The following is a 70,880-nucleotide window of genomic DNA, read 5'->3' as shown; positions in this document are numbered from 1 at the left end:
ACAGCAGGCGAAGTCCCAGAGACTAGAAGACTTGCCCAAGGTCATCCACATAGTAAATGGCAGATCCAGGATTTACACCCTAGGTCTTTCGATTCCAGATTCAAGTACTTTCCCAACGAACACTCAACTTCTAGACCATTGGCCTAACAGCCAAAGGGTGGGCTAGTTGGTCTCTTGAAATCTGTTCTTGCCTCACAACTTATTCCATTTTAGGACCCTTCAACGTGTAAATTCTTAGGCACTCTTAGGAGATGGTGAGTGATTTCTTTATTGTTTGAGTCATACAGTGTGTGTTAGAGGTAAAAGCTCTGGAATGAAGAATTGTGAAATACTTTGGGCAAGTGGTGTCCTTTCTTTATGCCAGAATCACCTCTGTTCCATCAATTTCACAGAGTTGTTGAAAAGATCAAATGGCATATTATTGGACAGATGCATTCTTCCCTTGGAGAGAAGGGTAATATGGGTAGGTCCCAAGGACATGGGATTTAAATTTTGTTCCAAAGCCAAAGTACTAGGAATTGAGGGCCTGAACAGTAAAAGAAGAGCCAGTGGAAACGGCACAGCTGAAGAATTGGATCTTCTGAGTCCAGAGAGCCCTGGTGCTTCCTGATAAGTTGCTGGCAAAAGACACTAAAGTTGACCTAGCTGGAGGAGTGAGAAGGTAGACAGGCATAGGAGATCCCTGTCCTCTGCTTACCCAGGTATCATGCCCAACCAGCTGTCTCTTATTCTCTTCTCTACCACTGATAGCTTCTCCTGGCATGGGCATGATGGGAGGATAAAGACCTCATCTGAAGATCAATGCCTGTCTGTTTCGTCCAATAAAAGAAGCCATGGCTTCGGGGTGGATGCTGCTAAGAGGAGATGCCTTGCCTTATAAAACATCTTCCAGCTTGCCAGAAACCTTCGTCACTGTCCCTGTCATCCTTATCAACATGTTTGTCATTAATTTATTCATCACAAATTTATTGAAATGACCAGTATATGCCAGATACAGAGCTAGGCACTAAGGAATGACAATAATGTTCAGAGACATGCTCTCTACCCTGGACTTCAGAGCTCAGCAAGCCTTGAGGCCTGTACACAGAAGTGGCCCTGGGCTAGATGCTATTCCGACTGAGATATGACCTGGGTCCTGCTTTCAGAGACAGACACTCATAAACATCAGAAATGGAGGATTATATACACCAAGTATATTGATAAATTGTTTTTCATCTATAGGAGCATCATTTTCCTCAGAGAGTTCCAACAGCAAAAGCTTACTTAGTCTCTTGATCCCAGCCTGCTTTTGGGATGTCCACAAAAGTCACAATAAATGACGACTCAGGGAATTGGAGTTATTTTTCCTCCAGGTGTGAGGCAGAGTTATAGCCACTCCCAAGCAGTCCCTCTAAGCCCCGGGGTCGTAAAGGCCGTGAAGGGTTCTGGCAGATCAGAGAATCAGCAGGGAAGCTTTATCCTGCTGGCTGCTGAATTAAGAGAAGGCTGGGGTTCTGGTAGTCGAGATCTGACGGCACTTCCAGGTCTGAAGGCGCTGTCTGGCCCTACCTGCAGGGCACCTTGACCCTCACCCTCTGCATTTATGCCACAATAACCAGCAAGAATGGAAATTCCAAATCACCATTTTTGTCCTCCCAAATCGGATACTCAGTAGCAATTGTGCAGCAGAGAATAAAGAAGTTTTGCTATTCCTTGGTACCTGGGGGACTAGACTTCCTGGTAAATGTCTACATGCTTACGTCTTTGGCCCCGGGGGTTCCAAAATAATAAAACAGAGAAAATAAGATGACGCAGACACACAGTGTCTCTTTCCGACCTACCTCCTTTCCTCAGCTTCTGTCTGAAATGTCAGGCCTGGCTCCTCAGGGAACGAGATCCTGAGGAAATGGGGTCAGAACTGAAGGAGCAGAGCAGCCTGAGTGGGACTGAGAAGGAGGGTTGAGGGAATGAATGAGGTTATGAGAACAGAGTAGGGAGGGGGTCCCAGCCCTCAACACCTCTTCCACTCTGGTGGCCTCCCTCTCCTAAGAACCCTTCCCTCTTACTCCCAAGGTAATCAGGTGGCCTGGATTTTGACCTTCAGCACTTTGTCTGGCACATTTTGTCCCTTGCTGCAGCTCATCAACCACTTTCTGTCCCCTGGCTTAGTTATCTCACCTGTTCATTCTCTTTTATTCAGACTGGATGATGTTTACTCCTTAATTCTTCTTTTCCTTTCTCTTGGTGGGAATTGAATTTTCTGGCAAAACTGCAGCCTTTTTAAAATGAAGATTCCTCATCCTTAATAAAGGAAATGGTAGAAGTTTTAAAACAGGTAAAGGGTAAATGTGGGATCAGAGACATCAAAATTTTGGAATACTGGAGCTAGTGGCACTCAGTGAAAAATACGAAGTAGTTTTTGTTATTTAAAGAATTGGAGGAGACCTTAAAGACTATGTATAATCTAGCCCCCTCGTTAGGCAGATGGAGAAACAGATGCCTGGACAAGGCAAGGACTTGCCAGAGGCCACTCAGCAAATCAGAAGCAGGACAGGCGACCAGGGGTCATATATCCCATTCAGTGTTACCTCAAAACATAACTTCTAAAACAATTTAGATGGAATACTATTCAACAATAAAATGGGACAAAGTACTGATATGTGTTATAGCATGGATGGACCTTAAAAAATTATGTTAAGTGAAAGAAGCCAGATACAAAAGACCACATATTGTGTAGTACCATTTATATGAAGTGTCCAGAAAAGGCAAATTTATAGAGACAGAAAGCAGGTCAGTAGTTGCCTATGGTTGTGTGTGGGAGCAGGAATTCCAATGGAACTTTTGGGGATGATGGAAATGATCTAAAAGGGGAATGTGATGACGGTTGCACGACTCTATAAATTTACTGAAAATCATAATTATAACGTATAATTAGTGAATTTTATGGTATGTAATTTATACCTCAATCAAGATGTTTCAAGAAAAAGAGACTTACATATTTTTATGAATGAGAGATCTGTGATGTGTGGCAGACCCTGCAATTCTTTTAAGGGCAGGTCTCGGGAAACAAATATACCTACCGCCATGACATCCCTAAAAGATCACTGTGCAAGACATAAGATGTGCCTCTTTGGCCTATGGAATATCTAGGCTGGCATTTTTCATTTTTTAAAAATGTCCTCCTCTCTAAGATACATGTTTCCTGAGGAGAACTGGCATGTCTCCATCATCACTCCGATTACTACACCCAGCACTGCAACCAGCATGCAGATGGCGCTTCACAAAAAATTCATTAAAATAAACTCGAGTTCTGCTGCGTCATGTAATTACAGGTGCCCTGGGAACCATCTGGTTTCTAGAGCAGCACCATGATAGGAGCGGTCTGCATCCCCACTCCCAGCGTTCCCAGGCCCACTCACCCAGAGATCAAAGTCCTTGGAGAGGAGATGTTGGTTTAAGTACATTCCCAGGAGACTGCATATAAACCAAAAGTCCTATTTGTTTCAACCCCCTTTAGAATTCCCTTTTCTCCACTGTTATTACCATTTACCATCTTCAAGTCAGCCTAAAAAACACAATTACCTCTGAAGCAAAGAACTACATTGTAATATCCTAAACATCCTGCATCTGATTCCACTTCCAGTCCCTCTCCCCTCCCCTCACAGCATGCACCACATCAGACAGCAGGTAGCATTCCAATTCAAAGATATTCTAAATATAGCAGGAGGAAGGCATGATTTGAAACTTGGTTTGTAGTCTGATTTCCTTTAGATCCAGGGCATAGGCTACAGAGCTTACTTTCAGAGCCAAAAATATTATCTCTAAAGGGCTTTTGTAATAGGTTAACTGAAAAATATTACCACAGGCCCTTCCTCTGTTTGATTTTCTGTGCCTTGGTGTATGAGCTTCCCCTGCAACTCTGTCTTCTTCACCATCTGCTTCAACTTCCAATTAGACCTCACTTCCGCCCAACATTCCTCAACTGATCTTGTGAGATCCTAATGATTCTCTCAGGACCAGGTGGTTAGTGTGTAGCCCATTATTTAAGAGGACTAGCTTACGGGTAGCTTTCTCATTGCTGCTAAGTCATTTTATATCTGTTTGTCCTTTCTCCCCAATTCTGAGCAAAGGGACCCATTTGTTCTGGTATTTCTTGTCAGCAACTCGTGTAAGCCACTGCATCTGGCAATGCTGAGTCAATATTGGTTACTTAAGTATTTGTTTCTCCAACTAATGTTTCTGATCACTCCTGAAAGTTGAGGCTAAAAGCCCTGCAGACTGACAATGGGAAAGGCTCCAGGTTTTGTGAAGCTTAATGCTTATGTCATGTCGTAGTTCTTCTTTAAGTTAAAGAGTAAAAAAATTATAGAATTAGGTACAAGGCCTTGGAAGGGTTCCATGCAATTGAGGGACTCTGACGCTTAAGTTTCATTACCTTCATTGTAAATCTGCTTCTGAAAGAAGGAAGCCTGGTTATATCTCATCCAACTCTTTAGCCCTGACTGAATTAGGTGCCTATTCCTGGTTTTTCCTGTGGATATCCTGTACCCGACACATCTATTCCACAAGATGGCTCTGGCTCAACAAAATGGCCTTGGCAGCCAAGTGTCTCTATCTAAAGAAAAAGTCCCAAAGGGCTGGATTGACACTCCTTCCACTTAGTAACTAGGCAGCACTTCGAATAGTGTTACTTTCAGAGCAGGTGGTTTCTCCTGCTATGCATGGTAGAGGGTGAGGATCTTGTACCCAATTCTGGAAGCCCCTGATGGCTCAAAGCCTCGAGGAGTTGTGTTGTTGTGCAGCAGAAAGGCCTGGAATGTTCCAGTACATTCCACCACTGGCCTCTGTGACCCCTGCTTCCATTCAACTTGGGCAAAGGCCTGGCAGTTGACAATGTAGCCTGTATTCTGCTGGGGTAGGAAGCAGCTTGGCCTTGCTTCTTCCATGCCACTCTGATAATATCACACAAGTTGGCACCTTCTCTGGAAGTCCCACCCAAAATCTCCATCCAATTCTCTGACCTCCTGGGTGTTTGCCCAGAATGTCAAGCCAGGGTTTAGATACTAACCCTGTCGATTTCTTGGCTCTATACACCCAATTCTGAATTCTTTCACAAAGAGATCAGAAATCCTGGGATCCAGGAACCAATGGTGGGTCTGCATTCCTCAGAATGCCCAAGAAGCCTGCACCACCTGTGGAGAGAGAAATAATCGGGGCTCCAGGAAGGAAGTAATATAATCAGGATGCTATAGGCCATCTGTCCCTGCTACACAGCATAAAACTTCCACTTACTGTAGCCTAAGTAATTTGCTACTGGATGGGAGGTGGGGGAGGCGGTGTTTAGTGAACTGGGTCAGAGGGATATAGACCCAGGAGGTCCACTCTTTACCCAGAGGTTGAAGGTCACAGATGGGAATATAGGCCAGACTAGTCATGCCATAACCCACTCCTCTGCTTCTTTGTCACTTCCCCTAAACTCTCTAAAACTCTGACTTTGTTTATATTTCAGGGAAGCTGTGCTCAGAAATCACGAAGGTGAGTCTGGCAGGTTCCAGCTGTTCCTGGTGTGGGAGTTGAACATGTTTTTGGAATTTCTCCTTGGCAAAAGCATGTCTATCCTTCAGTGGACTAGTCTAGGACCAAATCCATTCCCTTCCTCCGAGCTTCCTACCTCTGGGGAGTAGGGAGAGATGGGAAAGCTGGGGGATTTCCATTTAGGAGAAACCAGAGAAGATTAAAGGAGGCAGAAGGGTGGTGCTGCCCTTTAAGAAAGCGTGCCAGAGCTCTGGAGCTGGGACTCTTAAGAAACTTCTGTTGTGTGCCAGGTAAAGTGAGAAAGCTCTTTATGGGGTCAAAAGAGAAGCTACAAGAGGAGGCCCGAGGGAAGACTTGGCAGAAGAGGGTGGGAAGGAGGTAAGAATCTATCCAGGACTGAAAATGTGTTTTAATTCTGAAACCACAAAATCAAAAAAGAAAGGGACTCACCCCTTGACTGTCTCCCCACCTCTGGGATGCGGCAGCCAAGTAAGGGGAACTCTTGCTGGACTGTGCTCTCCGTTGCCAGAAAACTCTGGCTGCACTGCCTGCCCAGACTGCCAGAGCACTGCTGGAAAGAGTGACCGACCACTGTGTTTGGTTGATAAATGATGGGCACCCCTGCCTGCTGCCCATTCTCTCTTTTCTCCCTGCTTAGTTTGCAGTCTTTTGCCCGGCAGGGAGTTCCAGAGTAGGGGGTGGGCGGAGAAGGGTCCCTCCAGACAGTATTTAATACTCAGTGATTTATAGACTGCTGGAAGGGGAGGAGGGGAAACCAGAGAGGGGAAGCCCCTGGGACTAGTTTCCATGACGCATCTGCAAACCATTGACAAGAGTCAAAGTATTTTCTTGATGTCTGTGCCTTCAGGCCCAGCTTTGGGAGAAGATACAGCCCTCATCTCTCCTCCAGCCCAAGACTCTGGTACCCTCTAGGATGAGACCAGTGGAACTGGCTGGAATGAGGGAAATGAACATACATCCAAATCTTCATCCTTTTCTTTAAGCCCCACACTGCTGGGAGAGGGAAGAAATAAGTGAGGTCAAGCAGCTCAATGGCTGTTTTTGGAGGATTTATTTTTTTAATGTACAAGAATTCTTTTGAACCCTCCATGGCTCCAAGAAAAACTATTTGAAATGTCCCTTCTTAAGGGGCCAGGGGGTTAAGTGCCAGGGATGGAAAGCTAAATGCCAGGGGTGCTGGTTGCAGGGATTCTTGGGCCAGGGGCTAATGGCCTCCCTGCTGTGGGCTCAGGAATACCAGACCCAGGGTCTGGTTGCCCTGAGAGATGCAGCCATTTTGACTTCTGATTGAAGGGCACCACCTTCTGGGATTTTCCCTTCTCTGGTGAAAACCAGGGGAGACTAGGGCCGGGAGGCCAAAAGGGCATGTGCCCAAGAGTCTGGAGGGCACTGAAGGAGGTAACAATGTGAGGTCGGGTGAGACCAATGCTTTATATAGGTTAGAATTTGGACCCTGTTGGTGGAAAGAAGATGCATTTTGTGAGAGTGCACGGTAATTGCCCTTCACAAGGATGATCTCAAAAGGTCAAGGGACGGGACTTGAATAGCCCTAATGTCCCTGAAACAATCTATTGTACAGCTATTGTCTGTACATGTAAAGGAGCCCTTCTTGACCCCATTCATACGTTTCTTTTTTTGCTTCTGGGGTTTCCCAAGTGAATAATTGCATACTACTTAGCCCAGAACCAAGTCAATCTCCTTTAAGCTTCAACAACAAAAGAGTTTAACATACGTGTCTTGAGCTCCTACTATGTGCCAGGTATCATGCTAAGTGCTGGGGATATAGAAATGAGTAACACACAGTCTGATTTTTCCAAAGGTTTTCCTTCATGCTGACCTTCTGGCATTTGGTAAACAAATCTGCATTTATCCCCTTTATATTTTCATGTGCATGGATCATATCCTCAGCCTCCATCTTTTCACAGTCCATGCTAACCTCCATTTTTCCCTTGAACAATTTAGAGGACTTTCTCTGGACTCTGATATGTCTGCCTTAAGAGCTGAGTGGTGAGAATTAGGCACTATATGTCATATACGAATGTTATATAAATGTGTGAACAAGAGTAACACTATGTTGCTTTTCAACTTCCTTCATTTATCCATTTGCCATTCTTTTGTACATCAGTGGTTACTGAATGCCTACTCAGCACCAGGCACCATGCTAGGAGCCAAGGGTGCAATGGTAAGTAAAACGACACTGCCCAAATGGGACCTATAGTCTGGGATATGTGTTGGGGGGACTGAAGCTAAGGAATCCAAATAGTCACACAAATAAATGTATCATTACAAACTGAGAAAAGTGCTATGAAGTAAAGTACAAGGTGCTGTAAGAGTGTAGAAATGGGGGACTTGATCTAGTCTGGAAGCTTCAGGAAAGAGTTCCCTGAGGAAATAACATTTGACCTGAGATCTGAAAGATTAGTGGAAATAGGTGGAAAAGAGTATGGGGAAAGAACATTCCAGGCAGAGTAAAGAGTATGTGCAAAGGTCCTGAGGTGGAAAAAAACAGTGCACTCCTGAGGAATTGCAGGAAAGCCAACTAGGCTGCAGCACAGAGAATGAGGTTGTGTGGGATGGGCTGGAGAGTTAACCAGAGGACCGTGCAGGACACTGCAGGCCCGGTAAGGATTTCACTCTTTATCCTACAGAAGCACATGGAACAAAAGTCTTTCTGGAAGAGCTCATAGTGGCTCTTGTTCCCAGATTACGAATGCTGCTTATGCTTGTCTTGGAGAACAGTGACGATGGTTTGAACTGCTAGGAACTTCCTCATTGTCCTGGTACGGTGTGGCTGGCACTGGGGAGGCCCCAAACTGATGAGCCAGCCCTAGCCTGGCAGCCCTCAGGCAAGGGATGGCCCCTGCCAGTGCGGACAGGGCCAGGGTTGGAGGGTGGGTGGAGTGCTTTGCCTGAGGTATCAGCTCCACAGTGATGTTTGGAACAGCCCCAAGACTATGGCTCTTGTTCCTAGATAAGTCTATCACATATACCCCCATTTAAATGGTCTGCTCACCCTGCCCCCATTCCTATAGCAGCTGTGCTCCCCACCCAGTCTGGGAAAGGCCCCTGGATAAGAACTCTAACTCTGTCCAGCACCTGGGGTTTGACCTGCTGAGTACAGGCCCCCGTACTGTCTGGAACCATGTATATTTACATATCCTGGAGAGTTTTCCAGATGTATTCATGGAAGCCATGGGAGAAGAGGGTCATGATGGTTAGACTCAGCCTTTCTGAAGCCCTCTTTCTCCTTCCAGTCCTATCTTTGGAGAGAATGTAGTTTGGTGTAGTGACATCTACTGGCAAGGCGAGGCAGATAAGAAAATGACCAGATGCCCACTCATCCTCAAGTAACTTCCAGACAAGGGAGAAAATCATTCTTAACCCCTGGGACTGGGTTGAGATCAGTAACCTCAGTTGGTTAGAGCAAAACTTAGAAGACAAAGATTGTGGATGTGGAACATGTATGTGCTGGTTTGCTTTGAATAGAGAAATGTTTTTCCTAGTTGTAGCTTGCATCCCTCACCTTGGCCAGTTGATTCACATCTGGGTACAGTTAGTCACAAGGGAGACTGGATGAGCATGTGTAAATGACTCAGAGGGCCCCGTTCCTAGGCCCCATTCCTGGGACAGCATCTCCCAACCAAGAAAATGACCCACAGTTTACAAATGGCAGCATGCAGGTCATTTTTCATCCTCCTAAAGTTGACTGGTTTGGGAAACATTTTTTTTCTGGGACTCAGTTTCTCCCAGGAAAATAAAAAGTGTCTACAGAACCACCTTCATGGTTCCTACAGTGGGCAAGAATGACCATGGGCTGTAAAGTAGCCCTCAAGTCTTGCTGAAGTCAGACATAACCTGCCTCTTCATCGTATCATGTATGTCATCCACACATTCCGTTCACAATCGCACTTTCTTTCTCAATAGCATGCATACGTGACAAAGAGTTTACCACTGGGTAACTAGAAAGCCAGAGCGCAAGTGAGGAGAAAAAGACTAGAGAAATAATCATGAAGCAAATGTTCTGCCTTCTTAATAACACTGACTCTGTAACTGAATGTGGCTCAGACAGAGAATCTATTTATCTATGTATCTATCATTCAAACTTAAAAGAAAATCATTAAGACCCAGTAGAGAAATGAATAATAGGATTTCACAGAAGAGGAAACAGAATTTGTAAATACACACATGGAAGACTGAAGTGTATCTTAACTACAGCAACAAAATCAAAAGCACATTTGAAATGCAGTTTTCATTTCTACTAAAATTGCAAGATTTTATTAGTGGTAACACTCAGTTCTGGAAACAATGTCTTAAAATTGGCACCCTTACACAATGATGGTGACACTTTAAATGTGGCCAAGTCTTTGGGGAAAGAAATCAAGCAATACGTAAGAGGTAGAAATAAAAGCAAGAGCGAGCTACAAATGCATGCAAATACTCACTGCCACGTTATCTAACATAAAACACCCTCAATAGCCTCACGTAGGGGAGTGAGAGTACATGACGCCCCAGTCCCACAAGGTAATGTCACACAGTGATTACAATCATGAAGACTATTAGAGGAACATGGAAAGTGTTGAGAAGGTGTGAAAAATATGAAATTTCATGTAAACAATGAATGCATCTACACAAAAACATGCACATGTAATGAAACATGGAGAAAAATTGGAAGGCAATATATAAAAAATAAAAATAGCTTTGTGGCAGCAGTGAGCTTAAGAATGTCTTTTATTTTCCTAAAAATGTAGTGTTATTACACTGGGTTAATAATTTCTGAAAAGTGGAGGGGGTTGGGGCAGGTGAGTCATCCTCCCCCAGGCCCCTGCTATACACTTTGTCCCACATCGTCAGTTCGGAGGGGAAGGACCACATCAATTTATTCACAGTGAGCATTCAGTTCCCATCCCAATGCCTCACCCTTATCAGATGCTCAATAAATAGCTGTTGAATGAATAAATGAAAATGCCTAAAGTCTAAAAAGCCTCAACCCATGACGACTGGGTACATTCCAACCTGGGGAATAAAGAGGAATTTGGTTTTGCTGGAATAAAAAAAGGTAGGCCCATCCATAATGGCAATTCCCTGGTTGTCTTGATAAGTGAATTTGGGCATGGAGAACCCAGGGAGAGACAGTCTGTTAAAGCAAACCCAATTACCACCTAGGAACATATGTTGCCCTGAGGCCTCTGCTGCCATAACAACGTCGTGTAACTATAACTACAGCCCTGGAGGGCTTTGGCCCTGTCAAATATGGAAAAAGATGTCTTCATCATACCATGGCTTTATGCACAGATTGACTTCCCTCGGGAGCTTGGATCAGGGAAGGGAGGTAGATGGTGGAAGAAGGCGGGAGACGATGGGCAGGAATAGAACTGCTATTGAATCAGGATCAGAGTGATTTTTTTTTTAAGCAATTTTCAAAATGCAGTTATTTGACTGTTTAGTTTGGGTGGTTATTTATAACTCCAGCTGCAGAGGCGGGGAGCTGTGCCTGAGCCTGCTGGGCTCTGTCCAACACCTTCCCCCAGGGTGGGGCTGGGGGTGCGTGGTGGATAAGGGTGATACCAGAACCACATGAACAAGTGGCCAAGAAGGTAAGAGAAGTTCCAGGCCATATATGGCAAGAGTAAAAAAGGAAGGACCATTAGTGACCGTGACGACTATGTTTAAGGCGGCTGCGAATGAAAAGATTTTAATATGAATTACGGTCACATCAGCAACCTCTAAGATTCTCCCAAAGGGATAAAGACGACACCAATGCATGTACTCAGAAGTTACGAGATTGGCCTGGCTACTCTAGCATTGTCTTAAAAAGGTCAAGGCACACGTGCCCACCTTACAGGACAGTTAGTTACCTGTCCACAGGGAAACTGTTGTTCCTAACTCCTCCTAGGTACATGGTCAAAAAGAGGCTTAGAGGAGAGATGATGGCTGGTTCTGTGCAAGTCTTTCCTAACTGAGCCAACACCTGGCAGTGGCCACCCCATCTACTGAGCCCTTTTAGATGCCAGGCTGCGAGGCTGAAGTTGGAGACAGTGTGGCCAGCCAGGCAAGGCTCCCAACCTCCATGAGCTCCCAGGCCTTTGAAGCAAACAATGAACAACTACACTTTTTATTTGAAATATGGGACCTATCATTTTACTGGCAAGGGGAGCATTTTAAAGGAAATTGAGGAATCTTTTAGGGAGTTCACAAATGTAACTGAGGAGACAAAATATAGTTACAAGAAAGAAAATGCACGAGGACATACCTAAAAGATTGGCCCCACTACCCTTGCCCTGTTCAGTTCTCCCTCCACTCCGGGGAATGTTATTATAGCAGCGTTGTAACCCGTCTCCTGGCCTCAGGTCTCCCTGCCACTCTGTTCAGTATCCATCACGGATTCCAGAAAGAGAGCTTTGCAGTGCAAGTGTGATCGTGGAGCTCCTCTGCTTAAAGCCCTTCAGCGATTCCCCATCAGCTCCAGGCCAGGCTCCTTAGCAGGGCATTCAAGACTCTGCGTGAACTTGTTCCCCAGATCATTCCTGCCTCTTTTTTTGGCAACTCCACCATGCCGTTAGTCACCCCCACAACACACAATGCTGCTCTACTTCTCTGCACTTTTACACATGCTGTTTCCTTTGCACAGAAAGCCCCTATTCTCCTTGTCCACTGGCAAACGTACTTGTCCTATGAAATCCCACTCTTATTTCACCTCTTCTATAAATCCTTTCCTAAACTCTCCAGTCAAAACACTCCACTCCCTCCTCTGCACCACTTCCGAAGCTTGCTCATCCTTCTGTTTTCCTAGTAATAATACTCCATAGTGTTTTGGAACAATGAGCTTACTGGCCTGGGGAAGCACAGTGTTTTGTCCTCATTGGCGTGACTCAATGCCTGATATATAATGCCTGGGTAATTATTCTGTGTCTCTTGAGCTGAAGTAGAACAGACAAAAGCAAAGAACCATTGAGACCATATAAAGGTATATTCACAAACATTACGATGTCATAGCCATTGACTAGGGTGACTGGAATAATAAATATCAATAACAACGACCATTTCCTGAGCACTTACTTGGTAAGGAACTGTGCTTTACAACAATCATCTCCTTTAATCCTGACGACAACCCTGTGAGGTGGCTATTAGTGTCTCCATGTCACAAATGAGAAAACTGAGGCATGGGTACATTTAAAAACGTGTCCAAGAGCAATGCAGATAGAAAGTGGCAGAGCTGAAATTCAAATCCAGGTCTGACATCAAAGCCCTGTACTGGACACTAGTAGAGCTGATGAATAAACAAATAGGAGTTCTATGTTCCTATTATTTGTCTGGGAGGGACAGAGGGGAACAGGACAGCTACCAAATTGTATAAGGTAAAGTGTAAATGTAGCAGTAAATGCAAAATACCGTAGCATGCTCTACTACCTAGGAAATAATAAATCAGGACTTTCTGGAGAAAGTAAATTTTAAAGAAGGCTGGGAGGTGTACCAAGGCAGGAAGAACAGCAGAGCTACCTACGTGAAGTCTGGCAGATGAGGATGGACAGAGGGCACTGGTCAAAGCCTTTGAAACCAATTATCAGTTCCGGCTTCAAGAGTTAACTGTTTCATGACGAGAAGGACACTCGAAGTAAAGATTATGTTTGGTTCAAAAGAAGAAAGGAAGAAAGAAAATAGCTCTCAGGATTCCCCTTTCCCCATTCTAAATATATAGCTTTCATCTCAAGTACACATTTTCCTTATATTTCTATCCTATTGGTGTTAGCTTTTTCACGCTGCCAGAAGGTACACGTTCCAAGGACAAGAATCATGTCTCAATGAAACTGTAAATTCTTTTACTGTTCGCTGCAGTTTTGAAAATATAATGAAAGAGATTAACTAATGTCAAACATTTATAAGACTGGTATTTGTATGATGAATGGTTAAGGTAGGATAAGATCTTATTCTAAAATACTAAATTCACCATCTTTGAGTGCTATACATTCAGAGACTGTGAAACCGTAAACACATTCTGATTGACTAGCAAACACTTACTGTGGGTAGAGCATGTTGTGGGCACTATTAAGGATGGCAAGAAAGAACTGAGAAATGGTCTTAACCGGGTGGCCGGTTAGCTCAGTTGGTTAGAGTGTGGTGCTAGTAACACCAAGGTTGCCGGTTCGATCCCCACATGGGCCACTGTGAGCTGCGCCCTCCTTGAAAAAAAAGAAAAGAAAAGAAATGCTCTTAATATAAGAGCTCCTTACCACTAGTTGGGGAGCCAGACATCCAAGAAGGAGCTCAGGAACACACCAGTGAGTGCAAAATAACAGTAATAGTGTGAGATTAAATGCTTAAGTGCTGGGGGGGGGATACACAAACAAGTAAGTCAAGCCTTTTTCAAATAAGTTCTTATGTACAGTTCAACCTAAGTAGGTTATTTGAAGGTATTTATACTAAACACTAAAAGCGCCTGGGTTAAAACCCTCCTCGGATGTCCCCAAGGAGAATGCTGGCTGAGGGTCTGGAACTCGAACTCTTCCGAGTCCCTCTGTTTAGCACATCAATCAGATGTTTACCTCCTGCTGCTTTGTTCTTGAGCTCTGCATTTGGGGGAAATCTCCATCTTAGTTGGCCTCAGGTGAAACCGGGGTCGGTCCAGGATCCTAACTTAATGACTGAGATTGCCTGGATTTCACCCCGTTGCTCTTGGTCAAGCTTTGGTCCTCTCAAGGCTTTTCCTCCAACGAGTTTAAATCCTCAAAGCTTGCTCTCCACTTCCTCTCCTTTTCTTAAGGCTCTGCTTCCAGCCTTACATCCTTAACCAAATTCTCCTTCTTAGGCCCTCTCAAAGCAGGCCCTCCCTATTATTATTATTTAAATGCACATGGATTTTTTACCTTCAGTTTCACTAAAAATATTCCTTCTTCTTCTTACCTCCCCCAACTCCTGCCTCAAGCATCTGGATTTCCAGAGGCCATTTGGGCTAAATGGGGTTCATTGCTTCTCCGATTCTGGTACGGCACCCCTCGCACCCACCTTCCGCGGGTCACCCAGGGCTCTCAAACCCATAAGAACTAGGGAAGGAGGTGGCCGCACACAACAGAACTAAACTGGGAATTCTTTGGAGCTACAACTTCTGGAGAATGGTTCTGCCTCCTTCCGTGACGTGAACGACTTACTTGCTGTTCGCTAAGGGCAAGGACAATGTCTCCTCTACCAGACAAGAAACTTCCTGATGATGGACCCTATCCTTTTGTTCCTTTTACAAGGCCCCATTCCTACCACTTTGAGACACAGGGTGGTTCTTAAAATAGTTTCTTGTGCAAAATATCCCATCTCAACTTTGAATTTTTATGGTAAACGGAAACATCCTTTAGCTAATTGGGCAACGAAGGGGTTAAAGCTCAACAACCTGATGAATTCTGGGGGTTTCCTGCCTCGATTTCAGAAATTAACACAACCGGGAAGGGAAATTTTGCCCAAGGTAAAGATGAGAACAGTTAACTTCAACTGTCAGGCTTCTGCCCCAAACAATAATGGCTACTCACGTCCACAAAGGGTGCCATTCCCCTAACTAGAAATGGCTGGCCCCCGTTTCTACTTTGTGCCCAATTCCAGCATGGCGCTCACTAGCCTCACCAGAAGGAGCGAACTTCCCAGCACCCATCTGGCCCGTAACGTCAGGTGACGTGAGCCTCAACCGGAAGTGAAGGAAAAAGCGCCTCAGCCCGCGGCGCCTGCGCAGAAAGCTCTAGACGCTGTGAAGCAGGAGGCACTTGGGATCGTCCGCAGGATTGGGCCTGCTACCGAGGCCGCCACGGAGCCCGCCGGAGCCACCGTTCCTACTGCTGCTGCCGCCGCTGCCCGAATCGGAACCGTCGGGCCGCAGCCGCCGGCAATGCCGCGAAGGAAGGTAAGAACGGGACAGGAGGGATGGCGGGTTTCTAAGGACAGTCGACTGGGCAACGTGACGCAGTTGGCCACGCCTCACACTCCTTGGGTTCCAACTTCCCGCTCCCCGGAACCTAGCTTGGCAACCCTCTCCTCTGTCCATACCCCACAGAAAAATGTGGGCCCGACCCTGGCCTCGGCCTATGCTTGCAACTATTCCCGCCCTCTGCTTGCCTGGCTCGGAGGCGTTCTTCTCGTTAATTGGTCGCTGAAACGTCTAGAAGCATATTGATTGGCTGGTGACACCGCCCATTTGGGCCCAACGGTCACCTCCCCGCGTGCGGGGGCGGTGTCTGAGCCAGGCCGTACGACTTTCAGACTGGCTGTAGAGAGCCATCTCTCCTCTCTTGATTGGCTGGGCTTGGCAGTCAGTCCCGTGGGGGTGCGGTTTAGCGGGACCACTATTGGGTGGCACGAATCCACGCCCTTCTGGCTGGTGATGCTGATAGGTGGAGAGGCGGGGTTTTGGAGCATTTTTTTTTTCCAGGCGGGGGGCACAACAAAGCAGAAGAGTGGGTGGCAAAGAACCAGCGCCCACTCCCAAGGGATCCCACTCTGTCCTATTGCATCTAAGCCGTAATTTTTGCTTATTTGCTTAGTTGGACAGCCCTAGAAAATGCAGTTAGTAAATTCAGAAACTTACACCGGACTTAGGAGATCTCTTTGGGACACCCCCATCTCTTTGCCGCTGAACAAACAGGCCTAATGGAGTGTCCCAAGCCACTCGTTTAGGCGGTGGCAGAGCCAGCACTGCAGAACAGATTCAATTCAGCAAATGTTTATTGACTACTTGTAGTGTTGTGGTTGCTAGGGGGTCAGAAATTAATTAGACATGATCCCTGGCCTAAGGAAATCACAGTCTGATGGGGGAAAACAGGATCCAGTAAATTCTCTACTTAAAAGTACATGTACAAAGGGTTATGGGAGGGAAGTGAGGGAGTAAGTAAGTCTGCTCTGGAGTAAGATGGGAAGTAGATTGATGGAAGCTGAAGAGAAGAGCTGAGTTCCAGGATCAAGCCAGGAAGGGATGGTCAGAGATCATCAGAGATTCAAGTATTTGGGTAATTGGACTAGATGACCTTTAAACCCCCTTCATCCTCTTGATTTTCTGTGACCGCCGTTCATTTCTGGACAGATTACCCTTGAACTATTTGGAAAGCTGGGTAGTATTCTTGCTCATTTCTGCAGAAATATTTATCTTCACAGAGGCTTTCAAATAAAATATTTATACTTTTTAATGTCTTCTAAAAAGACCTACATTGGTAGGTGGTGTTTATGTTAAGGCTCACCAAATGCAGGAATAGTATTGGTGCCTTGGAATAGGTCCACAGTTTCCCCCACCCCAAATACAAAGAGCTCTTGAAAATGTAAGTTTTTTTGTAACTTATTTGGTGGCAAAACCTGTCCTAAACTGTCCTGAGGCAACTTACATTTTTTGTGTCTCCTTAGTAGCGTGATTATATATTTTCCTGCAGAAATACTAATGTGTTTAGTTATGGGCTGTTATTTGCAGGATATATGCAAAGTATTCCCTTTCCAAAAATCTGAAAAATCATGAAATTCTAAATAAAGTCCTAAGGGTTTTGAATAAAGAATAGGAGACTTGTAATCTGAAGCTCTGTATTGTTTTTTTAGCAAATAAGCTTCCCTTTCTGGTTTAGTGTTAACGCTCAATTGATAAAAACTGCTTATGGCTAATCATGCCTAAGGAAGCTAAAAATCCTCTTTCTGAATGCCTACAAGTCTCTGTGTACAAGCTGCCTTTTTTGTTTTTATTTTTTTAAGCACTTTTGGCACTTGTGGAGAAACTTCAACTATAGATAACATAAGAAAGAAGAATTTTATTCTTTTTATGCTTAAGTTCTTTTGGGATCAGAGTTGTGGACCATGATATTTTGAATCAGTGTATGGCTTTTTAAAATGTGATGACTGTTCATGGAGACTTTGAACCACAGCTACCCTAAAGTTAAATGGGGTCTAGCACTAACATTTTTCTCACTACCTTGGACTTTCTGTAAGTGCATGGTTATGTCAGCCATACCTTTTTGAGTTGGGTACGTTTGTTTCCAGTTTGTAATACTGACCTCCAAATAGACTTGTTTAGAATCAAATTTGTCTTAATACAGCAAGAATTAATTCTTCATTTATTTAATAAAGGTATGTTATTTGTAGGTTGTTCCACTTAAATGCTCTAAATAACAGGAAGTTGGCTGTGGAATCCTTTTTTAGGTTTGAAGTTGGTGTTTTTGGCATCACAGTTCGTTTTATTTCCAGTGTTAATATAAACCCACAGAGTAAATGCTTCTGTGCTAATGTCTGGATCTATGGTGTTACAGAGGAATGCAGGCAGTAGTTCAGATGGAACCGAAGATTCCGATTTTTCTACAGATCTCGAGCACACAGACAGTTCAGAGAGTGATGGCACATCCCGGCGATCTGCCCGCGTCACCCGCTCCTCAGCCCGGCTGAGCCAGAGTTCCCAAGGTAAAGGCTTCCTTCTTGCTGACCATGCCTCACAACTCACTGGCTGGTCATCATATTGTGCTGGTTAAGGTGGAAACTGGTCCCTTGGCTTGATGTAGTGACAGAATCTGGTAACATGCCAAGTAAATGACTGCAGAAGCGTCAGGTTTTTAAAAAATGGTCCCGTTGAGGTTGCTGTCCATTTTCTAGACCCAAAGGAACTATGTCTGGTATAATGGATGTATGATACATTGTATGTCTGTCTTGAATCATTTAATTCTTTTTTTTAGATGTTTTTTTTTCCTTTTGTTAGAATGGTTTAGACTTGGGGACTTAAAGTAGTCCCTTGAACTCATTATTGGAGGGGTCCCAGTACTTCTAAAGCCAAATGTTTAAGGCTGTAATATAGTCAGATACGCAATTAATATGTATAAATAGTTGACCCAGTTATTAGTTGTAAGTGCCCAGAATTTTGCTTTGGTAGTAAACAATAGAGAATCTCAGTGTTGGAAGGTTCTCTAGTGCAAGTAGCCATCTGGGCTTAGATTTGCAGGGTACTCCTGACCCTGCCTGGCTCTGCTCTGGATTCTCATAATGAGGAAAGAAGGTTGCAGTTAATATAGAAAGCTGATAATCAATAGGTGATAATAGATTAGGGGGGGGGAATGTGATATACTTTGAGCACTTAAATAGTGCTGATTTGGTTACTGCTATGTGAGCATGTTGCAAGATGAGAGGAAGAAACCTTTATGTTTGAATTTAGCATTTCAGCTGAAGTATAACTGTTGTCTCTTGATCTCTTACTTTAAGTTTTGTGTTTAGCACAATGGGAATATTGATAAATGGCTACTATAACCCAGGTGCTAGACTGTGATCTGGAATGCCATGAGAGAAAAGTCAGCTTCTGCCCTCAAGGGGCTTACAGTTTAGGGAGAGATACGCGCTCATCATTGTGATGCATCGCGGTAAGGGCTCGGAGAGTGGTTTGCATAGAGTACTGTGAAAGCCCAGATACGGCGCAGCCAAACTAGGGCAGGATTCCCAGATGGAAATCGTAAAGGATCTAGTAGGAATTTACAAGTTGAAAGATGGGAAAGTGTTATTATAGACAGAAGGAACAGTATATGAGTATTCAAGGGAAAGGGCGTAATGTTCTTAGAAAGTGTAATTGGCCATGCCCTGAACACCAAAGTTTTAAAGATTCAAAACAGCTAGGAAATAACATGAGCTCTGGGTCTCTTTCTAGTTATTATACTTCGTGACCATGGAGTTGCACAGTTGCTAAGGACACCATTCACAATGTAGTCTGTGTAAGGTCGCCCCCGCTAAAGCAAAATACTGTAAAGGGAGCCCCCTGGAGGTGTGCAAGCTGATAACCTAGCTGTGGGCTAACTTTTACACAAGTTTGAGAATTTCCTTTCTTCTCTTGTTTAAAATATGCTTCAATTTCAGCTTTGAATTTCCTTTATTCCTTTTTTTAAGCATCATCAGCTAGTAGATGTAAAAAGCTGCTGGGTGCTTCAGAATAGGTTTTGCCATCCAAGAGAATTTTAAAAGCTATGCTCTTGCCTTATCCTTTATGAATCTATTATGATTTTGTTTCAGGGAAGCAGAGGGTAATCGGAAGGAAAAAAGAGATCCCTAAAGGAAGGAAATATTTGTATATTGCTATACCCTTAGTAAATAGGATATCTCTTTTATGATGGGATAGAGTAAGGGAAGAAAGAGGATGCAGCTGATATTTATAAAGTACTAGGTCTACGTACCAGGCATCACGTTAAGTGCTTTACATGACTTACCTCACTTATTCCTTGTGAGGAATACAAACATGAGAAATGTGCTACTAGGATCTTCCCCTTTCTATAGATCAGGAGACAGGCTTGGAGAGATTAACTTGTCCAGCTAGTTGGAATGGTGGAGTGAAACAATCTTGTTCAGCCTTGATTCCAGAACAGAAACTATATTCTGTGTGCTATTGCATCTTTATACCTGTTCTAGGCTCTTTTGCTTATATTTCACTTAATAAAATAGATAGTTTAAAGATTTGTTGGATTTTGTAAAATATGAAGAGGGCCTACATGGTAATAAATCATATGGGTGGAAAATAAAACAGACTTCCTTCTTTTTTCTTTAATTATTTTACTATCTTTTAAAATTGGGATCAGATTCCAGTCCTGTTAGAAATTTACAGTCTTTTGGCACTGAGGAGCCTGCTTATTCTACAAGGAGAGTGACCCGAAGTCAGCAGCAGCCTACCCCAGTGACTCCGAAAAAATACCCGCTTCGGCAGACTCGTTCGTCTGGCTCAGAAACTGAACAAGTGGTTGACTTTTCAGATAGAGGTGAGTGGTTATGATATGATTTGGACCCGTTACAGAGAAGCTCTGGTCAATTTCTTCTTAAGGAAGGCTTGGGGCCACTGCAGATAAATGCCTGATTCTGATAAAATTTCAGCTAGGTGAATGCTGTTTGCCTGATTCCTTTCTTGTGTCTTGATGAGGACAGTTTGGTATTACAGTATTCTTGACATCCAGAGTAGCTGGATGTGTTAGACCTGCAGTAAGCAAAAAAGACTAGGTACCTCTTACCCACAAATGAAGAAGGCTTAGACTAGATTTTCTTATAGCCATGCTTATCAGTCCATTGACCTTTGAATTTCTGAGAGGAGGCGTCATTCAGTAATGAGGAATGATAAGCTATTGAAATTGTAATTCACCAGCCCAAATCAGGGGCCTTTAGCAGAGGTCACAGACTGATGAGCTTCTAGCCTGCCAGCGTGGTTGGTTGGTTTGCTTGCATGGTATTTACATTTAAAAAAAAATACATTTTTTTGTTGCTAATATTTGAAAATACAGAGATTTCATATAAAAACTTTGGTTACTAGTTTTTTTTTCAGACAAAAATGGATAGCTCTTGGAACATTAGGTGGCCACTCACCCACAAATAATTGGCTGGAGCTGTCCTTTGAGATGGATCTATTTGGCCTTGCTTAGTCTGGAATTATTAGAGACGCAATAACTAACTCAACAGTCAAGTCTGTTTACACTCACAGCAAGTCTGTTTAGTGCCATCTAGAAAGAACCATTTTCATTTGTCTTCCATCCTGCGTATCTCCTGGAAGGAGAGTGGGATGGTAATGTTTTTAAAAAGTTATTTACATCCAGTTTTGATTACCCATGATTGGGGGCTTAGGAGAAACAGATAAGTGAAATGTATTAGGTAAACCAAATTTAATTTTAGTCAGAATTTAAAGTTGCACAAAAGGAACAGTGTTCGTTTTTCTTTTTTATTTAGCAGACAAATGGTTGAAAGCTACTGGTTAAATATAGAAAGAGGATCTGGGAAGCCAATTAACTTTTGAAGAGTAAACCTCTAAAGTAATGAACCCCATTTACAAATTCTACCAATTGCTTTTACTTTAGAAACTAAAAATACAGCTGATCATGATGAGTCTCCACCTCGTACTCCAACTGGAAATGCACCTTCTTCTGAGTCTGATATAGACATCTCCAGCCCTAATGTGTCTCACGATGAGAGCATTGCCAAGGACATGTCCCTGAAGGACTCAGGCAGCGATCTTTCTCATCGTCCCAAGCGCCGTCGCTTCCATGAAAGCTACAATTTTAATATGAAGTGTCCTACACCAGGCTGTAACTCTCTAGGTGAGTGTGCCCCAGCTTCCTGACATCCTGTGTTCTGTGGTTCTCTCTCCTTCTGGAATCAGGGTCCCCCAGAAATATCTAGTGTTCTATTGCAAGCCAGCTTCTCAGGCTCATCAGTGATCACACGCTCGAGTAATAATGGCCCACTTGAATAACAGCATTTCTGTTTCTTGGCCTGTTGTCCATAATAATAGATCTGGTTGCAAGGAAATTAAGTGTGATGCACCATTTAGTTTATTGAGAGCTTTTCCCAGTGAAAATTTTTTTTTTCTGGCAAAAATGAAACAAGACCAGTTATCTTCAAATATTAGGTTGGTGTAAAAGTAATTGCGGTTTTTGCAATTATTTTTAACCTTCAAACTGCAATTTTGCACCAACCTAATGTATGGTGCATAGTTCTAGCTTACTGAGGATTAAAGGTGCAGATTAGTTGTATGCTCATAGCTGTTAAGGAAATGAGAAAAACAGATTGCATGCTTATCAAGAGGCAGTGAAACTAAAAGAGTACAGATGAGACCCTGGCTTTTTGTGACTTCAGTAGTTTTAGGTCTTGTGGCTTTGTATACTTAGTAAGTATTCATTAGATAAATACTTCTTCTCAGATGAATATTTCATTGTTTTCTCAGGACAAACTTTTACCTCTTACTGAGGGATTCTTGTAATGGTTTAAACCTTAATTGTGCTCCTTAGATGAGTTTAGGTGCAAATGTTGGGCTGAAGCTTTTGTCTGGAGTTGGAAGGCGCTGATTGAGAGATAAGGGGCCTTTCACTAGGGGGTCTACATCTCAATGTGGCCACAATTCAGAAAAAGTAGAATAGAGTAAGTTGTTGCTTTGCAGACCATCAGTACATTTTCCCTAGTGTTTTATTTATTGGATCTTTTTGCTAGTCATAGCAGTAGTTTCTCAAATAAATTCAGTCCTTCAAAATGCATAAAATAGAGCAGAAATTCCTCTGAATGCCATACCAGTTGTTACTCAAGATAATTGTTTGAGGCTTAAGTCAGTTTCCAGTTTCCTTGGGATAAATAATGAAAAAACTAAGACCAGACAACATATAAGCACTAGTACAAGAAAGAGCTAATGTGCTTTAAGAGGGTAAGAGGACTACTTGCCACACAGCAAGGAAAGGAACTTTCCTGACCTCTGCTAGTCACTGTTTATGCATCCCAAAATTGTTACTTTTATTTTATGTACTATGTTTAATCAGTTATTCAATAAATACTCACTGAATGTTTGCCATGTGCCAGGTACTTTTTTAAGTTCTGGGAATGTAATTGTGAATATGTCAAAGTCCTTACTGTCATGGAGCTTATAGTCTTAGCTGGGGAAGGCAAACCAGATAGATACATAGCACATCAACTAGAGATATATGCTATGAAGGGAAGGAAAGTAAGGAGTATAAAGAGGGTATATGCCTGTGTATGCACACATACACAAACAAACATGTGGTAGGTTAGGGAAAGCCTCTCTGGTACAGTGGCATTTGAGCAGAAACCTGAAAGAAGTGAGAGAGGGAGCCATTTGAGTATCTGGGCGATAAAGGATAAGTATTATGGGTAGGAGGAAACAGCAAGTATAAAGGGTCTGGGGCAAGAGAATGCTTAAGCAGTTTGAGGCACACTTTGGGGCCAATATGTCTGGGGCAGAGTGACCAAAATGCAGAGAAGGCGATAAGGTCAGAGTAGGGGCCTGATAGTGTGTTATTTATGCCCAGGACTTAGCCCCTTTAATGAGGTAGGCGAGATGGTAAATATAAATCTGTTGCATCAGAGGAATGTTTACTTTGACTTTTGGTTTTAATGTATGGTCAGAGTTTGAAAAGTATGAACCTGAGTTTCCAAAATTATTCTTGATCCTGTTCCACTGATTATTTTAGGCAAAACAATGTCATTAACCTTTTTACAAAAATAATTATGGTATAAAAGTATTATGTGCTTGTGAAAAATGAAAACCCCACAGGAGAGCTTGAAGTGCGTAAGTAAAAGTTCTTCACTCATATTCCCAGAGCAATGCTCCAGATATAAAACTAGTGTTGGTAGTTTTTTTATGAATGTTTCTAGTAAGTTTCTGTGCATATATAAGCACACATGTATATGTACATGTTTCTTTTTTGTTATGATTCATAATGAGGAAAATAACAATTTTGGCTTGACATCTTGGGTATTTTACATTATTAGCACTTAGAGGTCCATCTGTTTAAAGGATACCGAGAATACCATTGTATTGATAGTTCCTGAATTATTTTAAATTGTCCCATATTGATTGATACTTAGATTACTTCTCATTTGTAGCCATTTTGAACAATACTGTAATCGATAGCCTTGTATGTTTGTATTTTGGTGTCTTTCTAGAATCACTGTTGGATAAATTCTTAGTTGGGTCAATAGAGCATCTATCACTTTGTGTTTTTTTTAAGATTTTATTGGGGAAGGGGAACAGGGCTTTATTGGGGAACAGTGTGTACTTCCAGGACTTTTTTCCAAGTCAAGTTGTTGTCCTTTCAATCTTAGTTGTGGAGGGCGCAGTTCAGCTCCAGGTCCAGTTGCCGTTGCTAGTTGCAGGGGGCGCAGCCCACCATCCCTTGCGGGAGTCGAACCAGCAACCTTGTGGTTGAGAAGACGCATTGCAACCATCTGAGCCATCCAGAAGCTCAGTGGCAGCTCAGCTCAAGGTGCCATGTTCAATCTTAGTTGCAGGGGGCAGAGCCCACATCCCTTGCGGGACTCGAGGAGTTGAACCGGCAACCTTGTGGTTGAGAGCCCACTGGCCCATGTGGGAATCGAACTGGCAGCCTTGGGAGTTAGGAGCACAGAGCTCCAGCCACCTGAGCCACTGGGCCCGGCCCCATCTACCATTTTTTAAACTTTTTATATAGACACATTAGAATGGTTTTAGTTTACATGTTATAAAATAAGACATGACTTGAATAATTTATTCAAGTTATAGATACCTAATACCTAAATAGGCTTGCTGTAGCAGTGACACTTTACATTTTACACGTGGTGTTTGATCATTGAGGGTAGTTTTTTGTGTCCAGGATAAATTGTATGGATTTCTAAATTTATATTTTTATTTTTTTATTTTTTTTAATTAAATTTATCGAGGTGACAATTGTTAGTAAAATTACATAGATTTCAGGTGTACAATTCTGTATTACATCATCTATAAATCCCATTGTGTGTTCATCACCCAGAGTCAGTTCTCCTTCCATCACCATATAGTCGATCCCCCTTACCCTCATCTCCCACCCCCCACCCCCCTTACCCTCTGGCAACCACCAAACCATTGTCTGTGTCTATGAATTTCTGTTTCTCATTTGTTTGTCTTGTTCTTTTGTTGCTTTTGGTTTATATACCACGTATCAGTGAAATCACATGGTTCTCTGCTTTTTCTGTCTGACTTATTTCACTCAGCATTACACTCTCAAGATCCATCCATGTTGTCACAAATGTTCCTATATCATCTTTTCTTACCGCCGAATAGTATTCCATTGTGTATATATACCACAACTTCTTCATCCATTCATCTATTGAAGGACATTTTGGTTGTTTCCATGTCTTGGCCACTGTAAACAAAGCTGCAATGAACATTGGAGCACACGTGTCTTTATCTCTAAATGTTTTCAGATTTTTGGGGTAGATACCCAGGAGAGGGATTGCTGGGTCATATGGCAATTCTATTCGTAATTTTTTGAGGAACCTCCACACCGCCTTCCATAACGGCTGCACCAGTCTGCATTCCCACCAACAGTGTATGAGGGTTCCTTTTTCTCCACAGCCTCTCTAACATTTGTTACTATTTGTCTTGTTGATGATAAATTTATATTTTTAATAATACAATCCCAGAGAACTGGCAACCTGTATATCATATTAATTCTCCTCTCCCCCAGAACTTGGACTATTTTTGCCCTTTAAAGCTTATTATATCAATCTTGTGTAATTTTTTAAATCCCTGTGTCTTTTTTACCCCAAATTAAATGTCTTTTTTCCGTGAAACAAAGGAGAAAATGTCTGTAGACTTGCAATTTAGCTTAGCCAATTTATCTTTTTATCTCATTAGCATTGTCTCACCATCCTTCTCAATCTTAGGTGTTTTATAAACCTTTTGGTTGAAGAGACTTTTAAAAAAAAATAATGTTCAATTACCTGTGTATTATAACTTCATAAAAAATAGAAAAATGAAGAGATATGCTTTAGATAAAATGAGTGTTTCTGTATTGTTATTCCTAACATTTTCCCCTCAAGAGGGCCTTGTGCAAACGACCTGTTTAAAAGTTTGTTTATAGAAGAAGCCTAAATCTTTAAACAAAACCAGTCCCCCCTCCAAAAAATGAATATGTTTAATCTGGTCCAAAATTATCAAAATATATTTATTTATGTGTTGGGAAAGGCCATTTCCTTCTTCATTTTTCATAAGTTTCTATTGATTATTGAAAGAAGTTCAATTCAGATTGGATAGGATTGCATAATAGAAAGGAAAGTATACTTGTTATACATACGACTTGATCTGTTTAGCATAGGAAAGTTAAATTTCACCACAAGAAAATATTCTTTTTTGGGGGGAGGGGGATAGGACTTTATTTGGGAACAGTGTGTACTTCCAGGACTTTTTTTCCAAGTCAAGTTGTCGTCCTTTCAATCTTAGTTGTGGATGGTGCAGCTCAGCTCCAGTTCCAGTTGCCATTGTTAGTTGCAGGGGGCGCAGCCCATCATCACTTGCGAGAATCAAGGAGTCGAACTGGCAACCTTGTGGTTGAGAGCCCACTGGCCCATGTGGGAGTCGAACCCGCAGCCTTCAGCGTTAGGAGCACGGAGCTCCAACTGCCTGAACCACCGGGCCGGCCCAAGAGAATATTCTTGATTGTAATTTTGTGCCTTTATTATAAATGTATGGCTTTATGATATTTTGTAATTTGAGAACAAAATGTCATCAGAGCAGAATGAACTATAGTTTATTTTGAACATGGCAAGTATGTTCAAATATTGCCAGATCCAACCTATGGAAGAAAAGAATTTATTGTGCCTACAAGTTACGGCTCCACCTTTGATGGATTCAGTCTGTCTGATTCAATCTGTTTGATCAGACATACTTGATAAAAATGATACAGCAAAAAAACAGGTTTGTTGTGGAGAATAATATCATTTTCTAAACTTAAATCTTCTGTCTTGAAATTAAGTGTTCTTCTCCTTCAACAGGACACCTTACAGGAAAACATGAAAGACATTTCTCCATCTCAGGATGCCCACTCTATCATAACCTCTCAGCTGACGAATGCAAGGTAATTGTGTTCTCATTTATTCAACACATACTTATTGAGCACTTACCATTTGCCCGGCACTTGGCTAAACAATAGGGATCCAGTGGGCAAGGTCCTTACTTTTGAGTTCCAGTGGAGGAACCATCATAAAAATAACTGTTTTTTTAAAAATAAACAGACAGGTAAAAGAATTAATTATATAATGAGTGCTTTGGAAAAAATTAACAAGGAGATTATCTATAGAATATTTGGAACATCACCCTGTAGTACTTATTTTTCATTGAAAATTACCTTCAAAAGATTGCGAGGGACCTTTTCCACCTTAAGGACTTAATTTGCGTAAATAAATATGTGGTCTCAATATTTATGCATTAGGTTCTCTTCTTAAAAATATATGAAGACATTTGCTTCAAAAAAGTTTTCCATAATTTTTTTCTCTTTCTCCATCTACTCCTACGGGATACTTTTCCTTTTTGTTACTCTCAATCACACCTACTTATGGCTATTTCTTCTTTTTTTTTAATTAAAGTTTATTAGGGAGACAATTGTTAGTAAAGTTACATAGGTTTCAGGTGTACAGTTCTGTAATATATCATCTATATGTCACATCTCTTGGCTATTGTTTTAAATTCTTGAAAAATGTACTCCTAAATAACCTTTGGGATTTTGGAATAATGGAGTTAGGAGTAGAGCCTAAGATCCTGTTTTGTATGTTTCTGTATAGGTTGTTGCTACCAAGGATGGAAACAAAAAAACTAATTATGGGGAAGCCAGAGTTGAAAATGTTATTAATTGAATGGATTGCTTGGGTAGTAGCTGGTTAGACCAAAGTGTTGCTTTTGTAGTTGTTTTGTAAATGAGCCCAGGTTTATTTCTGTCTGAAGCAGTTTCATCCTGAGAAAAGTTAGATTCCCCAGCTAACATTACTTCTCCCTGATTTAGAAATGTTTTCTCTTATTTACAAGTCAATTACAGGATGGGCTGTTTCTTTATGTGTTTCAGCACAGTAGTATACTTTCAATGCTTATATGGAAGGTTGAGGACACTTAGTCTTACTTTCTTCCTCTCAGGTCTCTTGTACAAGCAAGGCAGTTTCTTATGCTCTGTGTAAGAGTAAGGGGTAGGTCTTACTATCTTCCCATTAGTCTGAGACCAGATCAAAACAGGTCCAGCTCTGCCAACATCTGCATCAACGCTGACGAGCTATTAGGTGCTTCTTTCTCTGCAAATAGCTGTGTTCTGTGTGATGTCTACCACTTATCTCTAAATAGGATGATCTTCTATTGTCAGTGGTTTTACGTGAAAGTCTTCCTAAAGTATAACTTTTAAATTTGTTGGCTTGGAGCATATGAACATGTTACCTTAAGCAATTTATTTATTTATTTATTTATTTATTTATTTATTAAGATTTTATTGGGGGAGGGGAACAGGACTTTATTGGGGAACAGTGTGTACTTCCAGGCCTTTTTTCCAAGTCAAGTTGTTGTCCTTTCAGTCTTAGTTGTGGAGGGCGCAGCTCATCTCCAGGTCCAGTTCCCGTTTCTAGTTGCAGGGGGCACAGCCCACCATCCCTTGCGGGACTCGAACCGTCAACCTTGTGGTTGAGAGCCCACTGGCCCATGTGGGAATCGAACCGGCAGCCTTCGGAGTTAGGAGCATGGAGCTCTAACTGCCTGAGCCACCGGGCCAGCCCAAGCAATTTATTTTTAAGAAATCAAAATTTCAGTTTGGGGAAGAAAATTCTGAAGAAAAGGAAAGCATTTCCTGAATTTTTCTTCTTTTGTGTTCTTTCTTCACAAGGGGATTCAGGTTCAGCATAATCAATCTTTATGACTGGAACATATGCTTGGAGGACAGGAGAATTTCTGAAAGATGCAGCTTTTTACATTTAAAATCCCAAATGGAAAGATTAGACTAATTCCTCACATTTATTAAAAGCTCTAAAGTTTGTAAAGTACTTGCAGATACGTGATTACTCTGAGTTTCCTGGTAAACTATTGCCATCAGTGATGTGACCATTTTTATTCAGTCCTAGATTTCTGACTACATGCTGTTAAAGGTAGCTGAGGATTCTGTAAGTGAGATAAAAGGTTACTGCATTCATGGAGCGTGTACAATCTTATGGGGGGGAGGCAAAATAACACAAATTAGGAAAGAAGAATTTCACGTAGTGATAAATATGAGAAACAAGACTAAACAATAAAAGACTAAAAGATACAGAGTGACTGTTTGGTGGGTAACAGGGATACGGCGGCGCTGCTTTTGCTTGGGTCGTTAAGGAAGACTTTCCTGAGGTGTTGGCCTTTGATCTGAGTCATGGCTAACAACAAAGAGGCAGTTGTGTGAAAATCTAGGAGAGATCTTAGAAGGCTAGCTGGCGCCAAGGCTGTGAGATGGGGTAAACTGTTGGGTGTGAGGGGCCGAAAGTGGCCAGTGTGGCTGGATGATGATGAGAAATGAGGATGCGGATCCAGACGATGAAGGACCTGCAGGCCTTGGCACAGGAGTATGTTTGTGTTCTGACGGCGTGGGAAGCATCTGGAGGGCCTTAGCAGAGGTGCGATGTAATTTCATAAGTCCTTTTTAAAATCACAGCTTGCTAGTGTGTGGAGAATGGACTGGACGGGGCAAGAGTGGATTCAGGGTAGACTAGTTGGAAGGCTGTTCTGAAGTTCAGTCGGTAGATGGTGGCCTGGACCAGTGGAGATAGTAAGAACTGGTTGGATTCAGAATATCTTTTGGAGGGGAGCTGCCTAATAGACTTGCTGATGGATTCAATGTGTGTGAGAGGAAGAGAAGCATCAAGCATGATCTTTAAGTTTGTGACCTGATCACTTGTTTAGAAAGTGTTGCTCTTTATAAATGTGGGGAAGATTTGGGGTGGAGCAGACCTGTGGGAGAATGTCAGTGTTCTGTTTTGACAATGCTGAGTTTTAACGTTGAAGTTGAATAGGCGGTTGGACGTGAGTCCTCAATACCCAGGAGATGAAAACTAACTTGGTTTGTCGAAGATCACATACTTCAAAGTTAAGTTTCCCTATAGACTTGACCCCAGGTATCTGACGTTTTCTTTGTACTTCTTCACTTGATTCTTGTACCTCCTCACGCTGTTTCTTATTCATTGTACAGTGGAAAGAATCCAGGCTCAGAGTCATCAGACTTAATTAAAATCTTTACCACAATTTAGCTGCAATTATTTCACTTCTCTGATTCTCAGTTAATGGCTGAGAAAACAGAATATGAAGCTTATCTATATCTTACAGATTTTGTGATAATGTGAAGACCCTTTGAAAGTAAAAGTACCACGTAAATTCAGGGGATTTATTCTTGCATTCTTATGCTCTAAGTAAACATTAGTCTTAGAAGCAGGTGGATTTATTGACGTTGTTGATGGTTGCAGGTGAGAGCGCAGAGCCGGGATAAGCAGATAGAAGAGAGGATGCTGTCCCACAGGCAAGATGACAACAACAGGCATGCAACCAGGCACCAGGTACGGGCCTTGTTAAAGCTCTGGCCGCTCAGTTTAAGAGCCAAGTCTTGGATCTCCTGCCCCATGACTGTCTTTAGGTATATCTCTGCCTCTTATTTTCTACGGTATGTCTAAATCACTGGTCTTTAGAAACTCAGAACTATATTTGATTTCCAAATAGTACATTTTCATGAAACACTTCTACCTCATAAATGAAGGAATCATGCTGTCTATAATAATAATCGTAATAATAGTAATAATAATAGCAATAATGAAAGCTAATCCTGATTATTTGAAAGATTGCACTTGTTCCTCTATTTCCTCATTTTGCATCTGTTTTTTAACCCATTGCAATTTCAGACCTCTCTGCTGGCATGTTTCCAAGGTCACTAGTGACTTTTCCTTAGCATTTGACATTTGTTAATTTTGTCATTTTCCTTCTTCCTTCTCTCTTCCCTTGAATTCCAAGGTGCTGCTTTGCCCTAATCCTTGTGCCTCTCTGAACATCCATACCCGTTGATTACGCTTAATTCTTTGTTCTTCCCTGAATGCCTTTGGTCTTTACTCTTGCTGTTTTTCTGCCTCGAACTCTATACCTATACCAAGAAGAAATTGTGTGTATTCTTCAAGGCCTTGTGCAACTCTAAGCTGTTGTAGGAATTCTTCCCCAAAATTCTCCTACCATTAATGAATTTCTTCTTCATGCATTCCCGTTGTAATGTTCTCAGAATGTCACTTTAGCCCTTGTCACATATACGTACATAGCTCATCATATGGATGTCTGTTTTTATGGTTAGATTATAGGTGGATAGCAGGAAGCATAGTGACGAGGGAGAAGTTTGACTTTGGAGCCAGATAGATCTGGATTTGAATACTTTGATTCTGTTACTCTAGCAGTGTGGTGTTGAGCAGGTCAGGTAACTTCCCTAAACTTGTATTTCCGTGTTAATAAAAAGGAGTGAGTAAGACCTACCTGTCATTACCTGATTAGGGTAATCAGCTAAATTATGCATATTAGGTACCTATCCCCAGTGCTGGGCAAGTAATAAGCACTCTGTAAGTGGTAGCTACACTTTTCTTCATTGTCTATCTTGGGTTCTGTTTTACTCGGGTTTTAAATTTTTATTCATTTTTGTGTTAGTGTTAATACTTGGAAAACGGTAAGCATTCAGTAAATGCTTACTGAATTGAAATGATCTTTATTTTATTCCTATTGCTTTTGTGGAGCTTTTCATCCCTAATATATGTTCTGTTTGAGTTTATATTAAAATAAGTACATTCCTGAACTCATTAACTGACAGTAGGAGTAGTGCTTCAGGTAATGAGGGAACTCAATTTGGAATTTTTTAATTGCCAATAGTAACACATCTGGCATCCTCCTCCCTTTATTTATTTGTTGTTATTTTCATTTTGAAACTAATTAGATAATGAGTTTTCCAGCTAGCGTCTCAATTTTCTCCTTTTAGGCACCAACAGAGAGGCAGCTACGATATAAGGAAAAGGTTGCTGAACTCAGGAAGAAAAGAAATTCTGGGCTGAGCAAAGAACAGAAAGAGAAATACATGGTAAGAAAACATTAAATAGTTAATTGGCATGAACTCTTGCCATCACATTTGATTCCTTTTGGTTTCTAAGCTTCTGCTTTTCAGATTTGCCATTTGGTATCCTCTGTAAGTGTAAGGAATCTTCTCTGGCAGTTAGAATTTACTATAATCCCCCAGAACGGTGCTATTAAGAGTGAAAACAGAAGGTCTTCCAAAAACTATTAGAATATTTCCAAAATACTATTAGAATTTAGATGAAAAAAAGTTCAATCCTCTAGTTGTTTGTAAACTTTACTTTAGCTTTAAAAGGTTAGTTTACCCTCTCAGACAAATACCATGATAATGGAGATGTCTGTATAAGGAAAAATATTCAAGCTAAGCTGTAGTCCACTTATTTTAATGGAAAAATAAAATTGCTACATGATAAAAGGTATTAATTCTATAATAGATATTTTTATAGTATTTTAACTTTTTTCTTAGTTTTAAAAGTAATGCACATTTCTAAACTATAGAATAATTAAGAAAACTACGGAAATAAACAATCCTATTATCTAAAAATAACCAGCATTTTGGGATATGTCCTTTTAGCTTTTTATATAATGCCTATTTACGTAATTTGGATATTACTGTAACTACAGCTTTGAATTCTGTGTTTTTTAATATCTTGAACTAATTTCCTCATTTTGTTAATTCGTCAAAAAACTTTTGCATAAAAATTAATTTTTAAGTAAAGATGTATTTTATTATAAACCTAGTAAATGCTTACTATTGAAAATACTAAAAAACTGAAGAAAAATTCCAATAAAAGTTACCCTTCAAGATAAAAACCACTGTTAACATTTTGGCGTGTAATCACTCAGTCTTCTTCTAATGCATATTTTTATTTTTTTATGGAGGTGGAATATTATTTAGTCATTAGAATGTATTATTAAAAGTATAGTTTGTGAATACTTAGGCAGTCAGCATGGCTTCACTAAAATGAAAGTGTGCCAGACTGTGTATTTACTTTTTGATAGTCATCGCTGTCTTGCAAATGACCTTATGAATAAATGGAGATGGGCCAGTGTGAGAGAAGTGGTTCGTTGTGGGGTGAATTTGTAGCTCAACACCCACACCAGACTGTGTTGGGTTTGTAGAGGAAGGGCTCTAGTGGCTGTAGGATGCATAGTTATATTCTCTCCGTCTTGTTCAGTGGTTTTTTTTCCTACAAATTGGGTAGAGAGATAATAATATGATAATACCATTTATTGAATGCTTGTGCTAGGCACTGTGGTTATGTTGCCCCCATAATCTTTGTGGTGAAGATGGATGGTATTTCACCTATTTTTATAGCCAGGAAACAGAGCTTAAGAGACGTAATTTGCCCAGAATCACATAGGTAGAAAGTGTCTGAAGTATGCTACTGAAATTTATCTTATAAACATCTGCTTTCCAGTAGTTTGGGCTAGGTGATTTGGACCCAGCCTTCCTGGTAAAAATGCTGAATAGGATTTTCTTTTAAGCTTTAAAAAAAAAAAGGTTCACGAAACTATAAGAAAAAACTAATAGTAGAACCTAGATCTTAGATGATAAAGAGTCCAATTCAAAAAGATACCCATCGGATGGGCCCAGATTAACTGGAAGAAGTTTTACTAGGAGTGAAGGTACTGGTGAATGGGGTTTTCATATGCTAATATGTGTGTGAAGTCTGTAATGTTCTTCCTGGGATGAGCCAGCCACGCCACCTAACTACCATGGTCTTCCATTCTCTGGGTGAGAGGTGGAGTCTAGGATGAAGTGGGAAGGGCTAGAGTCAGGTTTAAAAAGGGAGTTTCCTTTGTGGAATTTCTTTCCTGTGTAAGGATACTTGTGACTGCCATGGTAAGTTTTGATACTTAAAACTGGGTTATTTTTGTGCTTCTAATTTCCTTGCTCTTTTTCTTGGTTAATATTTAGTAAAATATTTTTTGGAGCCCAGCCTGTTTTTCGTATGCACTTGGGCTGGAGTTCTAAAGTCAGAGCATTACAAACCTTCGGCGGACAGTGTTAATGGTGGGTGCAACAATTCAGTGAAAGAATTTACCACAGACTGTTTCGTCGAACTGCTCCTTCCTACCTGCGGATTTTCTTTTCTGTCTGAAATCTGAGACTCTTTAGGCTTAGAGCTTTGGTTTTTTGTTTTGTTTTTAAATGGGGGAGTATGCACCAAGGTTCATTCCAGATCTCAGGATTCTAGCAATGTGCAGTGCCTTTGGGTTTGTTACATTTTGTTTATTTGTACTGTGGTGCTCATTTTCAGAGGGAGAAATGGAAGCATAGTGTTCTGATCCTTGAGGTGCTCATTTAGAGGTAGAAGAATGAAACTCCCTTTTGGAGAGGTTGGAAGAGCATTTCCTTTCCAGATTCACCAGGGTGGGTAGTGGGTGTCTTCTGGCATGAACCTGCTTGATAAGTAGTGTGTCTATGCCAAATCCTGTAGTGCCAGGGGTGATACCTGGCAATAAATAGCTTATGGTTGTGCATCAATTAAAATGAAAAAGATGCTCTTAGCAGAAAGTATCACGCTCTGGTAATTTTCCTAGGAACACAGGCAGACCTATGGGAACACTCGGGAACCTCTCTTAGAAAACCTGACCAGCGAGTATGACTTGGATCTTTTCCGAAGAGCACAGGCCCGGGCCTCAGAGGATTTGGTGAGTATTAAACCTCCAAGCTGAGGACCGCTTGTGACGGGCGTTTAGAACTGCCAAGAAAACGGATCAGCAGTCAGTTGATGGGAATTCAGTGTACCTTGCTGCTTGAATAACCTCTTTCCCCTTCCCCCAGGTATCTTTATTTGAGACTGTCTTCCTTCCCATTCATATTTAAAATTACCCTTCCTCCCTTCCTTTGTCCGCTGGAGTTTTCTCTCTCCACCTCAATTCCTGGAAGGACCTGTTTGGTGGGGGGTGGTTAGCTAGGTAAAACAATAGGTGCCCCTTTGTCTCAGTTGGGTAATTTGCAATTCTGAGAACCTCTGGACTGGGAGATATCTCCTGTTGTCCCGGAACCCCGATGGGAACTCCCCGTTGCAGGGTGGCCTCAGCCCTTCAAAACAGCTGTAAAAGAATTAAAAAGCCAGTGAAGAGGAATAATGGAAAAGGCTATTGTAAGGTGTTTTATAATTAATCTTTTACACAGCCAAGGTTTACATATTAAGATGGTTTTCGGTTCGGATTTTTATTTACAATTAGTTAACATTTAGTTTTGATGACCTAGGCAGACTTTTCAACAACTTGAATAAAATTGTGGTGATTTGAGTTTACCTCTGATTTAATGGAATACATGTATTCAGGGAAACAATCAAGTGAATCACTTCCTTTTTTTTTTTTTTTTTTTTTTTCCCAACTGTAAGAAATACTTCATTTAAAAATCCTAGAACACACTTGTTAAAAGTTCTGTAGGAGGCAGAGTTTGCTCGCTGCCCATGGCTGGGATGGGCTGCCGCTGCTGTTTTTCTCTGCCCTACTCTGGAACAGCATTTCCTAGGCTAGCCTTTCTCAGTGGATACCAAATCTATTTTCTACTTTCTAGACTTTAGACTCCAGAATTGAAGCATTGTCAATGTTTCCAAAATAATTTTTTAAGGAACCTAAGTTGAGAGCGGGCCACGGCAGGTATATGTCACGCAGATCCACACAGCTTTATAAAAGCTTCTGGAAATATGTAGAAAGCACAGTCTAGCTAATCTTTTCTGTTTAGTGTTAGACTGTTTTGAAAGGCGTGGAGTTTGTATTTGTGGTAGATTGCCTTTTTTATAATTCAGTTTGGTGCAGATTTTACCAGGGACTTGTTCCGATGTTCAAGAGATGAGACCCAAAGTGTGGTAGGGAGCAGGGAAGCTACACTCCCTGGTGAGGCCTGTCCTCCAGGCCTTGTAGATAGCAAGTTTTCCAGAGGCCTTCCTGCTTATCCACGGCTGCCTGCGCAGCCCTCTTCAGTGCAAGTTTCTCCTAAGTTGGAATCCAAGGACGTCTGATCTTTTTGTTTTCCGTAGCCTGGCATCACGGCGCGCACACAAGCTTACAAAACAAAGATGATTACAGTTGACCCTTGAACAACATGGGTTCTAACTGGGTGGGTCCACTGACGTGGGGATGTTTTTCAATAAATACTGGAAATTCTTTTCCGAATGATGTTCTTAATAACATTTTCTTTTATCGAGCTTACTTTATTGTAAGAGTACAATCTATGATACATATAACATACGAAGTATGTATTAATCAACTGTTTATATGATCAGTAAGGCTTCCCCTCAACAGAAGGCTATTGGTAGTTAAGGTTTTGGGGAGTCAAAAGTTATGCGCAGATATTCGAAGACAGCCTGGGAGGTTAACGTCCCTAACACCCTACCCCCCAGTTGTTCAAGGGTCAACTGTCATTTTAATCCTCCTTTGACTTGATTTCTTTACAACAGGAGAAGTTAAGGCTGCAAGGCCAAATCACAGAGGGAAGCAACATGATTAAAACAATTGCTTTCGGTCGCTATGAGCTTGATACTTGGTACCATTCTCCCTATCCTGAAGAATATGCACGACTGGGACGTCTCTACATGTGTGAATTCTGTTTAAAATACATGAAGAGCCAAACAATACTCCGCCGACACATGGTAAGTTGTCTAGGATTCCACGGCGGCCATAAGCTATAGGATCTTTAGATATTGACATCTATCCAGATGGCATTTCTCTAAGCATGTCTTGGTGGTTCACAGTAATGGGAGGAAGAAATAGGAAATGGAAAGCAACATTTCAGGGTCGGGGTTCTACAGCCGGTGGCATTGCTGGTGCTGAGTGGTACCAAAAGCAGCTGTTGGCCCTGTATCACAACCACATCCTATCATGCACATCTCCCTGTCTTTTTTTTCTTGCTGCCTGCTCTTTGTCATTTCTTCCTGAGGATATGAATTACCTCTGTCCACAGGTTTTATGTTTCCCAAACTAGATGAGAATAAATAGACTTCATTAGCTAGGGCAGGGACAACATGACTCACCTTTGTATCCCTAGCAGCTACCATAGGCAATACATTGCCAATAAATACGTGTTTAATGAACACTTACGTAAGGGAGGTAAATTATGAAATGAACAGAATGGGTCCTTTGATGCCTTCTCAAGTTGTTTAGTGCTTTTTGGTTTCTGAACGTTCTTCTTCCTATAGAGATAAAGACTTGAATCTCATATTGTTGACAAATATGCTTACTAGATACTTTGCAGCTTTAAGCCATGTTTCTTTCCCGACTTGTGGAATGAAAAGTCTTGTCTTAAAGGAACTTTCTGCCATGGAGTAGGGATGGGAAAAGGGCAAGGGGCAAGAGATCAGTCTTTCAGACAGGGAAACCTTTTTTTTTTTTCCTTCGTTCTATAGTAATAACATAATTTGACTCTAAGGCTTTTTAGGGTGTCTCTTCCTCTTTGCCCTTCCATCTTTATTTCCCAGGATTTCTATATGCTGAACATACAACCCAAGCATTTCATGGTTTCTGTCTTAAACTCGTCTCTCCAGTTTGTTGGTACTGCTTTTTTGTGTTCTCACCTCTGGAGCCACATGGTCTGTAGCATTCTGGCCCAAAACCTCTCCTATGAGTTAAGCCCCCCAGACCTGGCAAACTTGACTTGGGGTAAGGATAAAATGCCACAGGGGAGATGGGCGAGGGCTGGTGGGGACACTAGGGCACAGGGATAATGGTTATCAGAAGGCCTGGTCTCTATGATTGTAGACCACGGAGATAAACTAAAATATGGTTTTGCTATGTGAAAGTCAGACTGGTATTTTTATTGATGAGACCTGCTTACCATTTATGCCCTTTTTCTTCCTTTTTTGTTTCTAGTTATTCAGTGGCACTAACCAATGAAATAGCCAAAAGGGGCAAGAAATAGTAGGCGGAGAAAACAAAGAGTCTGGATAAACCTAAGGGTCAAGTAAACATTCTGAATTGGGGAAGATCCTATTGTATTATATGAGTTAACAAAAATCGAATTTCAGGAAATAAAAATATTTTAGTCCATACCTCTGATTTCTGTTGCTTCAGCTATAATCACTGAAATGGGCCTTTGGCCATTTGGCCAATAGGTTTGGCTTCTGTTTCTAAGCAAATAGTTGTTGTATTAGTTTGGTTATTGTTGGAAAGCGCCAGCATGAGTAAAGGGTGGAGATAAGAACAAACTATAGGTGGAGCTTTCTTAAAGCAATTCCAGTTAAATATTTGGATTTACATATGACAAATTGGGACATGATTCTTGAGTTGACCAAAAGTCACAATAAAATACATACATATGGTTTTTAAACATACTTATATGAACCCTTTCAAGAATTCACCTGTTTATAGAAATGGCTGACTGGCTACATTAACTCTATTTGCAATTAAAGATAAGGAAGGCGGGTACTTTGTGGCCAAGTGATCCCTACTCCAAGCTTTTTGCTGTTCAACCAGGCTACCTTGCTTTCCTCTCCCCCACCCCCCAGCCTTTTTTTTTTTTTTTTTTTGGCCACAGAAGAACTTGCCCCTATTTCCTTATATAACAAAGAGACAGCTTAGAGAAGTTACTGGTAAAGGTGAGAGTAAAGTATTCCTACCTTTACTTAGCAACTCTAAGTTGCTGGAAATAAGCTGCTTAAGAATTTCCTGTTGTTGTAAGGCATCTTATAATAAGCAAGGGTATTTTATTTATCTGGCTTTTACATAGTAGATGATTTTAATCTTCTGAGTTGAGTCGGTGCCAGAATGTAATCCAGAAAACTTGTTCCAAACTGCTATAAAAATACCATAAATAATATGACAATGATTTAGGAGCCTTTGCTTTACTGAAAAAAATATCTCTGTGTTCCTGCATGTTCTCAAGTGTGTCCAACTATTTGTAATCTCAGCTGACTAAGTTTGACCTGTGATTCTTTTTCTCTTTTAAGCAGCAGTTTTGTTGGGAAGGTTTGTTTCCCTGATGTGAATTCCATTCTCTTGCAGGCTAAGTGTGTGTGGAAACACCCACCCGGTGATGAGATATATCGCAAAGGTTCAATATCCGTGTTTGAAGTGGATGGCAAGAAAAACAAGGTAAAAGTAGTCACGGAAGAAAGAAAGTTGTTGTACATTCACAGGTTTCAGAAGGAACTTATCTCACCTTAAAAGAAGATGGAACTCTTGACCAAAATATGCAGTTCTGCTTCATTGACAGTAATATGGTCTTTAATTTTAGGCCGTCATGTGATAAGCTCAGGAATCATGGGCCCACACATGAACTCTGTTTCTCTGCTTCCAGATCTACTGCCAAAACCTGTGCCTGTTGGCCAAGCTTTTTCTGGACCACAAGACATTATATTATGATGTGGAGCCCTTCCTGTTCTATGTTATGACCGAAGCAGACAACACTGGCTGTCACCTGATTGGATACTTTTCCAAGGTCAGCAGGATCTGGAGATTAAGAAGCTAATGGGCAGAACAGGGTGATTGATGTTGGCAATGGGGCCTCAGGAAGAGGCAGTACTCGGGGCAGTGATGACAGCGCTTTCTTGAAAACAAAGAAAATCTGTATCAAACATTGCTTAATGAAAATGTGCCAGTCTTTATTTAAAAGCTTCTGGTTGATTCATTTCTGGACTTGGGGGTTGAAGCTGCCTATTAATTACTGGCCAGAGCCCTGCCTACTAACCCACAAGCCCACATCTTATAGTCAAGCCAACTCTCATGGCTTTGCCCTCTATTAGCTCAGATCTAGGAATATATTCCTTTTCCCTGGTGCTCTAGCTGGATTCTCTCAATGGTAAAGCCACTATGCCTTTAAAGATTCATTGTCAGATTTTTACTTAGGACTTTTAATGTAACTTTTTAAAAATATAACTCATACCACAATTCACTCATTTAAAGTGTACAGTGGTTTTTAGTATATTCACAGAACTGTGCAACCACTGCGCAATCATCATCATCAATTTTCATGACCTCAGTAAGAAAGCCCATACCCATAAGCAACACTCCCCATTTCCACTCAACCGCTTCCAGCTCTTCTGTCTGTAAATTTGCCTGTTCTTGACATTTCACATAAATGGTATCATACAATATGTGATTTGATTGTTTTTGACCCCCTTCCGGAACGGGGACTTACTGTTTGGGATCCCTCCCTTCTCCAGTAGGCAGCCTCCTTTGAAAAAATTGCTTTTAAAGAGGGCGGCTCTAGACCAATTCTGCTGTCTAAACCTTGCCCTGCTCTGTGACTGGAAAGAATCTAGAGTCAGCCCTCCTTAAAATGAGACTGGAGGTCTCAGAGCTAGGGAAACCCTGGGATTCATGTTCTTGGCCATCATAAAGGGTGTGTAACAACTGTGAACCTGACAGCCACTCCCAGGATTGGTTAGCCAGGTACTTGGTAAGCAGCATTATTTTGTATCTGGGACTGCTGACACTTGATTCCAAACCCTTATGACCTGCTTTTCTGTTTGTTCTCCATTTTAGGAAAAGAACTCATTCCTCAACTACAATGTATCCTGTATCCTCACCATGCCTCAGTACATGAGACAGGGCTATGGCAAGATGCTCATTGATTTCAGTAAGTGAAACTGCTAAGGGCCACATAGCAGAGACCATGTGAATATTGTTTGTATTTTTGTCCTATGGGTTTTACAATTCCTGGCGTGTAGCGGGTTATGCTGATATTTATTACGGGAATGAGTAAGTGGAAGAAACCTCAGTACAGTCAGTGGGCCTGATACACATTGAACACTCAATGAATACAGGACCCTGAGTTTGGTTCCTGATAGCAGGAGATAATAGAGGAGAGTGAAGTAAGTCCTTTAGGGTTATCCCAACTTGAGACTTATGAACAGCACATACGTGCTAAGGCTTCAAACCTCTTCCTGGATGTTAGGGATTTCGGTTTTGTAAGGACTTTCCTAGAGGCCAGCAGCATACCTGATAGAGGGTTTGGGACTCAATTGTGGATTCTGTATTTGGGGATTTGCCTATTCACTAGAATTTATTTGTAACCCAAACCAATACTCTTGGCACTTTTGTAGTCATTCATGGACGTGTGCACAACAGCAAATAATAAGTCACCAAATGTTCCCAGCCAAGGTCAAACAAGGTGGTGCCTTGTTTCAGCTCGTGCTGTAATCAAGTGTCCTTTTCATGGTCTGCTAGAGCCACATTTTTCTTACTTTGGGGATTTTTGTTGCAGATTTTAAATGGCCCCTAAGTGTAGTGTTGAAATATTGTCTAGAGAGGCTTTGATATGCTTTACAGTGAAAATATGTGCGTCAGACAGCCTTCATTCAGGCCTAGCTTATTGTGCTGTTGGCCATGAGTTCAATGTTATTGAATCAACAATATATATTAAAGTATTGTTGAATGGGGTTGTGTAGTGATTCATTGATGAAAATGTGACCAGAGGCTTGTAGAAACATAACCCTGTATTTCCCTAGGAACAGAGGTTCGGTGCTCACTAATCCATAGTGTCTGTGGTGACTTTATAGAACATAACTACTATAAATACGGAGAATCAACTGTTGTTATTTAATGTTAAACTGTCGTGCAACATTTTAGTCAAAATTAGAATCCTTAGAATTAGCCTTCCAACCCTTTCATTATTAAGTCATTTTTAAGCCACCTGGGACGAGATGAATGAGGAAGTGGCATAACCCACAAAGGGGAGGGAGACTGTATCTTTAATAGGTAACATCTATTTTGTAAACTTAATTTTGTGGAAATTTTCAAACACATACAAAAGTAGAATAGTGTAAAACTCCTGTAATGTTTACCATTTTATGGCCAATTTTCTTTTACCTCTATTCCTAAATTATATTTTTTAAATTTGCCTGATTTTGAGATTTTCTTTAAAAAAACAATTTTTTCACTTATCCACATAGAATTGGTATATTGGAATTAATAGCTGTGGTTTGTAAATCACTTTTAATCTGAAAGTTCCCACTCCCATCTTTTTTTTTTTCATTTGCTTTTTATTTGTTGAAGAAAGGTTAGTTTCCCAGAGTATGAATTTTGCTGACTGTATCCCCATAATGTTGAATGGTAGATATTAGTACTAGAGGCTTCGAGATTCAGGTCTCCTCCCTCCACACACACGACATAAGTGGTACTGAGATAATCTATCCTTAAAAGTTCAAAAACTTGAAAAATATAAATAGCTATATAATGAAATAGTTTCCCATCCCAGTTCCTATCTACCCTGTTCCAAACACTCCTACAGGTAACCATTGTTATTAAAGTTTCTAGTGGAACCTTCCAGTTTTTTAATGTCTATTATAAGTAAATGCAAATACACATTTTCCCCTTTCTGCTTATACAAAAGCAGCATACTCTACAGCAGCCATAAAGTATTCCATTGAATGAATGGAATTGACTGTACTCTAATTGATACTGTAAAGAAGATCGTATTTATACCTTCTTCTATATTGGCACATTGTTTTTCTTTAATGGGATGAGAGATAGTGTTGCTAGAAAAAGTCTGTATATTTGTTCCCTGGCAGGTTATTTGCTTTCCAAAGTGGAAGAAAAAGTTGGCTCCCCAGAACGTCCACTCTCAGATCTGGGGCTCATAAGCTATCGCAGTTACTGGAAAGAAGTGCTGCTTCGTTACCTGCATAATTTCCAAGGCAAAGAGATTTCTATCAAAGGTTGGTTTTTGACACTCTAGAATGGTTGTTAACCCAAGATGTTAGCTCCTCTGAATATTTTGACTTTTCCACTTGGCTCTGTTCATGTTTTGTAACCTGCAAAGATAATGTTCCATTCTGTTTTATCTGAATGAGAACAGAAGGCCCTCTGAATGTGGGTCACTGCAGAGACCCTCACTGATGGTGTGTAAGGATTCCAGAGCATTTGGCTCTTGGCACTGGTCATATGATTTGGTTTCTCAAATCTCAGGTTGCTACCATTTTAGTTCTTAACAAAAGTCAAAAATGAAGAAAAACTTCTTCAAGTTTTGGCACACAGACGAGCTTCTAAAACATCCCTGTAAGTTTATGCAAGGGTGGAAGAATTTAGTAGTCTGTCTTTGACCTTAATTTCTATAAGGGGCCAAGAGGAGTTTCTTGCTCCAATATCCCTCTTCCATAGTTTATTTGGACTGTCACATGAATGCATCATAAACTTTCTGAACAGTTTGGGTTGAGTATTGGCGATTCTAACCATTTGAAGTTCATTTGGATTTCCTGGGGGGGTGGGGCTTGATAAAGGGGGTCTGCCCTTTGGCAGGGTTCTCAGTAGCTCTTATGTTTCAGAAATTAGCCAGGAGACGGCTGTGAATCCTGTGGACATCGTTAGCACTCTGCAAGCTCTTCAGATGCTCAAGTATTGGAAAGGAAAGCACCTGGTTTTAAAGAGACAGGTAAAGCTTTTTCTTAGCTCATTGCTGAATGTCCCTCGAGGCCTAGCTGAGCAAAGTGGGGCCTTCCCACCCCAGAGGTAACTTCCCTTTTTAAAGGAGTTGACTCCATCCACCATTTATTTAGTCTCATTTCTTTACCGTGCCGTGATGCCTTCATCAGGCTTATCCTCCTACCTTATCCTTCTCAGAATTTTTGGGAAGCTCCTGTCTCAGATTTGGATGCCACACTTCAGCAGCTCAGTTAAGCAGCTTTATGTTGCACAGCACTTCTGTTGCTTCATGGTTTTGTTAGATTGGAGAAAATTGTCCATCTGTAGAGGGGGATCTTCATAAACTCCAGGGTTCGTGGAAGTAGTTTTAAATTCATTTAACAAATGCCATCCCAACTCATGCCCATTTAAAAAATTTTTTAATTGACTCATATGTGTCAAAGGGAAGGTGAATGATTTTTCAGGTCTTACCAAGGGCATAGTAGGAAGAAATGGATTAGGTATGAGTTTCATAAATCTAATGATAACTTTAGATTTTTTTTTTTACACCTGTTTTATACCTATATATTATTAAACCTTTGGTGGTTCCTTCTTTGCTAACAATCATTTTGGAATCCATATACATAAAGACATTTTAGTTGAATATGTATAATTTTTCCCATTGTTTTCCCCCAGGACCTGATTGATGAGTGGATAGCCAAAGAGGCCAAGAGATCCAACTCCAATAAAACCATGGATCCCAGCTGTTTAAAATGGACCCCTCCCAAGGGCACTTAAAGTGACCTGTTACTCTGAGCCAGCGAACCCCAGCAGTAGGAATCCGTACCCTAGGGATCTGTCTGTCATTTCTGTTGCTCTTGTGATTGGCAAGTACGGTACCCTTTGGGAAGGCCACCCCCTCAGGACTGCCCTGGCTCCGACCTTCATGTACACTGCAGACGCTGGTTCTAAGGAACTGTTCTTTCGGCCTCAGTGAGGTTGCCCGGATGGGATCCATATTAGACTTGAGTGACGGTCCCTCATAGCACTGACCCATGGTGTTCTGTTTGGTACTGTACCTGTCCAGTCACTGGTTCTCTCCTCACGTTCTCTAGCCCCATGAGATTGTGTTGTGTCTTCTAAACTTTGTAATAGTGCTTCTTCCCACCTGGTCGCCAGACCTTCAAATACGGTTTCCGGGACCTTTCCGATTATTCCTTACATACGCTTTTTGGAGGGACAGGGAAGAGGTAACACTTCTGAGTGTGTGTACCAGGAGGGGTCCGTTCCCTTTAGATTTCATCTCACTTTAAATTTTTTCCTCCATTTTTATTAGAAGACTGTTTTGATCAGTATCAGGCTGACCAGAGCCAAATACATTTGCAGCCTCTCCCAGGGATTAGCCTTGGTAATGGCACTTAGTCTATCTGGATGAGAGGGACAGAAGAAGTAAGAGATGGTGATTCTGTATTTTGCATTGAGTTCACCAGTGGGCAGCGGGCATTATTATGGTGGAAGGGAATGAATACGTTTTGCCTCACCAGAAAGTGCCCAGTAGTAAATGTTTTCTTCTCAACTCCCTGCCCCTTTTTACGTTTGCAGGTGCCAAAATAATTTCTAGTTCTCCCTTTCATGCTGCATGTTAACTTGGTTCATTAACTGCAAAAACCTTTTCACCAGTACCAGTCTGCTGTAGCACACCTGCACGTCCACATAAGTTCTGTGGGTTTTGTCTGAACATCCATGGAGAAGTAGAAACTGATTGAAAATGACTTCCATATCTTGGCCTGTGACTCAACAGGCAGAGTGGCCACCCTGCCAAGGTTTGCTTCTCTTCAACAGTGCCTCACCCTGCCTCTAGGACTAAAGTGCTTATGCCCTTCCAAGAACAACTCCTCCATTTCCTTTTTGGGATTTGCCGTTATCCCCCTATTCTCTGGTCTCCTATTTTTGGTGTTTAAGTGAAGGAAGAGATGCTCCCTCTAATTTCTCTCTAGCCCGTTATAACCTGCTATCTTGGGGCAGCTTTTGATGTCTGACATGTCACCCTCCCAACTTGGTCGTCTGCAACACTGCTGTCTTCATGTGGAGCCCTCACCACAATCCCGACTCTGGTCATTTGTGCCTTTCTCTTGTCGTCTCTGTACACTACTTATACTCACTGTGGGTTGGGGGGAGCTAATTTTAAGCATGTTCAGTGGCAGCTCCCTGCCAGTTTCAGTGTCACTGTTAAAATTTATCCAAAAGCAACCTCACTGGGGGTTTTCTTGAGGGGTAAAGGCCTTTTACAGACGCTAACCCTTCCCCACATGTGGTAGAATGTGCTGTTCTATATCTACTCCTCAATAAAGCATGTTCTCTGCTCAAGTCTGTTTCACCCAGGAGCTCTCATTTATGTATGAAAATGGTGCAGCTGACCTGCTACTAATAGTAAATGCACTTGGGATCTGTTTTCCCTAGCAGTTAAACTGGCTTGAGGGATGTTGTTTGTGGCTGTGGAATTTTTTACTTCTCTCTGATGCAGGCTGTCTATAGAGGGAGTGCTAACTCTGAACTTGTCTGGGTGATGGAATAAACTCTCTCTGCTTTGCTTTGCTTCCAAATTAGAGGTATGCATAGCAATGACTAATCAGTATTCTTTCGTAAAGTTCATTTTCCTCTGATTTTTAAGGGCAAAGAAACCAGCCGGGAGTTAGGATAGGTGGGGTACAATTGATAGTTGTGGGAAGGTGGGAATATGTGTATCCCTTTTCATCTCCAAGCTCATTTGCCAGTAGTGAGCAGTACCACCTCAAATTGACTCTCCCAGATTGAGTGACTTTTCAGAGCTGCATTTTCCTGTGGTGTTTACCCGGTGCAGGAAAAGGGAGGCCAGGCACTTACTTGCTTGTGTGGTGGAAAGGAGGAGGGTGGATATTGCGTTTACTGGGGTGGTTTTGTTCACCATGGCCAGTAACCTGTCCCAGCAGACAGGGTCCTCCTTTGCAAGGTTAGCGTCCTGTGTGTCCCTTGTGGGGGGTAGGGGATGGCATGAAGAGAAGCTTATGGTTATGTAAGAAGGCCCTAACATTTACCTTAGAATGATGTGTGCCCAAATCTCCCTGTTCTACATATTTGCATCAAAGGGAAATTCTCTCAACATTTTGAAAAAAATGAGGTTGGTAAATTGACCATGAGAATAGAATGCTGAGAGGTTAAGGCACTTGAAATTTTGCAGTCTGGATCCCAAGCCTCTACTGATCACCACCCCCTTTTCTTTTACCTAAAAATACAGTAAGTCTTCATTTAAGGTCAGTAGGTTCTATGACTTTAAGTGAGATGATACTTAACAAAACCAGTCGTATCATAGGTTAATTGATAATAAACAAGAGTAAGTTCCTCTGGCAGCTCATTAACATCATGAAGTGATGTTGAATGGGATGGTATTCAAGGATCTACTGTAAAAGGAAAATTTGGTTTAAATCACAGGTATAAGAACAGAGAGTTACACTTTCTTGGCTGCTTTCGGTGACACTGTTGATCCCCTCTGAATTCTTTTTTTACCTGCACAAAAGCTCGGCTGCTTAGGCTCCTTCATTAGAAGAGCAAAAGTCTGGAGTTAATCCTGGATCTAGTGCCTGCTACCCTCCAAAGAAAGCACTTACTCTGTCTGGAGGAAGAAGAGAGCCCAGCATGAGCTGTTGCTCCGTGTGCCTGGCTCTGTGCTGGGTGTCTTCACCTGCCTGGTTGGACACTCCTGTTAGCCTCGCACAGTAGAAATGCACACTGGTTTTGCAGAAGGAAACCTGGAGCCCAAGGTGACACAGAAAGCAACGCAGCCATAAATCTCATTTTGTTCTAACTTGAGAGCCCACACCCTCCCCTCTACCATTTGCTTCCTCAGTTTTTTCAATTCCTTAATGATTAATCATCCTCTCTGTTCTAGTTAGATTTCCTTGCTGCAGCCACAGGCTCCCATGCTTCTAGTGGCTTCCATCACAAAAAATGAAACTGGTGAAAGCTTTCAGACAAAAGAATTGATTTTATAAGCAGCAGATGGGGGCCAGAGACCTAACCCAGGAAGTAAAAGCTATGTCTTGTTCTGGCTCTCCTTCTGATTTAGGAATAGACTGTTGAGTAAGCACTGTCCCTTTACTTACATGGTTTCCTTCAAGTGCTTGCCACAACACCACTGTGAGGTGGGTATTCTCCCTTTTTCACATGAGGAAATTTGAGGCTCAGAGGTCTTGCTGCTGGATTACAGAAACAATGAGAACCCTGATTCCAAATCCCATACTTTTTTGACTGTTACCAGTGAGTCATCTCATGCCTCTGCCTGTTTTCCCATTTTCACCAGGGAATAGTGAGTCATTAAGTAATTTTTAACAATATGGTATATATACCCTTTATATAGCAAGATGATGCTTTTGACTTGTCCTCGGCTCTGGTTTGTCCCTGTAGCCTGGCAGGGTTGCCTGGCTGGGGTTGCGAATGACCTCAGCTGAAGTTCACGTGGAGCCAGTAGGTCTGATCCAGGTCGGGACTGCACAGGAAAAGCTAGTAGAGGAAAACACTGCAGCTTGCTTACAGTACACGTCCTTCTGGAGTATGAAGCGAATGAAAAGCAGGTTTTTGGAAGTATATTACAGTAATTTCAAGGGTAGTCGTAAACATGCCTGCCTTTTCCTCTGAACAGCAGTTGACAAATGACTTTAAAGAAGCGTCATTTTTATGACGTGTTAGGATCAAGCAGCACAGCTCAGCAGTGATCCTTATGGGGCTTTTCCTTCTGACCTATGGGAATCTAAACATTGGGTCCATTTTTTTTTTTTAAATGCACATAATGGAAATACGCACACATTTGTCTACAATTGAAAAATGGAGCCCTTGAATTCCATTCCTGGACTGCAGTTAATTTGGGTTAATAAGAAACCCTGGTTTGAGAAAGCAGGAATCCTGCCTTTTGCCTACCTTTTCTCACAGCAAGGCCCTAAGCTAGCTGTGTGTGTGCAGGCTCAAAGAACCTCCCATTAAGGGAGGGGAAGGGAGAGCTAGGGAGAAGCCCTGGCTCACCTTGCCTCCACGGTGAGGCATCGTGGCCTTTCATTCATCGTGGCCTTACAGGTGCACATATAGGCAAAATGCTGGACAGGGTTTTGGGGTGTTAAGAAAGTGAAAATTCTGCTAAATATGTGATATATGCTAGGAATTCTAGAAATTACCTTTAGCTATGCATTGGGATCATGGGATTGGATCTCCACTGGTTTTAACCTCAGCACTTTGTGCTATAAACTTGTATGATAGCCTCTTCCAGACTGTTTCCTGCTGTTGGGGGCAGTATAATTGCCCACTTCCTTTGTGGTATCTTCAACAAAGTGCCAATAAATGTCACTAAGAAGGAAACAAAGGTCTGCCCAGTGGTGAATAATGTGCTTGGTGCTGCAATATCAGTTTGTTCATCTTGTGCAATACCTTTAGATGCAAGTCATGCTGCCACCATTTCGGGGTTTGGGGGTTGGTTTGTGCCCAAGAGTGGAGAAAATAACCTGTGCTATTGCACAACTTTGACTTCATTGCTGCTCAGATGTTCTAGGAGAGGTATTCTAGACGAGTCGCGTTCATTCCAAGAAGCCAGTCTTTCTTAACTGGGTGTTTGTGTCTGGGAATAGCTCACCTTGTATTTACTCTGTTCCAAAGTGACTAGAAACCTATACTCGTATCATAAAAAAGGTGTGATGGACCATCTTGAGAAATGGCCACCAGCAGTTTGGCCCATCTCTGGATGTGTGTGCTGCTCCTTCTCATAAGGTCTGTTTCTCATTCTCGTGTGTGGGCTGGACTGAAATTTTGACTAATTGAAGGTGGCAGAAGTAATATTCTGGCAGCTTCCACTTTGGCTCTTGAAAACCAGCTGACGTTTCCAAACCAGAAGCTTGAATTAAACAGTATTTTTTTCTGAGGGACCGGATAAGAGGCCGTGTGTAGGAGAACCGAGACGCTGCAGCCAATAGCACCAAAAACCCAGACATGCTGCCAACTGAATGCAGCCTCCTTGAGTGACCCCTGTTGACACCACATGAAATTAAAGAAACATCCAGCTGAGTCCTGCCAACCCAGAGAATCGTGAGAAATAATTGGTTTAAGCCATTGTTTCAAGATGGTTTGATACACAGCAATGGGTCAGGGAAAGGTAGGGTCCTTTTGAAACTATAGTGCTGGAATTCGGTTTGGCCTTGCAGGTTCCATTAATCGATTGCCTGTGATTAGAAACCAAGTGTGCCCAGGGGAGGGCCACCACTTTGTGTAACTCCACTGTTCGTATTCCGTATAATGGCACTCATAGCCAGTTCAGCCTGTTTTGTTCAGCATATCTCAGCTTGTCAATCAAATTGCGTCTGAGGTCCCTGTCTGGCCTTGGAATTCTTATAGAAGTAGATCAGGAAGAGTGAGTATTGTGATACCAAGGAATGGCTCATCAAAAAAAAAAAAAGATACAGCTCATCACTTGTCTGCTCACAAATTCCTATGGCTTCCCAGTCGTTCATTGGATTAAGTTCACATTCTGGCTTTCCAGTCTTTTCCATAAACTGACTTAACCTACATAGCTTTCATCGTTCCCCTGCATATAGCCTCCCCTTTCCTGTTTCTATTTCTACTTCCACAGTCCCTCAAGTGTCCCATTAAATACAAAGTGTGGGCAAAAAGGGCTCTGGGAAAACACCAAGTTTGAGTATCAGTGTTTCTTGACTCGGTTTTTCAAAACCTCCCTTGGGATTTCCAGGACAGAGAGACAGACTAACATTTCCTAAAATGATTTGATCTGGAAGGAGTTTCTTGAGAGACCAGTACATTGTGGGGACGGATATTTGGAAGTTTCTTTCCTACCTATTCAAATAGGCCCAGCTAAAAAGGAATTCCTTGTGACGTCTTAATCCCACCTGGGACTTGTCTGTCCGATTATGGCACAGGCCAGGGGCTGAGTGGAGTGAAGGCGCCTTGGCTCGAATGCCATCTCTGCCATTTGCTGTGTAACTGCATCTGCAGAAATGAGGATAGGAACTGTGAAGGTAAATTGACTCACAGACATGCCTGGTGTGTATGTTTTTCTCATTGAGGATTTGGGACCTGGATATTTAGTGGTGCACAAAATAGGTGGAATTTGCAGTCTCCTGGAGGAAACCATATATATGATTACTAATTGTGATCAGTACTACGAATGGAAAAGGATAAGGTGTGTAAGTATAACTGGAGGGAACTAGTTGAGCCTGGTTATCAAGGAAACCCTATCAGGAAGGGCCTTTTTATTCTGGGACCTGAAAGACGAGTTAGCCAAGGGAGGAGTGGAGGGATGAAAGGGCTAGGGCAGTGTTCAGAAGGGAGAACCAGAGGAGAGACCCTGAGGCAGGCGTGTGGGCCTGAGGGCCTGACAGCCTGGTGATGAGTAAGGCAGTTGAGGGGGAAGGACCAGAGAGCAGGGGGCCTTGGAGGTCTCCACAAGAATGTCAGGTTTATCCTAGGAAACCAGGAACTGGCCAGTAGGGGATGGAATGGGACATGCTCTGATTTCCCATTTTAAAGGGTCATGCTCTGGGTGGAGAATGGATTGAGATGGGAAGCAAGGAAGGGTCGTTAAGGAAGGTGCTGCCCTCCAAGTGAGGGGTGAGTAGCTTGTATTAACAGTAGTAGTGAAGGTGGCAAGAAGATGAATGAGATAGATTTTGGAAGAACCAACAACTAGGCAGATCTATGCGATGTGGAGAGGGGCGGACTAGAGCAACACCCAGGTTTCTAGCTTGGGCAGCTGGGTACATGGAGGTGCCTTGTGTAAGACAGGAGGAGCTTTGAGGCAGGAGTTCGAGTTCAGTGTTTGGAAATGTTTGAGAACTACGGGATATGCGTCCAGTAAGTGGGAGCTGCTGTTAATTTATTTCAGTTGTATAAGTTGGGCTCCTTCCTGGCTCTCTGAGAGACAGACTCCTTGAGGAAAGGAAATGTGAGTCCTTTGTCAAAACAGATGCCAACCACTATTGTTGGCACTGGGTAGATAAGTAAGATGTGACGCGTGTACTTGAGAAACCCTTTTGAGGAGATGAACCATTCTAACAGCATCATATAGTAAATTCTGTAATGGAAAAATGTACAAGGTGCTTCAGGAAACTGGAGAAGGGAGCCAATGGTTACTTCCTGGGCTGGGGAAGACATTGACGTCTGAGTAAGAATTCACCAGGTTGGGAAGAGAACGGCACGTGCAGAAACCAGAAGCTTCAGTGAACAATGTGGATATGAGAAAGGTGATTGGAGAGCAGGTATGGCCTTTGCACACAAACCACCTCAACTCCCCTCCAAGGGGAGTTCTGCAAGGGCAAATTCCAGTCTCCTATTTCTTTCCTATTCCCAGTCCCATCTGAATTCCTAGTGAAGTGTTGACACAGCGTGAACTCACAAGATATTTAGTGAATTTGGTTTTTCCTAAATGTCCCAAACTTCAAACACAAGAATGAAATATTTACCCGTCTTTGCTGAGCCTCCCAGTTGGGTTATTCGTGAACCACCTCTTGGGGCTGACCACAGCACTGCGTGGGGCGAGGTGGGGGAGGTAGCAGGGATGCCTGGTGCATCCGGGGTCAGGAATGGATGGAATGAGAACATTAACTGGGAAATTCCCTCTAGGCTGTGTCAGAGAAGACACTATTCACGATTCATTCATTTATTGAGCCCCTACTGTGTTCCCGGCACAGGTGAGAGAGAAGTGGGTGAGACTCAATCTCGCTATGAGCTCCGAGTGCCTTGGGAGGGCAAGGTCACCCCACTTGCGAATGTGACAACTGCACATTTATGGACAACTGCTGCTTGAGATTGAGAGTCCTGGCAGGAACCCTACTGAGTTGAGTGCGGGCCTGGGGGGACACACCAGTGCTGAGCACAGGACACACGGAGAAGAGCTGGCCTGGCCGACGCCTGCAGGAACATCCAAATATGGAGAAGGGGTTTCATCCTCTGGGAAGTGTGCGGTGGGGACTCTCACTCCGACTCGTCCTCATCCTCTCTGCCTGGGAAAAGTGGACGCAGCGGTGGTTAGGAGTCTTGCCTGGCTCCTCCACCCTTGGAAACCTTCCCTAGTCACCCACTCAAGGCCCTCCATTTCCCTAACTCATGTTTCTCTGGTTGTAGATATCTAGGACAATCAAATTACAGGCTCATCTGCCATATCTCCCATTATTCAATCACACGCCTCCAGAGCATGGACAGAGCCAACCCTCAGTTATTCTCTAAAGGAAGGGAAGTGGGTAATCCAGTATTCAAAATCCCAGAGGCCCTCCTGGGAACGTGGAAAGTGCCATGGACTAGGAAACAGGAGACAGCTTTTAGTCCTGGCTGTTATCGGCACACTGACTGGGCAAGTCATTTTCCATCCCTGAAAAATGACTTCTAAGGTTCCTGCCCATCCTGCATGGAGGGACATTTCCATTTTGGTATTGGGGTGACTTCCGTGGCCCTTCAAGTGGAATGGCTCCAACGCTTTGGAAAAAATCTCGGGAGAAAATAGAGGACTTTATTCCCAAGAGCCTACGTTGGAAGGAGTAGGTGTTCTATCAGGAAAGTGAAGCTGGGGCAGAAGTCGGCAGCTCCGGGGGAAGGCGGGGAGTTCAGGATCTCTGAGCAGCTGGAAGGATGGAGTCCCCTCTCCCCGCCACCCTTTTGTGTTGGCTGACGAGCTTTTGATGTTTCCCCCAGCCTGATTCACTTACCTGCTTTCATGCCTGTCCATTTACTGAGCATACCCTTGGACCTGTTTGAGGTGTGGTGTTAGTTGATAACTGCTTGGGGTATTACTCTTCCCCGGGGTGATTTGCACTTATTTACAATTACCGAAGACAGAAAATAAAGACTAAAGACAGGACTTTCTAATGATCAATGATTAGTGAGGGAATAAGGGGGTACTGCAGGATCTTGAAAACCACATCATTTGTGGCTTCAGCTGGCCCTGAGTGGGGAGCAGAGTGTACCTGGGGGTGGGTGATGGACGGTGCAGTTTCAGGGCTGCAGCTGTTTAAGGCCTGGGTCATCAGAAGACCACTTCCCTGCACCTCGACTGCTCTCTTCTGGGGCGCCTCTGCCTGCTGTCTGGCCCCCATCGTGGAGACTGGCAGCAAAGTATCGGGGCACTTTCTCATGATGCCCTTGCAGTCCACTAGAAGCTCCCACCTACCTTCTGTAGATGGTCCTTTCATGCCCGAGAGGTCTGGGACCTTCTGTCCTCAGTGATGGAGAGGTAGCAAAGACAAAGTGCAGCAGAGGAAGGGCAGGGATGGGGCCAGAACGGGCCTCATAAATGGAGTCATTTTTCAATCATCCCAAGAGTTGAGGAAAAAAACGTGAATTGGTTCATTCATTCGCTGATTCATTAACTTTCCTCTCCTCCAGTCTTCCTTCTGCCTTTCCTTCCACAAACCCCAGTGGGCACCTCTTATAGAAATTGCTGGGTGTTGTGGATACAGAGAAGATGGCAGACCTGCTATCTGACTGGTGGGGTTTCCACTCTGGGGACCCCAGCCATGTGACCCCGCAGGACAGTGCAGTGCAGTATGCCAAGGCAAGCATCCTGCCTGGGCCATGAAGACAAGCTCCGTCCGGGTAGCGTAGGCGGTCAGGGAAGGAGAGATGGGGCTAGGAGTCAAGTCAGTGAGGGCAGCCCGGGACGATGTGCTGAGTCCCTAGGACATTGGACTTGACCCTGAGAGCACTGGGCGTGGGGATCTGGGTGGGGGTAAAGTTGGTTGGTTTTCTTTTGGTTTTGTTTTCCTCTTTTCACCATAGCGTTTTAGGCACGGTACTGGCTGCTCAGATTTGCACATTTCAGATCATTGAGGATGCAAGGTAGGGAATGGATTAATTTTTCCAATTCCAGGTTTTAGACCCAAGGTAATTTTAAACTTTGGGCAGAACTGGATTTATCCCCATGTCTTCCTTATTCCTGCACCTACTCCCTCATCATACGTACAAAGACCCCTCTTCTAAGGAAGCAACCAGAAAGCCAAGCATGTGGCCAAACCACCCTCAGCAATGCCAGCCTGGCGTGTTTGCCCCTGGCCAGAGCTCCCCGCACCTCCCTGACTTCGCGGCCAGGACAACTCGGCCCTCCCCAGGGAGCATGCCGAGGGGAATGTTGGGACAACACTTACCCATTTTTCTCTCTGGCTGGATAGGAGGTATTCCTGGGGGAAAGAGAAGGAATGAGGGCTGCACCCCCACTTCCTTGGGGGCTAGGTGAGGTGAAAAGGGCTCATGGCTCTTTGGGGCTCGATGCCTGTGGTGAGTCTTCAGTGAAACTCCAGGCACTCCCCATTGTCCTCATGTGACTGAGTCACTTGGCTGCTCCTGCTAGGAGGCAGTGTGGGGTGGGACACCAATGGCACCTGGCACCAGCTGGGCACCCTTGGAAAAGCGTTTAACCTAGCTGAACCTTAGTTTCCCTGCCAGTGGTGAAGGGGATATTGTGAGATTTAATCACATATGAGCATAGTAGGTGCCCAGTCAATATTTCTCTTGTACCCTCATCCCCTGCTCAAGGATTGTTGGATTTGGACGAGAACCCTGAGATGGCCCTGTCTAAAACTCATTTTGCCAAGGAGGAAACTAAGGCCAAAAGTGTTTGGTCACAAGTTGGTCTTCTCTGTTTTTATATGCATATACAGGGACACTATAAATAGAATCAAGTAATACACAGGTTTGTACAGTAAAAACGTCCCTCTTTAGTCTCCCTCACCTCCACTGCCTACCCTACATGTAACTACTGTCGACAGTTTGATAGTTATTCTTCTAGAACTTTTCCTATGCATTTGTATGTACATGTTTGTAAATATGTCGCTTTTGAAAATGAGTCGGCTCCTATCATACATACAAATAACTTGCTCTTCCCACTTCCCCAGTACCTTGCAGGTCTTTCCATCTTTCCATAGAGCTGCCTCATCCTTTCTCAAAGCCGCAAAGGCGATGAATGAGCCTAATACACTTTGACCACTTATTCCCCTGCTGATGGTTTATGTTATTTCCAAACTCTTCCTATTACAGACAAGGTGGCCATGGACACTCTGATACAAATATCTCAGGGTTCATGTATCAATAACATTTCCGTTTGATAAGTTCCCTGAAGTGAGACTTGGTCGAAAGATATGCACATTTCCGACTTTAATGGCCATTGTCAACTCTTCCTCCAAATAGGATATAAAAGTGCCAGGTCCTTCTGTCCTCACTTAAAAAATATATACATAATGTTGACAACCAGAAAGAGAAAACTCTCTGTCTAGACTGTTTTCTCCTTGTTTCCCTAGGACATGACTCCGCATTGAGGGTGCCCCCAGGGAACACAGGTTCATTTTAATCATTCTATTTGAAACAGAATCAACTAGAAAGCTTGGCTTTGCTCACATCTAGACGCTGATCTGTAGCCACTACCGCTCTGCAAAGTCATCCATATATTGACGGTAAGGGCACCAGCGGGTGCAAAGCATTTGCCCCCACCCTTAGGGTGGCCATACTCCCCATATTCCAGAGACAGCCCTGGTTTACACGTGTTGCCTGACGTAGTGAACACTTTCCAGCGTGCTCTGGTTCGGATGATAATTCATATGGGCACTCTCTACTCCATCACGTGAGTGAACCCTACTGGCCTGGAGTCATGAATGGACGACTTTAGGGCCCCTGCTTGGTGTAACACAACCCACTCAGAACCACTCCCTGCTGGGCACTCGCCCACCTTTGTCACTCACCTCCTACCTGCTTCCCCATCAGCCCAAAGAACTGGCTCACTTTGCCCTTCTTCACCTCCTGAAGCTGGAGCTGAATGCTGGGGATGACACCTTCCTGAAGAAGCAGAGAGAGTTCGTTAGAGTTGGGGGAAGGCTGGCGAGGAGATAGGGAGGGCAGCCTGAGCGGTAACAGTCTCGGTAGCGCTTGCTCTGTGCTGGCACTGGGCCCTGTTGCATATTTTATACAACACTGTGTACAGTAATAATAATAGCTTACATTTCACCTACTATATTCCTGATACTATTCTTAGCACTTTATTGATTCATTTAATCCTCACCAAAACCCATGAAGTAAGTACTGTTACTGTCACTATTTTATAGATGAAAACACCAAGAGATTAAATAATTTGTCCAAGGTCACCAGCTAGGAAATGAGAGCTGGAGTCAGAACTTGAACCCAGCTCATCGGGCTCAAAGGCTCAAACACAATAGTCATTTACTCATTTACTCTTTATAACCACCATATGAATGAAGTGGGGACTGTGACTTAATGGAGGTTTAGAGATTTGTCCAAGGTCAAACAGGAGGTGGTAGAACCAGGATTTAAACTCAGGAAGTCTGACTATAGTGGAGACATTTCCCAAGATGGAGCTTGGGTTCTGCTCCATCTTGGGAAATGTCTCCACTATAGACAAGGAGGGCAGCTGGTGGACTCAGGGTGGCACCCAGTAGGCAAGGTGAGACTGCTTCCTCTCCAGCCCCACTCTGCTGCTCTCCGCTCTCCCAGGGACATTCCCCCTATTGCCCTGGAGCCTGGGCCCCCCATGGGGAACATGGCATGTGGCCTAGGGTGGAGGCCACCACCCTGGGTAAAGACATTTTCATCCTTAAGCTGATGGGATGAAAGTTCTGGTCCAAGGGCTATGGATTTAAGTTCTCATTGTGACTTTGGCCAAGGTACTCTCCCTCTCTGGTCTTAACCGGATTTCCTGAAGAAGGGCTGACTCAGCTCTCCTGAGAGGGAGAAAGGCTCACTAGTGAAGAGAGTGACAGTAGGTGACAGTCGTTAGACCATCTTCACCTCTCTGCATCCCTAGTACCTGGCATAGAGTCTGATACACACAGGAGCTCAGCATATGTGGGATACCTGGGTCCCTTTCTCTGACAGTCTGGGAAGAGGGAAGAAGATGGGGTCTCCTTTTCCAGGGAGGCTGAAGACAGGCAAACAGCTCTAGAGGAACAAAGCTGTCTGCCAGGAGGCTGGGAGCTGGGGTGGGATCAGGGGCTCGCTCTTCAATCCCCAATTCCCCCAGGGGCAGCGCTGGAGCACTGGGGACCAGCAGGGACCTGGCTGGGGTGCAGATGTAACCCCCTATGCCTCTCACAGCTCATCCCATCCCAACTTGCAGGACCAGGAGTGAATTGTTTTCTAAGCCTTGGACTAATACAGTCACTTCCAATCTGTCTCCTCCCCAAGACGTCAGTGGCTGGGGCAGCTGTTTCGGGCTGCAGTCGCCTCGCCTGGCCAGGAACCGGAGAAGTCTCTTTGGAGATTTGGACCCATTTTCTGAAAAGCTCATGAAAACCACTTTGCCTTGGTAAAAGGCAGCCTTCAAAAGCAAGCTGGAGAGAATGGCTATTTATAAAATAAGACTCACCCTTCTCCCACCCCCTGGGTTTCTGGGAGTCCGTGAGGAGGTATCCTTCCCTTTCACACAGGAAGGACTCCTGCCCCCACCTGAAGCCCTCTCCTTACCCATTTAACCCAAATCACCTGCTCCAGGGATACGTGTAGGCGGGGAGCCCTGAAAGCTAGGGAGGTGATCAGACACCCCTGACAGTGTCACCATTCCTTCTGTCACCTCACTCACAGTAATGGTTCCTGTATCCCAAGCCCTGTGTCTCGGGAAGCAGAAGGATATTAAATGAGAGGGAAAGGACAGTAAGCAGTAGACCCAGCTTCAGGGTGAGGTCCTTGCAGGTGGGAAGCCCAGCAGCACCATTTGAAGTTGATGATTTTCCTGTGTGGCTGTGTAGAAAGCTGCCCCTCACAGACTTGTTTCCCTGTGACTGGGCCAGGTCCCCTGATGTTTCGTACAGACGCAGTAAAGCTCCAAAAATACTCTGGGGATCATCTCCCCTTCCCCCCGCCCCTCCGTGTTACAGGTGTGGAAACTGATGTCCAGAAAGCAGCTGTGACCGTCCCAAGGTCACATGGAGTCGATGGGGAAGTTGAGATTCGAACCCAGGTCTCCTCATCTTTCTATCTTCTCAACTGCACACATGTCCCCGTTCAGACAAACCAGGAAGGAAACCCACCACGAAGGGCTGTTGATTCGATGGCTGTATCTGTGGCCCCAGTGTCCTTGCCGTCCTGGGACTGGGAGGAACCGGGCTCAGCCTGGTCCCACTGTCTGCTCTCCTGGAAACCTTCCTGAGCACTGGTCCTGCTAGCTCTGGGCTGTTGGCCTCTCCCCCCTGTCTGATTAGGAGTTCCCCAAGGTCAGGATTCTTATCTTTCTGACTAGATGGGGTGAGGCACAGATGCTGGGTCTCTAACTTCTAGATTTCTCCCCAAGTGACAGCACTCAGGTCAGTCTAGTAGAAGAGATAGGCCGTCAAACCAGTACTTGTCAGGAAATGAGAGTTTCTACCTGTGAGACAAAACATTGATCCTGCCCCAAGTTGACCCCCTTGAAATTCTGGAAAATGTCCTCTGATGCACAGATACCGACAGTCAGACCTTGGGTAGAGTATGCAGTTGTGCTTTTGAAGCTGCATAACTTTGGACAAACTACTTGACTTTTCTGTGCCTCACTTTCCTTATCTGTGAAATGGGGATAGTAATGGTACCTTCTCCACAAGGTTGATATGAGGATTAAATGGGCTAATACTTATAAATCCTTTAGGACATATTGTATGTTAAATTAGTATTAAATAAAAGCTCTCTCTCACTCTCACGCTCTCACTCCCACGTGCACGTGCCCCTTTGGAGCTCAGTCAGGCCAGGGGCCATGGCCTTGAACTTACCTACAGAGGGAAGTCAGACGACCCTTGCAGTGTACAGCCTGCTCTCCTGGCAGCCACAGAAGGGATCTTCAGCCCCCTCAACCCACCATGGATCATCCCCTGCCTCTCCCCGAAGTTACCTCCAGGTTCACGGTTACCCAAGCCCCTGCTTCAGTGCCAAGTGCCTGTTCCTTGTCACCTGCCACAGAGCATGCAGACAGCCCCGTCAGGAGAAGCAGGGTGAGGCAGAGCAGCATGGTGGGCACTGTATGCTGGGACCCTTTGGGAGTCCCTCTCAGCCTGACGACTCCGCCTCCAAAGGCGTCCTCTCTCTCTGGCTCCTTTCCTGTGGGTGAGGGAAACTCCACCAGTTCTCTGTCCTTCCAGCTTACCCCCTTCTTCCTCCAGCTTATCTAACCCTCTCCCCCCCATTTCCTGTGACTCCCCTCCCTCCCTGGCTGGAAAGGCCAATAACATCAGGATGTCAGAGGAGGGACCTGACCTCTTCCGCCCACCGCCCCCTCAGCACTTGATCCCAGGGCTTAGCGCTCTGATGCAACAGCCGCCTCCCTTTGGCTGCGTTCTCTCCCGTGGCAGGTGCACAATGGGGCAGTGTGTGGGGGCTGGCGCTTCCAGCTTCCTGGCTGGACGCCCCAGGGGCCCTAGTCATCTTGGAGATGGGGAGAGGGACTGTATGGCCCCCCCTTTCTTATGCTCTTCTTGTGCCCTGTAAGAGGCCTCTCCCCAGAACCTAGCCAGTATTCCATCACTTGTCTCCCCTTCCCGTCACTGAGCCCTCTTTCCTCAGCATTCCCCTCTATCAATAGTCCCCATGTCTGCATTGAAACAGGTCTTACCTAGGAGGAATAACTGCTTAGTGAGACGAGGCTCCCCACAAGTGGGAATAGAGATTTGCCAGAAAAATGGCTTCCTGCTTAAGTGTCATCAGCTCTAAATATCTTCCCAGTGTTTCCAAAGCGATCTTTCTAAAGCCCTAACCTGACCCGTTTCTCCTTGCTTCTAGCCTTCCAGCATCTCCCCATTGCCCTTGGCATAAAGTTCAAGCTCCGTAACATGGCATTCAAAGCCCTTCTTCACTTAGTGCCTCCCTGTCTCCCATCCATCCACCCACCCACCTGTCAGTGTAGAGCAGGGCCGTGAGGTCAGAGACCTGAATTCCAGTCCTAGCCCCACCACTAAATAGCTATGTGACCTTAGGCACATTACTTAGCCCCTCCAAACCTTAGAATCCTTATCTGTAAAACAGGATTAGTAATAGCACTTATTTGCAAAGCTGTTTGAGGATGAAATGGGATAATGCCTGTGGAGCACTTAGCACAGTGCGTGATAGTAAATATTTAATACCCGTTAACTATTATTACTGCTATAATTATTAACACTGGGTGAGGCACTGGGCCACAGAAGATGAATAAGACGCCATCTCTATCCTACAGCAGCTCACAGTCCAGGAGAGGAGATATCTGGTTGGCAGATAAGCTGTGTTCGATTAGCTATGTGCAGCCGTAGAGATGGGAGCAAGGGAAGGGCATTCCCCCTTCCCAGTCTTTCCTGAAGCCATTCCCTGCCCCCCCACCCTCCCACCCCCGCACACACATACACACGCTGGCGCGCTGTACCACCTGCTCCCAGGACAGGCTGAGATTTCTCACTCCTGTGCTTTGGCCTATGGCTGTTGCCTCTGCCTGGACCTCCCTTTCTACCTGGTGAACTCCCATCCATCCTTAAAGGGCCAGCTTAATGGGTCACCTCAGTTGATTTTTTTTCAGTCTCTGTTCCTACCTAACTCCAGCAAGAATTATTTGGTCCGTTTCCTGGGCTTCTTGAATATCTCCCACATATGTCTCTGGCAGCTCTGAAATATAAGCCTCCTGTACAGGCAGGCTACAGTGAGAGGAGGTGCATGCGGGTGTGTCCAGCACAGGTAGCTGCCAAGGAGAGAATGGAGGGGAAACCCAGCTCCCGCTCTGCTCACTGAGCTGCACAGTCTGGTGCCAGGCTGCATATCCCTGAAAGAAGGTGATTTGCTCTTTTTTCCCAGAGGAGCCAGCTGGGCTGAGGACAGCCCTGCTAGTCTGCCATATGGTAGTTGACTATGTCGTGAGCTCTCTGACAGTGGGACTGTCATGTGTGCTTGGCACGCAGTAGGTCCTTAAGAAATATGCAGTCACTCAGTCCAGGCCAGTGAAGGCAGAAAAGAATAAGGGCAAGTGTGGAGGTTTGGGGGAGGACAACCCCACACACACTACTTCCACCCCCTTCCAGAATCTCTTTGGTGGGTCCTAAACTTGATGGCTTCGGAATCCCTGCATTTGCTAACATGCAGATTCCCGGGGCTCAGCCCTATTCTGACAAAGCCAGCCCGGCCTGTGAGTCTGTCTCAACACTCTAGGTGGAGGTCACTCAGCCTCCCATTGAACTTCCCAGGGGCAGGGTGTTTAAAACTTCACATTCCACTTTGGGTTTTCCACTGATGTTAACAACTTCTTCCTTTCAGGGAACAGTATTGCTTTTCATCCCCTTCATTTTATGGATGTGAAAACTGAGGGTTGTGGCTTGGTCTAGGTGACACAGAATTGGTGATAAGCGAGCATCTGGGACTCCCAGTCTGCTGCTTTCCACCTCCCACTGGGGCTTCAGCCCAGTGGGCAAGCAACACAGAGCTGAAGGCAGAGTAAGGCGTGGGCCTCTGCGAGGGGGCGGGGGCGGTGGTGGGGGTGGAGGGTGAGGTGACTTCCCATTCTGCAGGTCCAAACGGGGTGACCTTAGAACCTAAGGAGTCTCTCTGTGCCTCAGTTTCTCCATCTGTAAATTGGAGCCTCCCCTCATTGGGTGGTGGTAACGATATCATGAAGTCCCATCCTTAAAGAGCTCAGCACAGGGCATAGTATGCACTCAATTAACCCTAACTTCGTTTTTTGTGATTATTCGACTTCTGGAACCCTGCACCTCCGCGCCCGTCTCCTGCCCCCGCTGCGCTCTTCGCCCCGTCAGCGCAGGGACCATCCCGCGTGGGTACAGGATGTGGTGGAGTGCACAGCGGGGAGGTGGCAGGGGCCATGGGGCAAAGGAGAGGGCGGCGGGAAGAAGGGAGAGAAAATCCCAAAAGGCCCGGAAGGCTGGGAGGGAGGCAGGGCTCGGGCTGGAAACCGCCGCTATTTGCAGCGTTGCCCTCGGGCTGCGGTGGGGCTGGCGCTCGCTGCCCTGGCGTTGGAGCCCGCCGCCCCGCCCGGTGCCCTCGGCCACCCGGGCACGGCCCTGGCCGGCGCTCCCCGCCTTGCCCCGTCCTCGCGGCTCCGGCGGCGGGTGGTTTGGGGCCCCGCAGCCAAGGCAGGGCGCGACCCTTGGCTGGTTGAGGGTGGGCGCGGGTCATGGTGCGACCCCGGTGGGTGGCGAGGTCCGTGGAGGCGGGCTGCGCTCCGGGAAGCACAGGGCCTGGCGCGGGCGCGGGCGCGGGGTGCAGTCTTCCCGCGGGATGGGTCGCAGCCGTGGCGGAGCGCCCCGGGCGCCGGGTGGGCGCGCAGAATTGGTAAAACCTGCGGTTTGGCTACGATTGCGGAGCCGAGAGGAGCAAGGGCGCAGGAAGGAGGGATCTTTTTTGAAAGCTGAGGGAGAACACAGAAGAGGGAAACACGAGGAGCCAAGGGCGGGATGCGGGCAGGAAGCTGACGTTTCCTGAGCGCCTACTCTGCCCAAAGTAGGTGGGACGGATGATTGGCCCATTTTCCCCGCGGGCGTGGGGAGGCTGCGCGCCTTGGAGGAGGCCGCCCAGCTATGAAGTGGCGGAGTCGGGATTCGAACCTAATCTACCTTCCACCCACGTGTTCTTTCCCCTTGACTGAGAAACGCAAACTGGAGAGAGAGGGGAGTGGCGGGGGCGGCACGGAGAAACAAGGGTAAATTGGGAAGGGACGCAGGAGGGAGGGGACGCCAGTGAGGGGTCGCGGCTGCCTCTTGGGAACCCTTGAGGGGAGGGGGCAGCTGTCTGGCTGACGCCACAAGGGCCCTGCTTCAGTCATTCCTGCGCCCTCTCAGCGCCCCCACGTGGAAGCTTCTCCTGAAGCCTGATCTCGCCTCCCAGAACTCGGAGTTGGCGGATCAAGGCGGGGCCAAGAGCTAGTGGTGGACTCGACGTCCAGTCCTTCAGATAGAGGGGCAGGAGGGGCTGGGCCATCAGGGCGGGGTGGGCAGTGCGGTCCTCCCTACCAGTGGAAGGGGAGGGTGGTGAATAAAAGAGGCCCGGAGCGCGTGATTGGGGCAATAGTGTTTGCACTCTGTGCTTGGACCCTTCATGCTGTAGTGGCTTAAGACCTCCAAAAAAGGCAACTCCCTGCTCCCAAATCTTTGAGGTTACATTCGTGCATTCATTCATTGATTTGGATCTACGGTGCATCTTACAACGTGGGAGTTGCCCCAGAACAGAGATGAAAGAAACAAACAAGCATGCTAACAATTTTAACACAGGGTGGAAAGTGCCATGGCAGGGGCATTTCTGGAAAAACAAAGAATTGTGGATCCTCTTTACCTATATTTACAGTGTGGGTACACTTCAGACATTTGTCCTAGACAGAACAATTGGAGTTTGAAAAAGTGGTCTCTACACCCAGAGTGTAGATGGAGCATGCAAAGCTGTTGCCTCTGTGCTCAGAGGTTGAGTGGGCACATCTTGACAGACCTTGATTTTGGCATTTCTAGCTCCTCAGTTATACCCGGAGTATCCCTGTAAGAGCCTGAAAGTATCGCCCAGTTTCAGAAAGAAATTCTCCGAGTCCTGAGAAAAATTCAAAACAGTCCCTGACCTCGCCCTTATCATCAGGCCCCGCCCCCCCCACCATCAAAAGGAATCCTCAGTGGGCCTAGGGCCCTGGGAACTACTAACCCTGTCTGCCTTCTCTGTCACCTTTCTCCATAGGGCCCTGGCACCCACCCATACAGGTCCTGTCTGCAATTAGGTTCTATAAGGAAAGACTAACATGCACAGTGAGAGTGGTGGTGGTGGTGGTGGTATTGGTCCACCAGAAGGATTTAAGTCAAGGGTAGGAGTGAAGCATACATACCACAGCAGCTAAGATTAAGACTCGGTTCAAATTCTGACCCCACAACTTAGCATCTGTGTGACCTCATACTTTCTGAACTTCACTTACCTCATCCAGAAGATGGGGATAATAATATACTCACTTCAAAGGCTGTTGAGACGTTTAAATGAGATAATGCCTGAGAGAACTTTGGATACCATCTGGCACATTGTAGTCACTTAATAGATGATAGCAATTATGATTGCTCTTCATGATATAATTAAACAATAACACTCACCCATATTTTACAGGAAAGCCCAGATTAAGGAGTCATTTTAGGCATTCCCTGATATTTTGCCATCAGGCTGAGAGCTTCCTAAGGACAGGAACTGATTTCTCTCATCAGACTAGGAAGCTCCCTGCAGCCAGGTCTCTTAGACAAGGCTCAGTGCGCTAGACCTCAAAGGTAGGGCTCAGAAACTTCAGGCCTGAGGGACAAGGGAGGTGTGTGAGGTCCCCCCCACCCCTGCTGGGATATATGGCAGTGAAGAAGCCTCTCCTGAGTGCTTGCTTTTTCCCAGGGTCTAGGTGCAATCAAGGCACCCGGAGTCTGATCCCATTAGTGGGAGAGGAAAAGCTCATGTTGAAAATAAGGCCTTTTTTTCTGGATCTCAGTTAGCAAGTGGGAGAAAAATGATGGCTAATTGAAAATATAATTGTAATGCACTGTCTTTTGTCTACCAAGCAGAGCTTCCAGACCCCACTGTCTGTAGAATCGTTTGTTTCTCATGTCGGGAGGACTCCGGAGCCAGCCACATGGAGACAGCCCCCACGGGTTGGGTCACGTGGTTGGCTGGGCTGGGCATAAGGCTGAGGATTGCCCCCTGTCCTGCTCTCCCTGACCACTGTCTGGGACACCCGCGCTGAGGAAGTTCTCAGAGGAATGCTGAGTTCACTGAGAGCCTGTGCAGGCTGCCTGGGAGCTGGGGAGGGAAGAGACGAGGCCTGGAAAGCTAGGCTGGGGAGTGTGGATTTTAGCTCACAGACACCGGGGAGCCACTGAAGCTTTTAGAGCAAGGGAGTTATGTGGGATTTTGTTTCTTTTTCCCTTCATGGGTTCCCAAATCCTCCTCCCCTCAACACGGTGATGAGGAGGAAGGGCTGGAAACAGGGAAGCCTTTTAGGAGGTCATCGTGTCTCCTAGACATGATGGACCTGGGCTGGGGAAGAGGGCTGCCTCAGTGTCATTGCAGAGGGTGCAGCAGGTCTGAGATCTGGAGGGACGGAGACAGGGAGGCACTGGGATGATGAAAAGGAAGGAGAGCAGGCGCTGGGGTGGGGCAGGGAAGAGCTGGGAAGGGTCCACTTGGAAAATTTGACAGTTTGAAAGGCCTGTGACCATCCGAGGGGTAGACCAGCAGGTGCTTGGAGCTCAGGGGACAAGGTCATGGAGCTTTAACGAGGTCAGTATACCGGGGTATTGAAGCTAGGGGAGACCAGGGTAACCCAAGGAAACAGAACAAAAGGGCTGAAGCTGCACATTGGAGCTGCCTCGATATTTAAGACGCAGGTGATGGACAGGCTGGTGGGGTGAGAGAGACTGAAAAGGAAGAATTAGAAGGATAGGGCCTCAGGAGAAAGGAGAGGTGCAGACATCAAGGCAAGAGATGCTTATAAAGAAACATATGTATATGAACAAACATGTATATGTTGGGTGTCCAAACTTCTTTCAACGTTTTTCACCAAGGGCCATATGCGGTAAAATGCACAAACAGCCAGGCCACTCACTCAAGGTGAAGTTCGTATTGCCTCACCTGGTTTATTTAAGTAAACTAAATATATTTTTGGAATTTGCTGCGGGCCAATTAACAATGGATCGCGGGCCGCAGTTTGGACACCCCTGTGTTAGTGTCTAGAAAAGGGACTGGCAGAATACCTATAAATGGTTGGTGGTGGTTATTTCTGAGATGGGCAGTAGATAAAGAGAGGGTTCCATCACCTATTTGATATTCTATGTTATTTGAATATTTTACAGTGAGACTATGTGCATGTATTGCTTTCACAATTTAAAACAAGATAAGTAATCTAAAAGTCCATTAACAGGAGAATGGACAGATCAGTTGTGGCAGTGGAATACTACACAGCAACGAAAATGAACGAATTAGAGTACGTGTATCCATCAACACGGATAAAACTCATAAAACGTTAAGCAAAAAAAAGCAAGTTGCAGCAAGAAGCCTATAGCTGGATTTTATCTATGTAGAATTTAAAAACAAAAAATATATATATCCATATTATAGATGGATACATACATATGTAGTGAACGTATAAAGTACTCATGGGAATAATTGATAAATTCAGGAGAGAGCTTACCTCTGGGATGCGGCAGTGGAGGGGGTCGGGGTCACAGGTTGCTTCCATTTTCTGTGTAATAATTCGTTTCTTAAGCTGAGTAGTGAGCATTCAGGTTTGCTGTACTATTATCTATACATTTTTATGTGCCTAATATAATTAAAACATTTTGGGGAAAAAAAGACTAGAAGAGAAATAGGAAAAACCTCGAGGAAGAGAGGTTTTAAGAAAGAGAGAAGGGCCACAAATTCTGCAGTGAAAGAGGGCTGGGGGCAGAAGCTGGGTTGCCCTGGGTAGGAGCTGTCCACCAGTGTTTTGAGCCCACAGGCAGAAGGTCTGCTTTCAGTTTTCCTGCTGACAGTGCTGACAAGAGGGCCCTGGACTCCATTGTCAGCTAATGGTCCTCCTGGAGATTTCCCACCGTGGTCTGGGCCCCAAAGGCCTCTGGGACTCATGAAGGAGCATCAAGGATCTTTGAAGTTGCTGATGATACAGTGACTCTGTCCTGTCTCTCACCAGAGAGTGAATGGAGTTGTCACCCTGGGAGAGACTCGTTTGAGGACCCGAAGGGGCGACAGCAGCCCCCCCAGTTAGTGCTGCTGGAGGCGTAGATTGGCCCTGAGGCAGGGGCATGACCAGTCTGACTTTGACGGGAGTCAGTGAGTCTCTGGCGCCCAGGGGCAGGTGGGTGAGGACAGTGTTGAGGCTTGAAGGTTTGAGGAAGCAAAACCAAACCCTGGTGCCCAGGCAAGGAGAGTGGGCGATGCCCAGGCTTGGCAGACAGAAAGCAGGCTGAAAGATGCAGTGCCAAGCTGGGGCGAGGGGCTGCCAGGGCTGGAGATCAGAGGAGCGACTTGGGGAGGGACGGGCACTGTTGGGGCTTGAAGCAGGAGGCCACGGGGGGAGGGCAGCAGTGAGGCAGAGTGTGGGGGATCGGTGAAGGCAGAGGGTGGCCGGGAGGAAGTGGGCAGTGCCAAAGGAGCAGTGGGAACGAGTCAGTGCCAGCTTGGGGCTGGGGGGGTTGGGCAAGGGGAGGGAGCTCTCACCCTATTCTTTCTCCGGGTCTTGTTTTGTTTTGCAAGAAAAACAGATACCCCTGTTGGTAAGTTGTAAAACCCGGCAGTTTCAGGTTCAGAGGGCCCTCTGGGGTCATTTTTTCCAACCCTTTCTGCGTTCAGATGGGAATAGTGAAGCCCACAGTGGCAGACTGGCTTTTCCAAAGCCACCAGAGAGTCTAGTGACACCACCTGGACTAAACCTGCCTATGTGTACATGTCTGTGCTACTTGAGGGAGCAGGGTGGAGAGCTGGGAGGTAAGGGCGTACCAAGCGTGAAGGGCCCCCAGTCTTGACTAAGGGAGCCGGAGGTCGTTAGGAAGACAAGGCCAAACACATCCAAATGCAGCCAGCAGTGGAAGGCCACGTGCGCCCCTGGGGAAATGTTCTGGGGCCACAGTGGAGGGGGCCTCCTGTGAGCTGGGGCCTTTAGGGGAGGGGCTCCCATGGGAGCTGTAGCTTTGGCAGGGCACAAACACGTGGGAAGGATTTCAATCCATAAGAATTTATTTTCAGTGGAAATCAAATGTCCCCCAGTATTAGAAGAGATGTTGAAAGACAAAAATACATCATGATGATGGGATTATTGTTTCATGTCTGTAGCTGACCCTACTTACTCGGCTGTCCTAGGGGATCAGGGTGGGGGGTCTTCTGATCAGTAGATAATCCTGAGACCTGTAGGTCTGCTGGGGAACAGAGCCTCTCTTAGCTTCATCAGCTGCAGCCCTGGGAGTATTACTATGCATTGCAGTCCAAGGGCAGAGGTCAGTTGGGAAGTGCCTTGGAGAACACAGACCCCCCTCCTCATGGTACAGCAGAGCCAACTGAGGCCCAGGGAGACGTAGCATAATCTCCAACACAACCAGTTTTTCAGTGTTTCATTTATTGCCAAGATGTATTTGGGGCCTTGCATGTGACTGAAGAAGTGCTCGGCATTCTGGGAAGGTGTTGGCTGGAACCAGGATGCCCCAGAGGGCAGGGAATGCGCCTAGATGGGTGCTCAGGGGAGTGGGCCTGCCTGGGCAGAGACAGGGGTGGGCATCTGCTTTGTTGTTCTCTGGTCAGGGGACGGGCCTGGATCTTGAGACCCTTCCCATGCCCTGTTTGCCTGGGAGTGGAAGGGCGGCCCACCATCTGGGGAAGGGTGGGGTGCCCCGCAGCTCCTGGGGGCTGCAGGATGGGACCCATTTAGCCTCCGCAGTCATCTGACCCCCATGACTCAGGCCTGGCCCTGCCCGTGGAGGGCAATGGGCCAGTCTGAGCTCATCACCGCTGCCTGGAGCAGAAGTGGTAAACAAGTTCACCCTCTGCCTCCCACCCCTGAGAGGAAGCAGGGAAGAGGGTGAGGTGAGGGCCCTCAAACACTCCACCCACCTGGCCCAAGCCATCTGCATAACACAGGTGCATGTCAAGGGTGTCCACCATGGGGCCTGCAGGATGTGTGCTGGGGGCGTGTGTGCAGAAGTGTGTTCGCCTTCACAGACGTCCTCAGGGGAGCTGTGGCCAACCTTTTCCAGGGACTAAGTTGCCCAGTGCTCACAGGACCCATTTTACCCCATCCCTGGAGTCTGGGCCTGAGGGCTGCGGGACCCCATGGAGTAACACTGGGTTTGAGCTGCTGGATCTCGGCTTCCGGGCCTTCAGGCCTCATGGCTTACACTCAGGTGCTGGGGTGGGGAAGGGCTTATGGCCTCTGGAAGCCTCTGGAAGCCTCCAAGAAGCTACGTCTAGATCCATGTTGTTGGCCTCTTGCTCCGGCCTGCCTGGGCCACGGCAACATGTGACAGGGCCCCACTTCAGCATCACCCCTCTTGTTGTGCCCCCTCTCCTCTCCTTCCATCTCACTCTCTCCTCCCCTCCTCTCTCCCTCATGCCTTTCTCTGTCTCCCTCCTTTCCTTTTACACCTCTTCCCCCCTTTCCTCCCTGTGTCTCCTCTGAACCCAGTGACCGACATTGCTATTTGTAGCCGCCAGATGGCACCAGTGTATCATGGGTCCCATCTGTGCTGGGGGTAAGGAACCCTGTCCAACAAGCCCAGGATGATTAACCACCCTTAACCCTTCACAACACCCACACCCTGCCCGATACCTTCCTGGGACTTTAAACATGGAGGAAAACAAGCAGCAAACTATGGGCAGGGCCAGGAGCCTCCAGCTCCCTGCAGGTGCTCTAATATCCCCTCAGGGTAACAACTCGCAAAGGGTGTACACACACGTTACAGCATTTACTCCTCGACACTCTGACGTCCCGGTTACAGTATCCCCACGATACACAGGAAGAGACTGAAACCCAGAGAAATGAAGTCACTTGCCCAAGGTTTGATCAGGTTTTCTTTTTTCCTTTGGTCTCTCTATGCGTCTTCATGTTCTGTCTCTTCTAATGAGGCTGAAATGTGGAAGAGGCAGCCCCTCTCTGCCCTCTGGGAGCCCCCTGGCTGATGGGGAACACAACCTTCCCCAGGAGCCAACTGAATCCGGGAGACAGAGGTGCAGTTTCTGGGAGCCTCTGCTGGTGTTGAGCCAGAGCTAGGTGAAGGCAGTCAAGGCAGGCTTCCTGGAGGGTGCTGGAGCCAGCACTAGGGGAATGCAGGCTGAGTGAGGGCAACATTCTCCATGGCCGCTCTCAGGCCAGGAGCTGCTCAGTGACCCTCATGTATGGGGAGCAGAGGGGGTGGGCTGTTGCAGCCCTAGAGGCAGAGGAAGGGACCATGTTGGTCCCAACTTGGGCTAAGCTCCCCTACTGGCCCATCCCCCTGCCCCACCCCCTCACTCCCTGTCCCACTGGGAGGCCAGCTGTGGGCTGGGGACAGGAGGCCTAGGGTGGGGTCCATTCCCCAGGGCCTGAGCAGGATCCTGAGCCGGCTGTGGCAGTGCCCAGGAGCCAGAGAGGAGCCGCCGCCCCCCACCCTCTTGGGCCCCTCTGTAATTAGGGCTATTTTTAGGCCCCTCTTCCTTCCTATTTCAGGCCTCTGGACTGGGCCAGAGAGTGGGCTGTCCTGGGGCCATGGCTGTTGCCGCTATACTGGGCCGCAGCGTGGGAGCTGCAGCCACAGTGCAGACCACAGCCTGGGGAGGAGTCCTGGCGGGGGAGGGGAGCAAGGACGTGGCCAGGCCTGGGGCAGAGAGGGGTGGGGGCGTGTCTTGGCTCCTCTGACCCCTCCCTGGACCCCTCTCTGCTCTGCCCCATATGGCCCATCCTTCTGTGTGCCCCCAGCCCTGCTGATTTGAGGCTGCTAGCCCTGGGCCTCCATCTCTGTGTGTGCCCAAGATTTGTGCAACCCCAGCAACCTCAGGACACTGTCACCCCCGGGAGGGGTGCCCAGAATGTTCATAATAATGACCAGCATATATTGAGTATTTACTGTGTGCCAGGTACTGTCTCAGCATTTTACCTGTGTTAGTTCATTTCCTATGGACAACAACACTATGAGGTCAGTGTTATTTTATCCCTATTTACAGATAGGAAAACTAAGGCTCCAAAGTAGCCCATTTTTCACTTGTCAGGCTCGGTCTTACCTGGCCTACTTTCAGGGAGCACCTTTGT

General features: G+C 44.9%; 2 protein-coding genes across 6 annotated transcripts; one reads left to right on the top strand and one right to left on the bottom strand.

Annotated features, from left to right (window-relative positions):
- The first annotated feature begins 15,228 nt into the window (after window positions 1–15,228).
- Window positions 15,229–45,526, top strand: KAT7 (lysine acetyltransferase 7). 2 transcript variants are annotated; one of them, XM_019740655.2, is made up of 15 exons: window positions 15,229–15,412; window positions 17,787–17,934; window positions 20,079–20,255; window positions 21,336–21,575; window positions 26,773–26,855; window positions 30,235–30,324; window positions 31,770–31,868; window positions 34,409–34,519; window positions 36,283–36,474; window positions 38,822–38,911; window positions 39,117–39,257; window positions 40,304–40,397; window positions 42,331–42,477; window positions 43,084–43,190; window positions 43,856–45,526. In XM_019740655.2, exons 1-15 carry the CDS (start codon window positions 15,398–15,400, stop codon window positions 43,955–43,957), a joined length of 1,836 nt encoding a protein of 611 aa, XP_019596214.1. In that variant the 5' UTR covers window positions 15,229–15,397; the 3' UTR covers window positions 43,958–45,526. The 2 variants fall into 2 exon arrangements, with proteins under 2 accessions (XP_019596214.1, XP_019596215.1); XM_019740656.2 differs by lacking the exon at window positions 30,235–30,324.
- A 6,303-nt stretch (window positions 45,527–51,829) lies between these two features.
- On the bottom strand, window positions 51,830–60,561 carry TAC4 (tachykinin precursor 4). Of its 4 annotated transcripts, XM_074319360.1 has the most exons (6): window positions 60,515–60,561; window positions 59,037–59,242; window positions 55,909–56,002; window positions 54,322–54,354; window positions 53,349–53,391; window positions 51,830–52,188 (listed from the first exon to the last, which is right to left on the bottom strand). In XM_074319360.1, exons 2-6 carry the CDS (start codon window positions 59,151–59,153, stop codon window positions 52,176–52,178), a joined length of 300 nt encoding a protein of 99 aa, XP_074175461.1. In that variant the 5' UTR covers window positions 59,154–59,242; window positions 60,515–60,561; the 3' UTR covers window positions 51,830–52,175. The 4 variants fall into 4 exon arrangements, with proteins under 4 accessions (XP_074175461.1, XP_074175463.1, XP_074175462.1 ...); XM_074319362.1 differs by lacking the exons at window positions 53,349–53,391; window positions 60,515–60,561 and having other exon boundaries at window positions 59,037–59,285; XM_074319361.1 differs by lacking the exons at window positions 53,349–53,391; window positions 60,515–60,561 and having other exon boundaries at window positions 51,830–52,184; window positions 59,037–59,285.
- Between the last annotated feature and the right edge of the window lie 10,319 nt (window positions 60,562–70,880).

Source organism: Rhinolophus sinicus, linkage group LG15, assembly GCF_036562045.2.
Source record: "Rhinolophus sinicus isolate RSC01 linkage group LG15, ASM3656204v1, whole genome shotgun sequence".
NCBI lineage: Eukaryota > Metazoa > Chordata > Mammalia > Chiroptera > Rhinolophidae > Rhinolophus > Rhinolophus sinicus.
This window is presented reverse-complemented; position numbering and strand designations above follow the sequence as displayed.

Coding starts and splice junctions, on each gene's coding strand:
- KAT7 (XM_019740655.2), top strand. Junction 30,325..31,769: donor GGCATGCAACCAGGCACCAG/GTACGGGCCTTG, acceptor TTCTCCTTTTAG/GCACCAACAGAGAGGCAGCT. Junction 31,869..34,408: donor AACAGAAAGAGAAATACATG/GTAAGAAAACAT, acceptor TAATTTTCCTAG/GAACACAGGCAGACCTATGG.
- TAC4 (XM_074319360.1), bottom strand. CDS start 59,153: ATGCTGCTCTGCCTCACCCTGCTTCTCCTGACGGGGCTGTCTGCATGC. Junction 54,355..55,908: donor GATGGGGAAGCAGGTAGGAG/GTGAGTGACAAA, acceptor TCTTTCCCCCAG/GAATACCTCCTATCCAGCCA. Junction 53,392..54,321: donor CCAGCCAGAGAGAAAAATGG/GTAAGTGTTGTC, acceptor CACTGAGGACAG/AAGGTCCCAGACCTCTCGGG.